This window comes from Saccostrea cucullata, unplaced genomic scaffold (genome assembly GCF_032062105.1).
Source record: "Saccostrea cucullata isolate Sc308-1 unplaced genomic scaffold, CSIRO_AGI_Scuc_v1 ctg1860, whole genome shotgun sequence".
Lineage (NCBI taxonomy): Eukaryota > Metazoa > Mollusca > Bivalvia > Ostreida > Ostreidae > Saccostrea > Saccostrea cuccullata.
This window is the reverse complement of record NW_026929161.1, coordinates 47,798-119,886: the sequence shown is the minus strand read 5'-3', so window position 1 is coordinate 119,886 and position 72,089 is coordinate 47,798. Positions and strand designations below refer to the sequence as shown.

Below are 72,089 nucleotides of genomic sequence, written 5' to 3'. Positions count from 1 at the left end.
AAGGTGAATGACCTTTTGACCTTGACTGTGGCCTTTATGCTAAAAATAGTTTTTTTGAACTTTGTTGCCACCGGGCGCACAATGTCTTACAAATACGTCTTGTTTTTAATTTCTTTTATCTCGTCAACAAATATGTTGAACATTTATGGATAAAAGATTTTCCCACCTACCCAATAGTTTTACCCTGAGTCGGGAGAGGGCAAGCAAACATTATTTTAAAGATGGTCTTGTCACAAGAATGACATATTTGAAGTATGAAAGTCCTAGCTTTACTGTAGTAGCTCTTATAAAGTTATGGCAAAGGTTAAAGCGTTTTAAAAGTAGGTCGAACTTCTAGGTCAAGATAAAATTTGTTGGTTTCTTAAGAAAGGTCGGGCCATCTTTAAAAACTTGTTTGGTTGCCCTCTCTTGACTCGACTGACTTAAAATGGCCCGACTCAAAAAATTTTATGTTACATTCCAGGACGAGATTTTTTTCTCTTTTTTTCTCGTCAACAAAATAATATGTTGAAACTTTATGAATAAAAAATTTTCCCACCTACCTACCGACCCAATAATTTTACCTTGAGTCGGGAGAGGGCAAGCAAACATTATTTTGAAGATGACCTTGTTACAAGGATGACATATTTGAAGTATGAAAGCCCTAACTTTAACCATTAAAAAATTATGACCAAGGTTAATTTTTTTAAAAGTAGGTCAAAGTCCTAGGTCAAGCTCATAGGGTAAAAGTTGTTGGTCTCTAAAGAAAGGTCTTGTCACAAGGATTACATATTTGAAGTATGAAAGACCCGTTAAAAAGTTATGGCCAAGGTTAATTTTTTTAAAAAGTAGGTCAATCTACCAAGGTCAAAGGGTAAAGGTTGTTGGAATCCAATGAAAGGTCTTGTCACACAGAATAAATATGAGAAGTATGAAAGTCCTAGCACCAAATAGATAGAAAATAGATCTCATATCCCACAATAATAAGAAACATATTGTCCTCAATCTTCCCCATTATTGTAAGTACTTTATTCTCTTGATCATTCCAGTTAAACACTCCCCAACCATTATTTCCCCCTCCCTAATGACACATACTGCCCGGGGTCTCTGTATCCCCTGATCAGGAATGATGTACCCCAGGAATCGACCGTCCCTGTCCAACATGTGAATTTTGTCGTTGATGATGTCCGTGATGGTGATGTAATGCATGCTGTCTGTGGTAAGGGAGCTAGGCAGGAATTCCTCTTTGGACGCTTTGTTCCCTGTGTAAGAGAATCTGAATATTCCGAACTTATTAACGACTGTGACAGCTTTTTTACCCCAGTCAGCTACACAAACGTCGCCATTACCATTTTCCACCACATAAACTGCATCCTTAAACAGAGGCTGGTACTGGGAGTCGTACTGGATTTCCTCCAGCACGTCACCGGAAGTGCTGTATCTTACGATCTTGGACTCTGTTGTCTGGAGACAGACAAGGAAGTCACCTGCCGCGGTACAGGTAATTCCGGAAGGATTGTATTCCCCGGTACGGAACAACGTATCTACTTTACCGTTTATAACTTTCTTCACAGTATTATCATTTCTATCAGTGTACACCACGTGTCCATCATGAAGGGTCAGGTAACCACCATAATCCGAAATGTCGACAGTGTCGTGGAGACAGCCCTGAAGATCAAACAACTTGAGCTCATGACTGGCTCCCCCTGCCCACACTTTGTCATCTCCGAGGGGAATCATATCAAACAGGCGGTTGTTGTTTTCTTTCTTATCAGTGTACACCACGTGTCCATCATGAAGGGTCAGGTAACCACCATAATCCGAAATGGCGACAGTGTCGTGGAGACAGCCCTGAAGATCAAACAACTTGAGCTCATGATTGGCTCCTCCTGCCCACACTTTGTCATCTCCGAGGGGAATCATATCAAACAGGCGGTTGTTGTTTTCTTTCTTAGCCGGAAACTCTGTATTAAAGGTGGACAGGACTTCCGATATACTTAGAACTTGTCCTGATGAAGAGATCTGATCTTCTTTTGTTAGATCGTCGAAAGGCAGTTTTTGTGATTCTAGTTCCTGTATGTAACCGAAGGAAGATGTATAACTTTCATTAAACTTGATAGGTTGGAAGAATGCCGGTCTTGTTTCTTCTATAAAGGTTGGAATCTGTTGATTCTCAAGTTCAAACTTAAGTTCCATTAAACCACGGACATCTTTGGAGTTTTCCAAGCTGTCGACTGTTTGTTCAAGAGTTTTCAATTTCTTACATATTTCTTCAAATTCTTTTTTCTGCTTGATTAAAATTCCTGCATGCTTTTCTTGCAGTTTATATAGGTCCTTGTGCAGTGCCTTCTCTGCCTTATCAATTTCCTGATGCAGGGTTTTTGGCATGTGATGAAATTTTTTCTTTTGTCTGCTTGTAAACACGTCGAAGGGATGCCAACCTTTTACTTACATGTTCCAAAATTCTCTCCAATTCTGTTCGCTTTGTCCGTAGCCGTTCATTTTCTATCGTGATGAAATCGGATAATTTATCGACTTTCTCGGATAGTTCGACAATACCATGTTCCCTGTGCTTGTTTAAAACACATAAGACACAGAGAGGAATATTACATGTCTTGCAGAAGGCGCTACATTGTTGCTGGGGGTGGGTCAGACATTCTCCACCTTCGATTTTTTGTTTGTTGTATTTTGTAACTTCATGACCATTTTTGGATTCGATAAGAATGTGAGGTTCTACACATGCATTGCATAAATTAAGCGCGCATCGTTTGCATGTGAAAATTACAGGACTTTGACAAATATCACATTCAATATAATGCTGTCCTTGTCTTAATACTGAAGAAGCCATCCTTTTATCTGAAATAAAATAAAGGAACATGTTATATACCAATGTTAGTCCACTTCAGGCCAGATAAAATTAATCTTTAGATTCTCATCCTAATTTGCTATAAAAATTGGGACGAGTGAGCGGATTTTATTTTTTATAATTGTAAAATTGTAAGTGTCAACAAAACATGGACTCTTCGGTCACAGTTTTTTGTTACGCTAATGCCAATATGAATAGATTTTATTCTTGTCATATTCTTTTAAATATTTAAAGAAGATTCTTGCTTTCAAAAATTAAATATTTATAGTTAATTAACAAATTATCAAGCACACGCCAAACAAAATGTGGGGATACCAATAAATTGTGTATTCATGACTTCTTATCGGCCTTTCACCAAATACCTTTTAGTTTTACCAACAAATCCCTCTGTTTTGAGTAAAATATAAAATAGATTTCCACTTTCTTAAAAAAAATTGATCATTCTTGACACTTGACATGTTCGATATTAAAATAGGCCATATTTGCAAAATCTATAACTGAAAACCCTAGTTATATACTGAAAAGGTTTATACATGTATTAAGTCTGTTCTCTATTAATGTATTGAGGTCAGGGGTTCGTTGTCTTATTTAGGGTAACACGAATGACCTAGGTGCAGTGCTTAGAGTCAGACCTGTCTAAGTACTTAGTTTTATTACTGTATACAGAGAAAAGTTCGCCCCCGTTTTATTTTCGCCCCTTTCGCCTTAATGACTTATTGGCGAATTTAAAACGGGGCGAATTCAAAGAAATCGGTATGATTTAATTCTTAAACAGAAATATGACTAGGCAAATTTAAAACGAGGCAAAATTATTCGCAAGTACAAAAGCGTGAACATAACACAGGGCGAAAAAAAAACTGTAAACAGGATTGAGTTTGTCTTGAGCCGTTACAATTAATCTATACGGGGTTCACTCGCTCTGACAAAGTCTACGACATGTCATGGAAATAAAAAAGACAACATATTTTTTAAATTAAAACTCTGGGAATTTTGAGCTCTTTTTCCCCGTATCAGTCAAAGCCAGCAAGATTATAAATAGTTTGTTTTCGCAGTTTTGTCAAAATTCTAATTTAGTGACCTAGATAAAATTTAGATAAGTCAAATGAATTTTATGTTCAAATAGGTTTTTACTGTGCAGAAATTGAGAAAAATAATTTGAATACATTGTACAGAAAACTGAAATTTAACGACACTACAGCTAATAATTGAATATTAAATTCATAATTTTTTTTTTTTGAGTTTAAGTAATTTATAACATACCTCTTCACAGCCAACCTTTCATCTCGAACAGAAAACAGTTTCCCCGGCCAAAAGTGAAGTGAGTCGTATTTCAAATGAAATCCTGGCCAATCAAAAGGGCTCATGCATATAATCTGCTTGCAGCATATAGGATCTAATGTCTACATGGACAAATTAAATAATTTCAATAATACCAACATTTATAAAGCATATATGATTAAAACTTCTGTATATTTTCCCCACGTTTACAAGTCATTGAATAACCTACCCTGTCGTGGGCCTCGACAGAATTGTTGTGCAAAAGTCATGATATTACAAAGGATGTGCATGTAAAATATATGTAAAGCTTTCCTTGTTTGGCTCTTGAAACACTTATCTGAAAAAAAAATCGTCTAAGTCGGGATATTACAAAGGATGTGCATGTTTCTAAAAGTAATATTTTGTGAAAGCTTCTTTGTTTGGCTCTTGAAACACTTATCTGGGAAGAAATCCTCTAATTTCCTTGAAAAATAGGCAAGTTGTATGAATAAAACACTCAAGATTCAATGTGAATTTTTATATTTTCTAAGGCTTCCTATGAAGAAGTGAAAATATAACTAGAAAGTCTGCTATTGCATGCAATAGCGTATGTCGCTCCGAACTGGACAAGACTTTCATTCTTTCATCACTAAATATTTACATCCACTGAATATTTTCTCCTTTATTTCCTAAGAAAACCCATTGCGTTAATCGCTGCATGAACTACATTAGGCATGTCTGTACATGTCGCCTGTACTGATTTCTTGATCAGTGGCTGTTCCATCAATGAAACGTATAAAGACGTTCGCATTATTAATACAATAATTAATCATTTTAATCCTACTTTGAATGATTATTCAAATAGATATAAATATAAACAATACGATGTCTTTGTTTGTTATTACTGGAATTAACGGTCGCAGCTATTGCAGAAAAAATTTACATAACCCGCGTAAGCGGGTTATGTATTTTTTCTGCAACAGCTGCTTCCGTTAATTCCAGTAATAACAGACAAAGAAAGCATTTTATTGTTTAAAACAATACCCGTTAGCTAAGCTTAGACAACCATCAACTCGTATCAGTCCTTTCAGTACTTTGGTTTAAAAATCAAAGTTAAAGACTTTTCACTTTTCTCCTGTTTCCATGGAAACTATTGACAATTTGCAATTTTTAAATCCAATGAGCACAATTACAGATACTAATTATTACACAAATAAAATTTCATGAAGAATGTTCAAGGGACCAGAGAGAAAACTCGCGGACAAAATTCGTCCATTTTTGCAGGTTTCCATGTCAACGGTAGCCATTTTGAAACTGAATGACCACACAACACAACTACAACCAGTGATTCTCTTTAGAGGGAAGTTTCAGGAAGATTGTCTCAGCCATCTCCGAGAAACAGCCTGGAGAACAAAAACATGCATACAATCGCAATATGTCTCCCGACTTCGTTCGGGGCGACATATAATTATAAAACAAGATGTATTTGTGAAACACTATGCGCCCGACGGGAAATAAATTTGAAAAAAACTATTTTTAACATATAGGTAACAGTCAAGGTCACAAGGTCATTGACCTTGGCGTCATTTGAAAGAACTTAATTAGTGGAGTATGCATACCAAATATGAAGTCTCGGATCTCTCATGGTATAAAAGTTATGATGAAGGTTCAAAAAAGCTATATTTAGCATATATGTCACAGTCAAGGTCACAAGATCATTGACCTTTGTGTCATTTGAAGGAGCTTTATTAGTGGAGTTAGCATACCAAATATAGAGTCTCTATCCTTCATGGTCCAACAGTTATGGCGAAGGGAGTTTCAATAGTAGAGTGTGCATACCAAATACGAAGTACTAGTATCTGTCTTTCATGGTTCAAAAGTTATGGCGAAGGTTAAATTTTTCCAACAAAAAGCCTTTTTTAGCATATAGGTCACAGTCAAGGTCACAAGATCATTGACCTTGGTGTCATTTGAAAGAGCTTATTTTGTGAAGTATGCATACCAAATATGAAGTCTCCATCTTTCATGGTTCAAAAGTTATGGCGAAGGTTAAAGTTTGTAGACAAACAAAGAAACAGACAGACAGGAGAAAAACAATATACGCCTCGGATCTATCGATCCGGGCACATAATAAAATAAAAAAAATTAGTTTGGTAATCTCTACAAGAGACCCATGGGCCACAACTCAACATAGTCACTACTTGGATTTAATACAGTTCTACTGACATAGTCATTACTTGGTTTTACAGTTCTGCTGACACATAGTCACTACTTGATTTTACAGTTCTGTTAAATTGGTCACTACTTGGTTTTACAGTTCTGCTGACACATAATCACTACTTGGTTTTACAGTTCTGCTGACACATAGTCACTACTTGATTTTACAGTAATTCTGACATAGTCACTACTTGGTTTTACAGTTCTGCTGACATAGTTACTACTTGGTTTTACAGTTCTACTGACATAGTTCCTACTTGGTTTTACAGTTCTGCTGACATAGTCACTACTTGGTTTAAAACTGAAAATTGTCCTAAAATTTGCACTCAAAGAAAAAAGCTGAATTCTCTTTTGCAATACTCTCAGAATGCTTGTTCACAATTGCAATTCTTGTGATACGACCTTACTTTGGGTATCAACATACTGTATAGGGGATTAATTTCACGGGTTGTAATTTTCACGTTTTTCTCTCATCTGACACTATCGCGGTTTCTTGAATTCGCGGAATTGGTAAATGTATGTAATAAAAGTTACCTCCCTTTTCTAGTCTACCCCATATAGCTACATGTAAACGACATTAATCAGCGTTATGTCTTTATTTTACGATCAACAGAGTAGATTATACGATTGATTAGAAGAGAGGTATTCAAGTCTTCGTCGTCATATGACTTTCCTTGCGATGGGTGCATGTGCATCCCAAAATCTTCTATACAACGCGGCAAAAAACCACTAACGAGTAAGGAATGTGTTAATTTAGGTCGACGAAATAATTCCTTCCAAATCTTTAGTAAGTTCGATAGTTATTTGAATGATTTTTTTAAAACCGAAATGTCGGTAAAACTAATATGCATGATAATGCAGGTAACAAACACACGTGGTAACATTAGTTACGCACGGGTAATCAAAACTCATGGCCCATGTGTTTTGAATGAATTATCATCTAGCGTGGGCTATTAAAACAGCTTTTTAACAAATCTGCTGATTTGAATTAAAGCAAAGCGAGATAATTAAAAGAACGGAATGACAAGTACAAAAACTTTGCTAATTACCGAAATGACCAGGTACTGCACGTACATGTATATACCGGTATAAACCTATCGTAGTCTATTCTCAAATTTCTTAATAAAACATGGAGTTTACTGAAAATTTATTCACTGTTTTTTGAATTCACGGATTTATTGACACCGTGAATATAGCGAATATTAACACCGCGAGTTATTTTCCCCCTATACAGTATTTGATTTGCATTTGAGAAAGTTTAATCTTCGGTATGTTGCCATACGGGGGCATCAGTGTTTCACAAACACATACTGTTTTTCATGTGTACAATTACTGAGACAAGTCCTTTCTATGGATATCAACATTTTTCATCTGTTGACCCTGGAGTCTGACTTGCAATTCAGAAACAGTCCGTCCGCTTGTCATTCAGTCTGTCTACAAAAACTTTAACCTTAACCAATACTTTTGAGGGGGCCATGGATTTCATATATCACAGGTGTATTCCGTGTGACAAGACCTTTCATTTGGTACCACCAAATTTGACCTCATGACCTTGACCCACTTTTATTAAATTCTCTGAACATTAATCATAGCCATAACTTTTGAATAGTTGGTAATAGACCTTTCATACTTCACATTTGTATTTACTGTGATAGACAATACCTTTCATTGGGTATAATAATATATGACCTTTTGGCCTTGGCCTTTTAATTTGAGTTTGTTCCACTTTGAAAAAAAAAACTTTAATCTTGGCCATTTCTTTTGAACAAATAGTATCAAAGCTTTCAAAATTCACAGGTTCTTTCCCTGTGAGTAGACCTTTCTACGGATACCAACAATTTAGACCTTGACCTTGGAGTTTAACTTGATGTTGGGAAACTTCAACCCTAACCATAAGTTGCAATACGGGGGCATCAGCTTTTTCACAAACACATCTTTTTTTAAAGAAAACAAAATTGTGTTTGTGAAACATTGATGTCCTGTTTGGCCCGCATTTGAAGTTTCTAAAATGCAAATCAAAATCAAAGGTCAAGGACAAAATTGTTGGTATCCAGAGGATGTTCTTGTCATAAGGAATACACCTGTGGAATATAGAGTTATAGAGTTCAAAAGTTATGCCCAAGAGTGATTTATTTTTAAAGTGGGTTAAACTGTAAGGTCAAGCTCAAAAACATTTATACCCTTGGAGAGTTTGATTCTTGTAACAATGAATACACATGAGAAGAAAAAAACTGTTCAAACGTTATGACCAATTGAAGTTTAAGCATTTCTTGTAAAAGTGAGCCAAATCAAGGTCATGATGTCAAATTAAGTAGTACTCAAAGAAAGGTTTTGTCACTAGGAATACACCTGTGAAATATGAAACCTACAGCCCCCAACAACTCAAAAGTTATGGGCAAGGTTAAAGTTTTTGCAAACAAGCAGACCGACAGACTTCTTCGATTACGGGGGCAAAAAATATATATCTACCGCATTAAGCGATCACAAATAATCATTATGTTCAAAAATAGTAAATTCATGTTTAGAAAATGTTTATTTGCCCTTCTCCCAACCGATTGTAGGAAAATGGCCCGTGGTTCGAAACTTTTTTTTAAGTTTTAGGCGATAACTTTCTATAATTCAAATTCAAGCCACCACCCCTTCCCATCTTCGCTAAGCAAAGGTTTCTGATACGCTAATCGTATAGAGTATCAGAAACTCTTGGTTAGTAATTTTTAATACTTGGAACTGATTTCTGCTTTTTCTAAGCCAATGAACTCAGGTGGGGTTGCGGCCAATGAACCTCCTATCTATTTACAAACTAAGCTGGGGAATGCCTTTGTTTGTACGTTGTTTAACGTCCCTCTTGAGAATTTTTCACTCATAGGGAGTCTCTACCACTTGCCGGTGGAGACCTGCAAATTTTGTCCTTTACTCAGCACTCACGACCATTGAGCAGGGAGGGATCTTTTCTTGTGTCAGCACCTACTGCGACACGGGACCTCGGTTTTTACAGTCTCATCCGAAGGACCGGTCTTCACGTCCCATGGTGGGCATTGAACCCGCAATGTAAGGATCAACTCTTACTTTGCGACTCTTAAAGAAGACGCTCTATTTGTACGCCCCCCCCACCCCCAACCCCGCATTTAATCATAACATTCAATGCCTCAAACGACTTTAACAAGTACGTCAGGTCTGACATGCGTTAAATTCAGTAGAAAGTATAATGAAATTTACAATTATATAGCGAGAAAATCAGAGGATGTAAATGTAAGTATTGGATTCTTGTTTTTGGATTTTTGGCACTGTTATAGGACCGACGATATCAAAAAATAAGAATTTGAGTTGCTTAGAAGTCTTTGCACACTAAAAACTAAATCTTTTGCCTTCGATATGGCCATTCACTTTTTCTTCGTGATGGATGAACCAGGAATCCAGATCCAAAGATTAAAACATAGAAAAAGCCTTTGAGTTGAAACCCCCTATGTTATCGAACCCTGAAACCCCGTTAGGCACAGTAGAATTTGGCCACAAAAGTTTATATTTCTTACCGAAATAGAGACTGTTAAAAGTGAAAAAAAGTTTTCATGGATTGTTTTTATATCAATCTTTATCAACCATCCTTAAAATGAGCTTTAAAGCACCGCTTTTGAAAATTATAGAGCAAAGAATGACACCGACACCACAACTTTTCCCAGTCGACCGAACTGTCCAGAAGTGTTTGCAGAATGCGTAAGGCTTTCAACTAGCCTATTGCACTAAATTGGAAGGTAGTACATTCTTACAACCCGTGCGCATGTCATTTGGCCCCGAAGAATTCATTAGCAGAGGATTTTTACAAATATATTTTCCAAATGCAAAAAATCACCGCTTCGGAGTTGAAATCCCATATGATACTCAATCGAAACCTCACATTTGCCCCTATACACGGTGCAATAGCAATTCCTGGCCTAGTCATAGGCACGTAGCATCGTCTTTGAAAGTGGAGGGGGGGGCAACCAGAGAAAAAAAAACTTTTTATTGTAAAAGTTGACAAGCAAAAAAAAAAAAAATCCTATTTCGGGGGGGGGGGGGGGGGGTGGTTGTGGCGAGCTTTTTTCGAGGACAACTTCCTTTCACTTCCATTTTTTTTCTTGCATTTAATACTACATTTCCTTCATATTACTATACTGTGGTAAGAAGTGGGGGGGGGGGGGGGCAGCCAACCTTTCAATGGACATTTTCAATAGTAAAGGTAACGTTGGGGAAAAAAAGTGGGGGGGAAGCAGCCCGCCCCCTGTTGCTATGTGCCTGCAGTCATACAAAATTCTATCTCTTGCATTTTAATATGCAAAGGTAGATACATGCCCATTTACAAAACAAGAGATATTCGTAAAACAATTATGCTCCCCTCCCCCCAAATTGGAAATTTTCCAAGTCCAAAAGGGCAAAAATGGCGCAATTGTACCCAAAACAGAACTTGATCTAGATATTCATCTGATAAATCTGTTCACTAAATTTCATTTCAGTATGTGCAACGGTTGCCAAAAAATGAACGGAAATTGCAAATAATTGGAATTTTTGTAAGTCCAAGGGGCATAACTCTGTCAAAAATGGTGCGATTGTACCCAAAACAGAGCTTGACCTAGATATTCATCTGATGTATCTGTATACCATTTCATTTCAGTATGTGCAACGGTTGTGAAGAAAATGAATGGAAACTAAGTGGACCGACAGACAGCAGCAAAGCAATATGCCCTCCCTTCCTCGAAGGGGGGCATAAATATTATAGAGGTAGACACCTTTTCCTGCCAAAGAGATACTTCTATATCTGTATATCATCTACTACTGGCTTTGCCCAATTTATCACCATTTATCAAGATGTACTTTTGAGGTATACATTTCTAAAATCATGGGGTGGAAAAAAAGTATACCTCGTTTTTAATTGTTGATGTACTCTTTTGTTGAATATAAATTCTTTACAAAAGAATTCTAGGTGAGGGATCATGTGACAGCTATTTAGAAAAGGCAAGTGGACTATAATATAAAACGTTATGTAAAAGCTTCTCTGTATAACCAATATTCTACCATCAATCTGCAGACATTAATTCTGCCTCAGCAGCAAAACAAAAATGAATAAGTTTTTATACAAACAAACCCCTCATTTCATGAAACCTTTCCCTGTACCATCAACGGCAAACACAAGAAAACATAGCTTTGTTTTTTCTGTCTTTTTTTTTTACTTTAACATTCACATATACAGAGTTTACTTCTTCTTGGCCACACCCACAGTTCTTCCTCTTCTTCCTGTGGTCTTCGTGTGCTGACCTCTTACTCTCAAACTGAAATGAAAACCAATCAGCAACAATGATTCCAAGAAATAATTATAAATGGGAATTTTGACCTTTAACAATGTAACAACTCTAAAAGCTTAACTAAGACAGCAAAATTTCAGTTAAATCCAACCTAGTATGGTATATATCCCAACTCCCCCCCCCCCCCCCCCCCCTGTTAGAAATTTCAAAAGGCAGAAATACTATGGATCTTTCTAATCCCTCCCAACATTATTTGATCATATCCAATTTTATTTTGGTTTACATTGAAGTGTACAAATGTAATGCATTGTGGGATATTAACCACTGGTTAAATCATTTAACTTAGGTTAGCTAACCAGAGGCTTAATTTTATTTTGAGCAACAGATATTTGACCATTGGTTAGTTGGCAAGTAGATATAGAATTTAACCAGCAGGTAATTTATCAAGTGATCAAATTTAACCAGTGTTTTGAGTGATCCACTCCATAGCTTACCCCCAGTAGTGTCGTAGACCTCTGTGTGCGCGGATCTTCTTCAGTCGCTCCAGATCCTCACGGAGTTTGTTGTCCAGGGAGTTGGACATGACCTGGCTGTATTTACCGTCCTTGATGTCCTTCTGTCTGTTAAGGAACCAGTCAGGGATTTTATACTGTCGGGGGTTCTGCATAATGGTGATAATTTTGTCAATCTGAAAAAGATATATTTCACTGTATCAACACTTGCAAAAAGATACTGATGTCTCTGAAAACATATTCTAAGGCTGCCCATTTTCTTTTTGTAGGTGCCTCTTACTCAGATACCTGATTTTTTGAACCTACATGAAAATCAATAGCTACCAAAGATATTTGGTATGACATGTTATACTGTATAACATGGGTACTATTAAATTCATTTTTGTAATTTAATTTTTTACCAATAAGTGTAGGAAAAAAGATGATTTTATCTCAAATATGACATTAATTTGTACAAAATTAAAATGCAAGTTTAATGGATTGATACCTTTTTGACCCATGTCACTGTGATGTAGGCAATCATAGTTATAAAGTATAAAATTTTCAGCCAATCAAAAAATTTGTTACACTGAACCAAAATTAAATTATTCAAACATACCTAGGCAAAAACATTTAATATCATAGTTCTTTGGCAAAGATTTTAAAATCAAATTAAAATATATTTTCTCTTCCTACCTAATTAATTTTCTGACCTATCATGAGAGTGCAGGCAAACTTTAAAAAGATAGCCTGACATGACTGTTCTGGGAGCCAATAGTCTCATCATATGGTTTTTAGCTCACCTGAGCCGAAGGCTCAAGTGAGCTTTTCTGATCACATTTTGTCCGTCGTCCGTCCGTCTGTCTGTCTGTCCGTCCGTCTGTAAACTTTTCACATTTTCGACTTCTTCTCAAGAACCAATGGGCCAATTTTAACCAAACTTGGTACAAAGCATCCTTGGGTGAAGGGGAGTTTAAATTGTTAAAATGAAGGGCCAAGTCCCCTTACAAGGGGAGATAATCAAGAAAAGACAAAAATAGGGTGGGGTCACTAAAAAATCTTCTTCTCAAGAACCACGGGGCCAGGAAAGCTGAAACTTATGTGGAAGCATCCTTGGGTAGTGTAGATATTAAATTGTTAAAATCGTGACCCCCGGGGATAGGGCGGGGCCACAATAGGGAATCCAAGTTTTACATAGAAATATATAGAACAAATCTTTAAAAATCTTCTTCTCAAGAACCACTGGGCCAGGAAAGCTGAAACTTATGTGGAAGCATCCTTGGGTAGTGTAGATTCTAAAGTTTTAAAATAAAAAGGGAAGGGGGTTGTTGGGCATGATAGGTATAACAAGAGGGGGAATCTGGTAAAGATCTGCATCACCCAAGTTACTCAGGTGAGCGATGTGGCCCATGGGCCTCTTGTTTAATACAGACTATGTATATGGTAAACATAATAAAACATTTCAGTTCTGAAATATACCTCCTCATCGGAGAGTTCTCCAGCCCTCTTTGTGATGTCTACATCAGCTTTCTTGCAGACAACATGAGCATATCGTCTACCAATACCCTGCAAAATATCATACAATCATAAATTTCTTTCCAAATAAAACAAATCTATATATTTTACAGAAGCTATGAAAGAGACATAAGTATAATACATGCTATATTCTTCTGTCCATCAGCATTTTACAGATAATTCATTAGAAAGTGGAGGATTATGTGGAAAATAAAATAAACCTCGTCCTCTGTATCAATACTCTCCAGAATGGAGATTGGTACCAATCTTACATCTCCAAGTTTGAAAGGTATGGGAATATGGAAAACACTTTCATGAAACCCTTACACCTGTTGTATTATTTGCAATGGAGTTATAGTACAGGGAGTCAGATTCTCCATTTGTGGCCATTACACATTTTTGTACCAACACATGACAAGGAAAACATTTTCAGGATAAATCTTTTTCCTTATGTGTATTTTTTCACAATCATAAATAAAATGATTCCTTCCTTAATTAGCAGAAATGCAAAAGTTTATTTGAGATAGGACTTTGCCAGAAACCATTGGTATTTGGTAACAATTTACAACTTTGTGAACTTGATGTTCAACTCTTTCACATCAAGATTTATTGGAGCAACTTTCTTACACAAAGTTTTGAAATGAATCTGGAAACTTGTCAATACCATAAAATGTGTCCTTTGACCTTAAAATCAAGTCAAAGGGACTTTTTAATTTTATTGCAAGAGCTTAAGAAGCATACAGGATATTGTAATTAAATAAAAGACTCTGAAAATGAACCTTTGAATCTGGATGCATTGGCAAAATCTCAGCAAATATATGATGATTATTTAAAACAAAATTCTCATACCTTGATGGCAGTCATGGCGAACATAACTTTTCTTCTTCCATCAATATTTGTATTGAGGATACGAAGAATGTGCTGAAACTTTTCTGGCACTATCAAAGCCTGCAAAAACGAAAAAAGTTTATTCTCAACCTATAACAACTCATCAACTTGTATGAAAGAAAATATACAATATTTATTAAACATCACCAATTTATGTTTGGACTTGGTAATGGTTATACATTCCAGATGATTTAGTACAAAGAAAAATTACACTTTTGACAGTTGCATATAAAAAGTGAAGCGTGTGTGGTTTATTTATATATATATATCTTAATCCCGCTTCAGACAAATTTGTATATTAATGATTGGATGAAAGCTTATCACATGACGCCCAGATTTTTTCTGGATTACGTCGTCGACAAGGAGTAATATTAAAATCGAGCACACAATTCAGTTCGAAGCATTGTTATTGTAATTAAAAATGGTGGCTAAGAACAGTTTGCGTAGGTAGATTTCTTGTTACTTGATAATTCATGTTGATTGTTATTGGATTAAAACTTGATATTTTGCATAATATGCTCATAGATTTTTTAATATTTAAAAAGGTCTACAGCGGGACCAGTTAGGGACCTAATATGGAGTCGTACAGCTTCACCTCGCCCAATATGGATTTCCATTCACACCCTGTATTAGGTCCCTAACTGACCAGGTCCAGTCCAAAGACTATTTCTACCTACTCAAAGTAGCTATTTTTACCTACTTTTTGTATTATCTACATTTTGTGGCCAAAAGACTGAACGGCGCTATATGATGAATTCCATATTTTTTTTATACAGTCAAACTAATGATGAATATGACAAAATATTCGCCAAAAAATGATTTCTTCCTGAATCGCAATTATACATTAGTTTCTATGCAAAATTAATGATATACGAAGTAATCATTTTTTGGCCAAATTTTTCTCATATCCATCATCAGTGAGACTATATCACGAAATTCAGTGCTCACCATGTTGCGCCGTTCCTGCGTTTGGCCACAAAATGCAAGTAAAGCAGAAAGTAGGTAAAAATAGCTACTTTGGGTAGGTTTAAATACCTATGTAGCTATAAATAGCTACATAGGTAGAAAAAGTCTTTGGACTGGACCTGCTGACAGCGTAACTAATAATAACAGGGCTTTTGTCCGAGTTATCTCAAAAGTTTATTTATATATAAATGTCAATGAATCAAAATGTTAGTTATGTGCAATGTGGTTTGTCAACTGGGCAAAATTTTCACATTTCATTTAATTAGTTATATTCAACAGGTCCAGTACAATCTCTTGATTTAGCTATATAGCTTTAAATAGCTATATAGCTTTATTTAGCTATTCAAAATAGCTTTATTTAGCTATTTATATACAGTTTTTCACAAAAATATTTTTTGTTGAAAATAAACAAAAAGTTGCATGTATTTGAATCTTCATACATGTACTATAGACTATTAAAACAACAACCAAAATCAAAGATAGTTCTAACTTTGCAGAATACTTTTAAGCAAAATGAGAATTTCTATTGTTAGACTAACTGTCCACTAACTTGGTGCCTTGAGGCAAAGAAAAGTATGATTGCTTCTCATTGTGCTGAACTATTACCAATCAATTATCTTGTTGAACATAATTGGTCTCCATTATAATATCATTGCAAAGTAACTGTATCAGTTGCTTTATATAGCCCCAAAACTTGTAGAACTTTGAGTACAAAGTCTCTCAAGGAGACGTAATTTGATGAGTGATTTTTACATGCATTATTTTAAGAAGAGTTCAAAGATGTATATCATCACTGCACCATGGTGCGCTTTTTTGTACATACTGAGAAAATTACACCTTTAAGAAAAAAGTGTAGTAAATAGCTAAATTAAGCTATACAGAATAGCTTAATAAAGCTATATAGCTATTTAAAGCTATATAGCTAAATCAAGAGATTGTACTGGACCTGTTCAAGTGATGTTTTCGGAATACTTTTTTGGCAAATTTAGTAAATGTTAAAGCATTTTAGAAGCTCTATCAGAGTTTACTAAAAAATCATTTCCCAAGATGGAGAAATTATTAATGCTCTAAACCTCCCTTAGTCTTACATGTACCATTAGTCAAACAGAAATTGAAAATATGAAATGGAGGGATGACATTACACGATATGTGTGCAGTAATGAGATTACTTGTTTTTTTTTTCAGGCATTCCCTGTTGGACATTCTTAGAATTATTGGATAAGCTTTTGCACCAAGTTTTAAATTGAATGAAATAAAAATACGACATTTAAGATTGAACAATTTTTTTGCATTAATGTTTTCTTTGACAGTTCACATTTTCATAGCACAATTCAACTGATCAAAACAATCTATATCTACGATGAAAGTACATATTCTAACAAGGAACATTTAAACTTGAAAACTGAAAGTTCGATTTTCATTTTGTGTGTCAACAATGACTGATGATGAACGATTTATTTGAGCAAGCATAGCTTTCAACCAACCATGTTGATAATTCAGCGGAAGAGGCAAAACTGTTGATAACTTACAAAACCGTAAAATATTTCCGGAATATCCTTACAATCACAAAATCCGAGTATCAGTAATTTTTTTCTAACAGATGAACTTAGGATTAATTAAATAAATTTATGACGAAGAACATTTCCCAATTCATATAAAATCTGAATTCTTATATGTATTAGAATGTTTCGGATTCATGCTAACTAAGGTTTTCATTTAATCATTACTTTTCCTTGTAGCACTTCCTGTTCTCAGTAAAAACCCTTCCAATATCTGAACACGTGCGAGGAACTTTGAAATTTTACAATGTTATCCTTACTTTTGCTGCGATAACAAGTATATCCTTGTTTTGAAAGGTAAAGATTAACTTAGGGTTGCCACAGTTTAACAAAATTGAAAATTGAGCTGTACATTGGACATATGACTTCATTTTCTCAATCTGCCAGTGTATAACTATAACATTTGTAAAAGTTGTAATATTGCCCATTTAACACAACAGTCTTATACTGGAAAAATAATTAATGCCAATTGATTAATCAAATGCATTTAATAATCGATACTAGATAATGTTTAATGTATAATAACAAAACAATACTATGTTATAGGTAAAAAAATGAAGTCAAAGAAGAAAGAAAATGCAGTCGAATCTGATAATAAAACTACATGTGTGAACCCAGGACCAGAAGCTGACTTTGAATTTTTTAGGAGAGTTCTTGATACTATTCCACCGGCATCCTTTTTTTCTGAAGACACAAAAGAAAAACTTTTGCAGGAATCCGATGAAAGTGAATCAGAATCGGATGAAGTTGACGGTATTCAGTATATCACATGTATATTTCAATGATCAGATGATGAAAGTGGGAAATTACATATTCAATTATCAGACTTTTTAAAATAAAATACAAAAAAAGAGGTTAATTATAGCAATCAATAAGAATCAAATAATTTATTTTGTTGAGTACATGTATGTCATTTTTCTTAGTCATTTATATATTTGACAATGTGACCCCTAATCATGCTAATAGTTTAGCCTTACATTACTCACAAGAAACATTTATAATCACTTCTACCTTAAAAACCCTTTGTAAATTAAAATGCTCATCGATCTTACAAGAAAGTAATATGTAAGGTTCACACTGTATAGTCTTACTTCAAACAGCATCATTCTTCATACTTTATTTGTCAGTTGCATTTCCAGAAGAGATTACATGCAAAGAGTGCAAGTATTTAACATATGAGCTTCATACACTCACACATTTTCTTTTAGTAAATTTAAGGCACAGTTATTTTCTTCGAATGAATTCTCCATAAAAAAAAAAAAAAATCCAACGACACTTTAAAGATTCCAATCCAAATTTTGGTTGTTCTTACATGTAGATCTTACAATGAATTCTTATTTTCTATAATCAATTTTGCATTGATGCTTTGGATTCTATTTGTGAAAACAATCTGAATAGTTATCTTGTGAAGAGTTTTGAATTTGATGCATTTGAAAGCTCATCACTGATTATACTTAATGAAAACATTTCATTATTTATCATCTGTATGTCTCTGACACTGCATGTGTCCTACATTTAGTCAAGAAAAACAGTTATTTTCATATGTTTAAATTGATCTTTATAGCACAATCTCAGTCTGTTAATGGCCAATAATATCAAAATACATAATGATACATGTATTAGAACAGAGTTAAACAGTGAAAACCATCATGTCTTGTCAGTCAATGTATTTTTTTCACTTCATTTACCTAAATGCAGAATTTGCTTTGTTATAAAATATAGGAAAAAGGAAAATTATTCAGATTCATTAATTTAAAGTTGCAATTCACAGGGTGGATCTTCCAGACCATTATTCAGTAATTTTCTTCTTTTGAATAATTAAAAATTGGAAAAGGAACCTACATCATGTATGTTCTTTGCAACTTCCAGGATTCATTGTTTCTTAATACATATTTCAGGTATAGATGTGAAAAAGAGGAAAAAAGAACAGAAGTCTAAAGGCGGAAAGAAACAGAAGTTAAATCCCCTGCAAATTAAAACGGTTTCTCAAATACAGTTTGAATCCCAATCACCTGAAGAGGAGGAACCTTGTATGTAGTATTTTTTTGAAAAGCTTTCCTAAGTTATAGAATTTTTACTTTTTATCTGTCATATTTGCTAAAGCAGATTTTTATATAGGTCTGCATATCCACCTTTCTATCTATCTATCTGTCAATTTGTGTGTACCGCTTAGTTTCTGGATGATATCTTGGTATGTAGACATTATCATTTAGATCAATTTTAATTCCATTCAAACCAAGCCTCTTTGGGATAGGATTGGACCAGGAAGAGATCTCATTAAATCAATTTTTAAACAAACATTTTAAGACCAGCAGGATTTAGCTCATTTAGGGAATTATAGTTTAACATTTAAGAATATTGTATAATGTGAAAACAAATTGAAAAATATATTCTCTAGAACAAAAAAATCTGAACATTTTCTCCAATTTATGCATTTATACTACACAGTTTAGACTAAGAAAGAATGGGCAACATGATTTAAAAGATAAGATAAGATTTATATAAATAGTGTAGTAGCTCAAAGGACTCTTGACACTGGACAAATTTCAGTTCAAACATGAACTAAAGATATTAGAAAAAAATCATGTGACAAAATGAGAGAATTAGATATTCTCTCTCATTTGTCACCCAAAATCTTGATAACTGAGTTGAAGGAGGATTTTTTCATGTAAATTTTTATGATGATGTTTAAATGTTTATTTTATTATAGATAGCAAAATTAAAGAGAAACAGAAGCACAAACACAAAGGAAAAAGCAACAAGAAATCTGATGGAGGGGAGGGAACTCCAGATATTAGTAAGGCAGCAAGGTTAGATGCTCTCAGGCAGAAAATGGTGGAAATGCAAAAGCTGGGCAGTGAGTTCGCATCATTTGATTTTATATTAAGAAATCAAAGATTTTAGATTTCATGATTAAAATTTTTTTTGGTATGAAATGAAAGTTAGAGCTAGAATACCTGGAATTTTGCAGTGCGAAATGTTTTAATTTTAGAAGTTAATTATTCTTTGCTGGTAGACATATAGAAAACTTATTTGAATGGTACCCAGGGGATGCCAGGATTTGTTGATACAATAATAGAATTTGACACTCTGTCTCAATCGTGTTGATAATTCTTTTTCCAGAGGAAAGGACATTAACTCCTACAGAATTACAAGAAAAGAAAAGACTCCAAAGAAAAGAGAGCAAATTAAAAAGTAGAGTCAAGCGAAAGAAGAATAAAAACCCTGTGTTAAAAGCTAGCGGACCAGTGAATGGTGATGCTGTGGCTGGGTATAAATCCCCAGAGCGTCCGTCAGTGATGGACAAGGGGGGCAAACTCGTGTTTAGCAAATTTGACTTCACAAAGAACGATGAGAAGGAAAAACATAAAAACTCTCTACATGGAAAAGACTTTAAGAGACTCCTAGAAAATATTGAAAAGAGGAAATCAAAGGTAGAGAATATGAAGGAAAAAGATGCAGAAAAGGCAAAGAAAATGGAGCAAAAGAATTCATGGCAAAGTGTCATGCTGAGGGCGGAAGGAGAGAAGGTCAAAGATGATCCTGCTTTGTTAAAGAAGGCACTGAAAAAGAAAGAGAAAATGAAAGAGAGAAAGAAGGCCAAATGGACAGAGAGGCAAGACGTTGTGAATAAAAAGATGGAAAAGAGACAAGAAAAGAGACAAAAAAATATACAAAGCCGAAAGCAGAGCAAGAAAGACAACAAAATAAAACTGGCCAAAAAGAAAGGCAGGATGGTACCAGGGTTTTAACACTGTATATTGATAATTTCCTTGGCCTTTTTTAAAATGTTTTAAAAACTGGTTTAGATTTAAATGAAGTTAGCTGAAACATGAATACTTGTTACTTGTACATGTACCGGTATGTATCATTTGTCCATTTCCAATAGCATAAGGATTTTAGGGGGTGGGGGGTAGGGGTTAGGGGTGAGTGTGTTGGTAAATGTGTTATATGCTGACTTGTGTCATAAAATATTTGCATTTTTTTTTTATGTTAGTGACTCTACACAAAGTTGTTATTTTTGTATTTTCCTTCATTTGTAAGTATATGGTTTTTTTTGCATTATTTGTACATTGAATATCAAATTTAAGATTTTCTTGTATGTTTGAAGCTGACAAGAATAGCTTCAAAAATAATTTTAAATAAGTACAATGTGTACTTGAATATTCATAATTGCTTTTTAACAAAGAGGTTTAACATATACATACACATGCCTTGTATAAAATATATAAATCTTGTGGGTGATTGTGATGAATTTATTAGCAAAATTTCTAAAGTGCTAATATTGAATGAGATGTGTACAATTTAATAAAATGAAGAGATGCAACATTTTCAATGTGTAATCTAGAAAATGATTTTTATCATTGAAGTAAATACATGGAAATTTATGAAATGTGTTCAAATAATATTTGAAACCCATCAAAAGGGAATGAATGCAATGACAAGGATCAGTGTGACTTTATTTTGCGAATTGAGATGCTAGTTCTTAGAGTCTAATTGTATCATTATACAATGTATGTATAATTATATTATGCATATTGAGTTATATGAGACACATTCTTCAGACTATTAGTTAGTAAAACCAGAGAGAAAACAAGATGTGTTTGTGTAACTCTGATACCTAATGTGGCAGCTTATGTCAAAGATTTAAATTTATCAAATGCAAGTCACACTCCAAGATCAAGGGAAAGGGTCAAAATTGTTGCTACCAAGAGGAAGGTGTTTTCACAAGGAATACACCTGTGAAATATGAAAACTCTAGAACTAATGAAAGTTTGATTATACCAATTGAAATATTTTTCAAAATAAGGGGGGTGTTATTGCCCCCTCCTCCTGGAAATGACAACACACTATTTAAAAATAAATATCTCAAAGTGATAAATTGTAACAACTTAGTTGTAAGAATTGTTGATGCATGTTTTGATGACATGTAAAGTTCCACGTGGAATTCTAAAATTAGTAATGTGTTTATTCCGGAAGTTGACTTCAACCCGGATTATGTGGATTGTTGAGGAAGATTGACATGGCGTTTATTTTCTGTAATTAAAGAAAAAATAGTTAAATGCACGACTGGTAGGCTCTCTCGCATAAATACACAGAATCTTGGAAAAAAGGATTGAGTAACAGCGATTTTTCACTATTCCTGAAATACACACAAGTTTGGTTTTAATTTTAGTCACGACCACAAGATAAAATCCGAGAGGGAGTGAACGGTTATCGGATAGTTGGATTCATTTCATTACAAGCTAAAGGTACAGTATATTAGATCTATAGCTGTTATTTCCATTATTGATATTTATCATTGTAATGATATTGTTCATTTTTTTGGAGTGAATTGAGGACTCAGGTTATATAATATGCTCCAACTCGAAGCAGCCGCTATTTAGCCCGAATTTCCTGTGAAATTCACACTATCAAAAATGGCTTTACGGGAAAGAGGAGTTGGGGGGGGGGGGGCTGTGAACTTCATTTTATTTCATGTTTTACCACCAGTGTCCAGTGGAGTCACACCTGACCTCTTGAGGCTCCGTGTTTGTTATCTTATTTTTAATTATAAATACCGAGAACCACACACTGACACAGGGAAATAAAATCCATATTTAAAAAAAAAGAAAAGAAAAAAAAATAGAATAGCAGTCTTTAAACAGGTTGGGTACAATCGCCCAAATGGGATATAATAGTCCGTTTGGGATATAATATCCCAAATGGGCTATACATTTACAGTGCAAAAATTGAAAATTTTTATTTTTTAAATAAATATCTAAAATCCGCATCAAAACACTTAAAAAGGAATAACTTTTGGTTGACAAGTTTTCCTGTATGTCATTTGTTTAGGAGATCGATCCCTCGGAAGTTCCTTAACTTCTTGGGGATCAATTGAACAAACGGTAGGGTTGCAGAAAAACTTGCTTACCAAAAGTTATTCCTTTTTAAGTGTTTTGATGCGGATTTATGATATTTATTGCTGAGATAAAAATTTTCATTTTTTGCACTGTAAATTTATAGCCCATTTGGGATATTATATCCCAAACGGACTATTATATCCGATTTGGGCAATTGGACTCAACCTGTTAAAATATGATGCTAAACATTTTGTGTTTGCACTCGGAAAACCAGAGTACCAATTTGTCAAGTTGGTTAAGTGTTAAGTAAATCCAGGCTTTCAAATTTTTGTTCAGTCTATATCTTTTATGTCTAGTTTGACAAAAGACCTTAATAGTTCTTGTGATCTCAATCCAAAGGGGGGGGGGAGGGGCACTGTACCAAGATTAAAATCAAGCATCAACATTCACTCAAGAGAGAGCAGAAAATTGCTTGAAATCAAACACTTACAAAATATTGGAGGGAAACAAATATACAATTCAATTTTTTAAAAACTCACTTTAAATTAATATTAAAGTTAACTGTTTTAGGCTCAAGTGAGCATTTCCAATAAAAATTTTTGTTGTCAGTCATTGTCATCATTGTGACAAGGAGTATTTTGTTGCAAACTTTTCACATTTTCATCTTTTCCAGAATAACTAGGCCTATTTCAATCAAACTTGATAAAAAGCATTCTTTTGTGAATAAGAAAATGAAGGGCCACATCCTCTTCAAGGAGAGAAAATATAATATATGAACATGATGAAAATTTTCTTCTCAACATATATTACAAGAATCGTGGGGACAGAAAAGATAAAATTTATTTAATTTACTTAATTTAAGGGGGCCGACTATAGTTTTCATTGTGCAATATTTTGCGCATCATTATAGTAAAACGAAGCGTATTTACTGTTTTAATGGAACTTTTCTCGCTTAATTATTAAAATTAAACAAAATTAAGAAATAATAGGTATATAAATGTAATTAAAATTTGATATAACTGATTTTTGAAACCGATTTTGCAATTGATAGGTAGGTTGACGACGTTGCAGTGTGTTTTTGACGTTAGGATAATCTGTACCTCTTAAAGAAAGGGGTAATAAAAATATTATTTAAGAAAAAGTAACAAACATACACTGTTGAAATTTAAAACATAGAAATTTGAGAATATCTCCAATATTTTTATAATGTTTTCATGTGAATCCATTGTGTACGTCATTTTTTGTAGTACTCTATAAAAATAGTAAAATTTGCAATTTTTTTGCATTTTGAGATGCCCCCTCTGGTAACAAGACGGTACTTACATATATTGTATAATATAGTATTACTCATCAAATATCATAGTTTGAACAAAATGTCTATTCAATGTAGTATTTGTATAATTTGCTTTAAAGTGCTAAAATTTGGCATTTTCCTATATAATCCTATAGTAAATGTACCTGTATTTTGAGACGGTCCCTTCAAAAATACCTGGACGGTAGATTTCCCCCAAACTTTTCATGTACACTGAAAATAGTGTAAGTTATATATGGTATAAAAATGAGGAGTTTCGCTATTATAGTTTTCACACAATAAAACTATAGTCGGCCCCCTTAAATTCAAGTTTGTTCAAATTAAACTCAAGTCATAAAATTGCTCTTTGATATTGAGAAACTTTGAATTGTGACATGTCAATTACCTACACCTCAGTCTGGTGTATGGAAATATACACCCGCAGTGTTTTCCCTTTAATTCAAAGTAAAGGGTTAGAAATAAATTGTAACAGGTTAGGGGCTGAGATTTTTAAACAAAATCTCTGTGGACCTTACACATGTTACAACAAATTTTTATTTCAAAGCGGCATTTTTGTCAGTTGAAGTGGTCAATTTGGCCGGTAGCTGGTTCTTAGGGAAAACACTGCACCCGACTTGCTTACCAGTCAAAACTCGTGTTACAAGCAAGACAGGAAATAAGAACCTCAATACTGCATCTATTATTTATCTACTCAAATGGATCACATAACAGATAGCCTCTGTCAGAAGTTAAAATTATCATTTCTTTCCTAAGGAAGATATGAAATAGCACTCAGCCTCTGGAATGACTTCACTGATTGTAAAGATTGATACAGGGCAGTTGTAGAGAGCTTTTGGTATTGATTATACAGTAGCATCAGCCCTAGAATATTCTGTTCTTCAACTGATTGGGTTGATTTTGGGTTTATTTATACACTTGTAACATCAATCAATCCATGTGACACAATAACCTCTGTGAATTGTTTTTGAGAATGAAGCACAATTAAGGCCACCCTTAAAAATTGTTTGTTTGGAATTGCCGCCAGGAGGGTTTCAGACACAGGAGGGAGGGAGGGAATTTTTTTTTTTCAGAATTGAAGATACCAGGTAAATTTTTTTTATAAAAATCTCAGTAAACACATTTTCTGACTTTTTAAAAAAGTATTTACCATCAACAAAGAAATTTAATTTTGCATAGATCTGACACTACATTTCAGTGTTTTGTATTGTGCATGTGATAACGGGCAATAAAAAAAAATCTTCCTACTTTTGGTCAATAAAATTTTTTCAGGAGGGGGCATTTCAATGAGGTGGGAGGCAATTCCAAACAAAGAATAATTTTATTTTGGCCTAAGAGAGATAATAATGGGTAACAAACCACAGAGGAATACACTGTTATATCACATATATGGTAAACATCTGAAAATAGAAACTCTTGGTTATATTGGATTTAATCTGAAGGTTAGTGGGGAAAAATGTTTGATGACTTGATGTTATAATTTCCTGGATCGTGTAACCAAATTACCAAAAATAGATCAATTCCCTTGTTGTGTTAGAATTATGTGTATTAAATAAAATGTCAGAAATAAGTAATGTTATAGGATTTATATTGTATCTCTATCAGTCTCAGTGCTTTAAAAAATATTCTTGTTGTTGACATTTAGTCTTTATACGCTGTTCAAATAGTAAAATGTTTGTTTCTTGGTCAAGTAATCAATGTTACATTCTGTAAGTGTGTACACTGTACAGGACAAATGCCTATAAGGCAGGTGAAATGAAAATCGATCAATAGATTAGTTTTTTTTCTCTCTAGTATCTAGAGAGAGGGATACAGCTTGTAAATGTAATTGAAATTTTACACAGCTGATATTGGTATACATATGATGCATGGTTCAGTAATATGAATTAAATTTATTGCATTCTGAGAGTGTTTTTTAAAATGTGATTTTATCTATTGGTATTGAAGTTTCATTGTGGATATTGTCTGAAAATTTCAAATCTGTTGACATATAACAGAAAAACTCGCAGGAGTGTCTTTTGTTTTAATTGTTTACTTTGACATTATTACATATTAAGCAGATACCGGTATATTTGTCCTCATTACATCACATTCTGTATTAGTATTGATTGTTGACTTGTTTTTTTAAGTATACTTTAGGGAATTTACTGACAGTTCTAGTACATTGATATTTATGGGTATGGGATATCAGTTGGAGACCATTTTATACTTTGGGATGTCATCAATCCTATGCTGTGGGATGTCATCTTTCACTGGGGAATGCCCGATCCCTCATTAACAAAAGGAAAAATCAATAAAATGACCAGATTTTATGAAATATAAGACACCTCTAGTTGATTGACTTTGAAACTTGTTGTTTTCTTTCCCCCAATTGCGTAGACTGAAATGCCTAGAAAAATACATCTTGCTGTCCAACTGTGACAAAAAGTAATAAGTTTTGCACAATTCCAGGGAATTCTGATGCAGTATGCTTGATACATTGTGGCATGAAATCAATACATAGCGACAGCTTTTTGATTCAGTCTTTGAGTCAATTCTTCACTGTAATCAATGGAAACTTCAATCAGCTTTGCAAATTCAAATTGGAAGCTTGACTATGTAATTGTTTTGAACATTTAAGCTCTAATTTATTTTGTAACTGCAGATGACAATGAAAGCGGGGAAATGTCCAACGGACGAATTGTCCACTACAAATTATGCTATCACCTCTCCTCTTGACATAGATGACGAACAATGCAGGTATGTATATATATTTTATATTTTATGTATTATTAGCATTGATGATTTTTTAACTATGTTTTGCTTATATAAAGGAGTGATTATTTTTAAATCTTTGAGGAAATAAAATAAAAAAGCAGAGTTACATTGAATATTTGTTCAGTTTATGAACAGATGAATATATTCTTTGATCATGTTAACAATTAGGTATAGGATATGCATTTGTTTCTAATCCCCTTGACCACATATTTAAGCCTAGCCATTTTGAAATTGAGGCAACATAATTAAGGAGGGTTGTTATAGTAGGTCAAAGTCATTTTATGAGAACATCATATGTTAAGGCTCTCAGTTTTGATATTGCACATTTTTTAAAGGACAAACTCACTATTCTTGAATTGTATATTTTTGTGGATGTAAAATTTTGATAACTTTTATTATTTTCAATTCAGGCATGTAGAAATTTACACCTCTCCACATATGAAGTTTGTATTCTCCGTGAAGAACAGTCCACGCATGCAACAAGGTTATGTGGGGTTTAACTTGATGCAAGTAAGTTTCTGAAATATTCTATATGTTGTTAATATTTTTTCTTCATTTTCTCCATTCAAGAATTATATACATGTATAATCAAATCATTATATAATGACAAAAATTTTGAAGAAGCTATATTTTATAAATCACAAAGTTATTCGAAATCAAAATTTTGACTTAAGTCTGTTCTCAGTTTATGGTCTTGAGGCCAGGCATGGGATGGCATGCATTTTTATTCACAGTAAGTTTTTTCCTTTTTTCAGAGAAGATGGGCAAATATTTCATTGAATCAAGAATTAACAGTAAAAACTTACAAATTCAATCCCAAAACAGACACAATAGGGACCATCGTAGTAGAGGTGGACTTCCTACAGAAGAAAAAGTAAGAGAATTTGAACAGTATATGTACATGTAGCAATATTGGACAATTTAAATAATTTCTTCATTTCATGTCTTTGATTTGATTTTTCTTTTAAAAGATATCATAGGTTAATAATGAGTATATTTACTACATATGGGGGTAAAATTGATTTTTTGCTTGTTGTTTTTGCAGTGCTAATTCAGATCCACATGACACAGACAAGATGGCAGCTGAGTTTTTAATGCAGTTCAACAACATGGCGTTTACAGAGGGGCAGAGTTTGGCTTTTCAGTTTGCTGACAAAAAATTACTTGTCCTCACTGTCAAAGAGATAGAAGGTACAACATGCTGAGTTCTTCATCTATATTAATTATTATTTTTTGAATAATGTAAATAGGTAGAATTTTGGAGATGGAAAAAAGGTGATTTCTGACAATACATTTTGATATGAAAGATGACACTTTATTTTCATTGCTTTTTATGAAAAGATGCCCAACAACATTGTATTTGAGTGATGAAAGAAAATTGAATTTGTAAAATACAAACTGTGAGATGTCAAAAATTATTTTGCAGTAATTGACTTCACCAAAATGAAAGATGGAAGCACTGGAACCTCAAAGAGAGTAAGATTTATTTTAAAAAAAAAATTTAATTGGATAATCTGTGTAAAACAATTCTGTTCCTATTTGCAGGGCACTTTATTCATAGTCTGCTGTCATGTTTAAGGCTGAGTAAAATGTGAAAAAAAATTTCAGGTACAATTAGGTTTGTTGACTCCTAACACAACAGTGGTGTTTGAAAAAGCAGATACATCCACAATTAATTTGACAGGAAAATCCAAAAGGTGAATACAAGATATGATGCTCTATTTTTCTCCCCCAATTTTTGGGATATTTCTAGCTAATATCTGATTTATTAAAAATTTTCATCTGTACATGTCCCATGCTTGTACATGTAAAAAGTGAGCAAATATTCTCTTTCACATTAATTTGAAAATAATGCCTGTTTCCACTTGCATATTTTTCAAACAAGTCAGGTAAGAAACCTTACATTAAATCTGATGAATATTTACTGTTTTTCTTCAGTAAGCAGGCCTTTACCTCCATTATCAACCCTGACTGGGATTTCAATAAGATGGGTATTGGTGGTCTGGACAAAGAATTCTCAGCAATATTTAGGAGAGCGTTTGCCTCTCGAGTGTTCCCACCAGAAGTCATAGAACAGTTAGGTGAGGTGTCTTCCTGGTATTACCACTGTCTTTTCCATTGTTGTTTCCAAAACTTGAACCTTATGGAGCACTTTATCAGAAGGGCCATAACTTTGATTCCACAAATTTTGAAGAATGGGATTGTTGACCTCCCATAATATTCAAAATTCTTCTTTAATTGTCATGAAGTACAAATGAGAGCATTATTTAAATTTATGGATTTTTTTAGGGATGAAGCATGTGAAAGGTATTCTACTGTTTGGTCCCCCAGGTACTGGAAAAACTTTGATGGCCAGGTACCAATTAAAAACTTCTTTTCACAATGAAAATATATTTTGAGGAGATTTTACATTTTAGAAAATCAAAAAATTGAAGTATTTAATCCTGAATGACTATGTCCTATTTGCTAATTTTTGACTTATTTTACATATATATGTATACAATATACATTTTATGATATACATGTAAATGTTTATAAAACATGGCTTGCTCATTATTATGATTATTGAATTTTTGTCTTACTCTGTAGTAATCTAATTTTTTTCCATTCCTATGAATCTACAGACAGATAGGAAAGATGTTAAATGCCAGGGAACCTAAGATTATAAACGGACCACAGATTCTAGATAAATATGTTGGAGAGTCAGAGAAAAACATCAGGATGCTTTTTGCAGAAGCCGAAGAAGAGGAACAAAGGGTATGGGATTTGAAAACATAATTTCTGAGTTAACCAAATTTTTACCTATGTTGATATGACTTTTAGAAGAAATTAAATCTGACTTTTCCTTTTGTAGTGTGGTCCTCACAGTGGTCTACACATCATTATATTTGATGAGATTGATGCCATTTGTAAGTCCAGAGGCTCTGTGGTAAGTTGAATTGTACTTTGGATATCCTTCTTAGTTCCTTGCCTTCATAAGAAATATGGTATTTAGCTTTGATATATCTTAATGTTTGATTACTTCATTACTGAATGAATTTTGTTCTATGGTTAGTTTGTGATTACCTCACAGATACCTATAATTATTTAACAATCTGGCTTTCTTGTTAATCTGAAATATGCATCAAAATAACAATTGCTAAAGTTATAATCTTATTTAATAATAGGCTGGAAACACAGGGGTTCATGACACAGTGGTAAATCAGTTGTTGTCAAAGATTGATGGTGTGAATCAGCTAAACAACATCCTTGTTATAGGTAAATCAGCATTAACAACAGAAAATTAGCATTCATTTAGGCAAAGAATCATATCAGATGCAGTATTACAATGACTCAATTATATATTCATATGTTTTTAATATTTCAGGAATGACCAACAGGAAAGATATGATCGATGAAGCTTTAATAAGACCAGGGAGATTAGAAGTTCAGATGGAAATTGGTATGTGATTCCTGTTTATTATAAATGAAAATATTTGAAAACTGCATCATTGTGTTCTTATTACAAAAAAAAAAACAGTGAAGTTCAAACAATTTGTATTTTGATTTAATGGCCAAAAAAAAAATCTTTTTGCCACACAGGTTTACCAGATGAACAAGGCAGGCTACAGATTTTAAACATCCACACCTCTACAATGAGAGAAAATGGCAAGCTGTCCCCAGATGTAAATATTGAGGAGCTGGCAGCCTTGACTAAGAACTTTAGCGGGGCAGAGATTGAAGGCCTGGTAAAGGCAGCACAGTCCACCGCCATGAACCGCCTGATCAAGGCCACCAGTAAGGTGGAGGTAGATCCAGATGCCGTGGAGAAACTACTGATCACCAGGAAGGACTTCATGCATGCTCTGGAACACGACTGCAGTCCAGTAAGTGAAAGATTTATACTGTAAAAGCACAAATATTCATGGGGGGTTAAATTTGGTTTATTTCACTGTCAACAATCATCAACGAAATTAGATCCCACACAGACTTTTATTTGACTATGTATTGAATAGGTTTACTTTCAAAACGATGAAATTAAATGCCCAGGAAACTACTTTTGCTGACAAAACAACAGAATTTTATCCCTATGCAAAGTGCTTCTATAGTAATTGGAAGAAAAATTAAATCTGAGAATTACCGATCATCATTGGAAGAAAAATTAAATCTGAGAAATACTGATAAATTTTCGAAGATACATGTATTTATATACTGGAAAATAATTTTTGTATTGGATATTAGCAAAATGGAGAAGTGATAACTGATTATGTGACATAAAGAAATTTTGGAATAGGTCAAACTGAATATGAGATTTCATCCAAAATGTGTATTTAATATTTCTTGTATTATAGGCATTTGGAAGCAGTAAGAAAGAGTTTGAGAAATATATATCCAATGGAATCATAACCTGGGGAGATCCTGTCCACAGAGTATTAGAGGATGGAGATCTACTGATATCACAGGCCAAAACTAGTGTTACCACACCTCTAGTCACAGTACTGGTGGAAGGTAGGTACTAAGTACTTAATGGGACATTAACTACTGTAGAATATTTTGAAATTAACAATTGTAGTCTTATAAAGCCAGTTTGCTAAAATTAGTGTTTTCTTATTTAAAATACATGTACTCATATGATATCAAATTATCATTATTATTGAAGTAATGGTTAGAATTATTCTCCACTTGTTGTACTGTTGGTTTTATTCTGACACCCCCCCCCCCCCCCCCTTGAAAAAGAAAATAGACTTACTTCTGGCGTATTGAAATTTGGACTCAGTTTCTTTATGTATGGATAAGATTAAATCTTTTATGACAAGTGTTCTGATAGTTTTATCATTGTGTTTTTCATATAGGTCCACCAAACAGTGGGAAAACCTCCCTGGCTGCACAGATAGCCAAAAATTCAGATTTCCCATTCATCAAAGTGATCAGTGCAGAGAACATGATTGGTTTTACAGAACCTGCTAAGTGTCAGGCAATAAAGAAGGTAAATTTTTTGATATCAGTATTGGGTCTTAATTTTGATAATAGAGTAGTCTTATAAACTTTGCACCCTATGCATAGATATGCTATGCAAATAAAAAGAATATGAATGCTTATTGTCATCGAAGTATATGCAGTACTATTCAGTAAAAAAATCAAAGATTGCAAACATGTATTTAGTATATGTTATTAATGATGTGAAAAATTGAATGTGATCCAGGAAAACATGCAGTGCATGTAAATTTATCTCTTTTATTCACTTATTTATAGATGTTTGATGATGCATACAAATCTCCACTAAGCTGTATCATTGTTGATGACATTGAAAGACTTTTAGGTATGTATTTTTTTTTCATTTCAAAATTTTTTTGACAAATGAATGAGAAATTTTCCTCTATTCACTGTTAACTGGTAAGATTATTATACCCCCCGCAAATGAAGTTTGGGGGGGTATATAGGAATCACCTTGTCCGTCTGTCCGTCTGTCTGTGCAAACGTGTTTGGTCCATATCTTTCTTACGGAGGGACATTAGAATCTACTACTCCACCCAAAGATTGCCCATGACCTAAGGGTGTGTCATGACTTTGAACCAAGGTCATTTGGGGAAGTTAAAGGTCACTGGAAGAAAAATTCAGAATTCGCGTCCAGTCCATATCTTTCTTATGGATAAATTTGGTAGGTTCTCATTTCAGATGAAGATTGCCCATGATCTTAGGGTGTGTCTTGACCTTGACCCAAGGTCATTTGGGGAACTTCAAGGTCAATGGAAGAAAAATTTCATAATTCGTGTCCAGACCATATCTTTCTTATGGATAAACTTGATAGGTTCTCATTTCACACGAAGGTTGCCCATAACCTAAGGGTGTGTCATGACCTTGACCAAAAGTCATTTGGGGAACTTCAAGGTCACTGGAAGAAAAATTACATAATTTGTATTCGGTCCATATCTTTCTTATGAATAAATTTGGTAGGTTCTCATTTCAGATGAAGATTACCCATGACCTTAGGGTGTGTCATGACCTTGACCAAGGTCATTTGAGGAAGTTCAAGGTCAATGGAAGAAATATTTCATAATTCGTGTCCGGTCCATATCTTTCTTATGGATAAACTTGGTAGGTTCTCATTTCACACAAAGATTGCCCATGACCTAAGGGTGTGTTGTAACCTTGACCCAAGGTCATTTTGGGAAGTTCAAGGTCACTGGAAGAAAAATTTCATAATTTTTGTCCAGTCCATATCTTTCTTATTGATAAACTTGGTAGGTTCTCATTTCACACAAAGATTGCCCATGACCCAAGGGTTTGTCATGACCTTGACCCAAGGTCAATTGAGGAAGTTCATGGTCACTGAAAGAAAAATTTTATAATTCCTGTGTGATACATATCCTTCTTATTGAAAAACTTACTTCTGAAAAACCCAGCGGGGGGTATTTTGTTCCGTTTGGACAGTTCTAGTTATTTATGTACATGTATGTTTTACACTGCTTATTATATGTTTATACAATATTTTTCTAACCCCAATTTGATGTGGGTTTTTTGAAGCTAATTCAAGTACTTCGGCGAGAGAAAAGTTTGGTAGGTTTATATATCGGAAAATGAGACTTAAACACAAAATCTCCATGGTCTTCCTTTGGTGCTTTATTTTTGACTTGTTATTGTTTCTTTTTATTAATGTTGTCAACCAATATTCGAGAACTCGACTATCGTTTGATCATACCGACTATCGACTAAAATTTCTTAAGTCAGTCATCCGTTAAATTTTTTTTTCAAAATCTACAGTTTTGGTATAGTTTAAAAAAAAAAGAAACAATGTTATCAAGATTATGTGAAATAGAACTTTTATTTTGCAATGTACCATCAAACATTATGTATCATATGCCGAATCAGTCAAACATATACACAATCTTCAACTGAAATTTTTCTATAGTTAGTTCTCCACAAAAATGTCAAAAAAGCAAAGTGGTAAAGAAAATCAAACATGATTATGAAAAATTGTTTACCTCTTACTGTTTTAAATAGAGAGGGCAATTGTTTACTGGTACTTTTGTGAATTCAAACTAAGGTCCGACGTGATACACCTATTTAGAAAGAATATTAATTAAACAGCTACATGTAATACAAAATTATAAATACATGTTTGCACTAAATTTCATAATTAAAATTCATCCCAAGCTCTAGCTCTCACTTTGTTTTTATGATAGACACGCCTTAATTGTTAAACAGTCAAAGATCATTGATAGACACGTAGAAATGGCTTCAGGTATGGGGTAAATGTACTACTGCGATGTAAAAAAAAGACAAATGCGAGTGTTTGATATCCTGCATTTAGATAAAATGTGCAGCGTAATATATTAATTTTGAAATTAAATACATTGGCTACATATTGATATACAGATTTATTGTACTACGTAAATGTTTACAGTTCAGAAATCTGTTGTATAATAGTGACAGAGTAGGTTAAATACTGTAAACTTGTCTGTAAAAAGACAAACAGTGAAATAGACATGAGAAATTAATTATACCCCACGCAACTTAAGTTGCATGAGGTATAATGTTTTTGACCTGTCGGTCAGAGTGTCAGTCAGTCAGTCCTTTTTTTTGTCAGCGCAACTCCTCATAAACCGATGAACAGAATTTCGTCAAACTTTGCAGGTATTTAGGACACAATGTGTAGATATGCATATTACCAGGAAATTCTGATTCCTTTATTTTTTCCGGGAATTTCCTCACTTTTTAACTTAGGCATTTGGCCATACCTTGAATATAGAGATGAACAGTTTGTAAGCGCAACTCCTCATAAACCGCTGCACAGAATTTCATCAAACTTTGGAGATATTTAGGACACAATGTGTAGATGTGCATATTACCAGGAAACTCCGATTCCTTTATTAAGTCGAGATGAGCTTATGCTATACCCCTGGCATTGGTGTCTGCGTTAGCGTCGGAGTCCCAGGTTAAAGTTTTAGGAGCAAGTCCATTCCTAAGTAACTATGAGCCTTACCTGAACCAAACTTGCATGGATGATGCATCTAGGGATGGACACTAACATACTTGCTTCAGATGCTGGATCTGACTTACATTTTCCAGATGAGTGACCAGGTTAAGGTTTTTGGAGCAGGTCCATTCCCAAGATGAGTGACCAGGTTAGAGTTTTTGGAGCAGGTCCATTCCCAAGTAACTATATGCCCTACCAGGATCAAACTTGCATGGATGATGCTTCTAGGGATGGACACTACCAGACTTGCTTCTGATGCTGGATCTGACCTTCATTTTCCAGATGAGTGACCAAGTTAAAGTTTTTGGAGCAGGTCCATTCCCAAGGAACTATAAGCCATACCCAGACCAAACTTGCATGGATGATGCATCTAGTGATGGACACTACAAGACTTGCTTCTGATGCTGGATCTGACCTACATTTTCATTCCCTAATAACTATAAGACCTACCTGAACTAAACTTGCATGGATGATGCATCTAGGGATGGACACTACCAGACTTGCTTTGGATGCTAGATCTGACCTACATTTTCATTCCCAAGTAACTACAAGTTTGGCTTTCCAGAAAGCCTGAAATGTCATCTCTTTGGGCAGTTTGGCTTCGTAAATGTCATAGAATAGACAGTGGAATGTAATTTTTTTCTCAACTATATTACAGATTTTTTTTTCTAAATTATTCCTCTAGGGAAGGGGAGTGGCATTTTATCTGAACAATATTAGATAAAGAAAAAAAGAGTAAAAATCCTATGTTGTGGATAGGAAGGAAATATTTCAACAAATTTATTTTTGGCTGTATATTATTGCGCACAAAAAAATGCGCTGTTTCTCTGTTTATTTCTCCATGCTCTTCAAAATGTCATCTCAAAATATTACTAACGTACCGTGTCATCCTTACATATTCTTTCGCTGTTTCAACAACAAAACATTCCTTATTATTATTGTTAATAGCCCTCCTGGCGCTGAAAGTGAGATGATCGGAAAAAAAATTGTTTGCAAGATAAAAAAAATCGTTTTTTTTTTAAATTTTGTTTGCAAGATAATTCGGTCTAACGAGGTTTGTGCAGATGTCAACTAAGAGAGCACTCGATAGAAAGCCAAGATATTTCTTTAAGATCACCGTTTTTGCAATTGAGGCAAGAGTTTGAAGGAATTTATCCAGAACCAAGCGCAAATTTTTGTGCACAATAAATATAGTTTTTTTAATGGGTGGCACTGTAGCTCTCTAGTCTGTCAATATATTTTTTTGGAGAGCTACAGCTCTGCAGCTGAGAAAATGATTGCAAGTTCTTTAATTATAAACATGAAATTAAACTCCTCTAAAATAGATTAGACATGCAAAAAAAAAAAAATACTATTGCTTCTTTGTGTTCTTTAATCTTCCAATGTCTGTAGTTTCTTATGGACATTAATGTATCCGCTTATATATACAGTGTAACGTGCTTTAATTTCTGAAGGTTCAGGCTTTACTCTTAATATATTCGATCGCTTAATCAGACTTAAATGTATTATTTTTAAGAAATTTCAGTAAGTTTATAGAATGACTAAAGAACCAAAAACTTGAAGTTTTCGCCATCAATCCATATCAGTAGATGCGATTACTTACATGATTGTTTTAAATTTGATGTTGTTTTTCTGTGAATTCTTGGATCCACGTGTCGGCCGCAGAGGATCAAATTCCATCGAGTTCATACCATCATTTACGTTTACTTTACTCATGTTAATAACATGAGAACATATGTGTTGTGCATGCAACATGTATATTTGAAGAACCCCCACCACCCAGGCGCTTTTGTGTGTCTGACTCTTTATGATGCACAGATTGTTTTTTTTTTCTCAATAATGAGGCAGATCACTCATTGTTTACATCTCGATCTATATTTAGAAAATCGCATCATCATCAAACTGACCAGTCGGTAATCCTCGGGCTCGCACTTTTTTATGGAGCGTAGTGGAGTCAGCCGAGGATTGCCGATGGATAAATGGCAGCTTACACTGTGCCTTCACATCCGGAAATCAAACTTAATGTGTCATCTCTCATGAGAGATGACAATAATACCTACCTGAACTAAACTTGCATGGATGATGCATCTAGGGATGGACACTACAAGACTTGCTTCAGATGCTGGATCTGACCTACATTTTCATTCCCAAGTAACTATTAGACCTACCCGAACCAAATTTGCATGGATGATGCATCTAGGGATGAACACTACGTGACTTGCTTCGGATGCTGAATCTGACCTACATTTTCATTCCCAAGTAACTATAAGACCTACCTGAACTAAACTTGCATGGATGATGCATCTAGGGATGGACACTAACATACTTGCTTTAGATGCTGGATCTGATTTACAGCTGCAAGGTATAAACAAATAACTTTATGAAAATATCAAATGTATATTTTTAAATCCAAAAAAATGTTTTGATACACTCCATCAAATTTTTTTCCCTAATAAGTTATTTTTACATGATAGCCTATATATAACTTTGAATATTTTGCATATTACTAAGAATAAAAACTGTTTCATGATTTTTGTTAAACATTTGGTATCAAATTAAATTATATTTTAATTCTTTTAAAATCTTCTTCTCTGCTCCTGAGTATTAAATAAACTAAGTATATAGTTATAATAAGCAAAAGTGCCTCTTCAAAAATTGTGAATTTTATGGCCCCAGGGTCATGGGTTCTGGTGTTAGGATGGAGCTCTATTGATTATATAGTGAAAATACAGTCAAACCTGTATTAAGAGACCTTCCAGGGGAGAAAAAAAAAAGGTCACATATGACAGGTGGTCTCTTAATACAGGTTGCTTATTTTCTGCAGTGTTCAAATATACAATATGAAAATATCATGTGTATGTTTAATGTATTTTATAACACCTTATGTTTATTTCCACTTTTTAATAGGTACTGCTCAACTATAAAATGCTTTTACAATTGTTAAGAAATAAAAATTTCTTGATCTGCACGAGTCATTTGAATATTGGGAAATATTGTGAACATCTGAAAATATTAATATTTTTTTCATACAATACAAAACAGCTGCAAAGGGTTTTTTTCCCTAATAAGTTATTTTTACATGATAGCCTATATATAACTTTGAATATTTTGCATATTACTAAGAATAAAAACTGTTTCATGATTTTTGTTAAGCATTTGGTATCAAATTAAATTATATTTATGACTGAAGTGTTTATTTAGCCTAATTATTTTTTGTTCATTACTGAACTACTGAGTCTAATTGCCTGAGTGTTTGTGACCAGGAGCTCGTAACATAAAGTTTGCTAAGTTTTTGACTTAAGTAGGGTCATAAGTATGATTTAGGCATAAACTTAGGACCTGACTAAGTACTACTTAAGTATGTCTTAAACCGTAACATAAAACGAACTTAGCTAGGTCTAAGCTAAGTCAAAGTTATGTTAAAAATATTTCATATGAGTCAACCTATGTTTTTGATTTTATATAGATATATTGCTAAAAGTGATTCAGTCAGGGTTTTAATTAATTATAAACTAAAGTTGACGTCATTATCTATCGGTTAAAGATATTTTAGATTAGATTTCATATTAAAATTATAATTATGTCATAAATTATTCGGAATGTTTGAAAACAAATACCACACGGTCACAAAGTGGCGATTTGTGGTTCATTGTAAATGTTAACGACAATTGTTTTAACACTTGAGGCGTTTTCAGTTTACCTTTTGTAACTCTTTTGTTTTGACAAATGTTCACTTACCCTGTTATTATCACAGACAAGAAAAGATAATTGACCGTTTGTCCACTTGAAATTGAAACCCTAAAAAATTCAATACATTCTGAATCCCCGCTATGTATCAGGCCATGCGTGTCAGAAGCAAAAACTGCAGAAGGTTTATGATATACTTATGTGCTAGTTAATCAAGGATACAAAAAATCGGGATATTTTTTTCGTATTTCTCCACTTATCAGCATCTCTCTCTCTCTCGAACTGTAGTGATGATCTAGCCCTGTCTAAATCTGCACTTGTCGCGTTCTACATTTATTCTTCTTTACAGATACTTTTTATAATAGATAATTGTACTCTTACTGTCATCATCCTCTTTCTTTTCTGTTTTTAACAAATTACTTCAACTCATATTTTCGAAGTGAACATATATACATGGTTTATTACTGTTCAATTTCTTTCGATAACCAAGGTCCCACTAATTAATATCCCAAAAGTTAAATTTTTGTATTTACATGTATTTGTGTTGGGAGTGATATTGGAATCAGTGATCCGCCCCCCCCCCCCCCCCCCCCCCAAAAAATAAAGTTCTTACAAAGAAAGTCAACATTAAATAATTCTAAATATACGTACAAGAAAGTTTAGATATACTTAAGTCACCTCTACCGGCCGCCTAAGTTTTTTCTTAAGATTGCCTTATCTTAGCACGCTTCTAGTTACGGTCTTAAGTTTTAGACTATACTTAAGTCCTACTTAAGCACGGACTTAGACTTAAGTAGCCTTTATGTTACGACCCCCAGGTATTTAAATCACTTCAATTATCACATGGTGTGGGTGATAGCTAGCGTGTGTTTACATACCCATTGGTGACACAATGCACTTAAATAAACATCTATGATTGAGTTGGCTCGTGTAGCGAGCTACTCCCTGTTGACATAGCCATTTCAGAGCTGTAAAATTTATCACGCATTCATCAAGGTGATCCATACGCCAAATATTATAGTTCTTGCAAAAAATGCTTTGGTTTGAGACTTTGAGTGATTGTATAAACTTATGAGGTAAAAACTGTATAAAATGTCATACTGTAACATTATTTATGCCTTCATGCTTTTAAAGAAATTTTTTATCAAATATCTGTACGATGTACAATTACTGCGTATGAATATATGTTCAAGCATGTTAGGCAGATCTAATCTTCCCATCTGAAGTTTATTTATAATAAACCTAGAATACTCCCTAACACAAAAACCTGCTGCTCTCATTAGCTGCAGCTAGTTGTTGTTGAAAATCTATTTTTAGAATCCAGATTTGCTGTGGGAAACTTTAACCTAATTATTCCATAACACTGACCACTTCAGCTAATGTGCTTTAATTCATTATAGAATCCAGGCAAAAAAATACAGAAGCCCATTAGTTCCAACCTGTATATTTAAAGAAAAAGCAATATACACTTTATTAGGTCACCTGAGTAACTCAGGTGATCTATTGCAATCCGTTTTCGTCCGTCGTCGTCCGTCGTGTGTTAACATTTGAACATTTTCAGCTTCTTCTCTGAAACCACTGAACCAATTTCAACCAAATCTGGTATACAGCATCTATGGGTGGAGGGGAACAAAAATTGTGAATTTCATGGTCCCCGCCCCCCTGGGGCCTGAGGGGTGGGGCCAAAACCACTAAAATTAATGAAATCTTTAAAAATCTTCTTCTTTACTCCTGGACATCAAGCAGGTAAACTATTGGCATGAATGTAATGAGCATTGAGTTTTCTACCAAAATTGTGAAATTCATGGCCCCAGGGTCAGGGGTTCAGTGCTAGGGCGGGGCTCTATATAGATTATATAGTGAAAATGCATTATTTCTAAAATCTTCTTCTCTGCTCCTGGGTATTAAATACACTAACTAAGCACATAGTTATGATGAGCAAGAGTACCTCTTCCAGATTTGTGAATTTTATGGCCCCAGGGTCAGGGGTTCTGGTGTTAGGGCAGGGCTCTATAGATAATATAGTGAAAATGCATTATTTCTTTGAAAATCTTCTTCTCTGCTCCTGGGTATTAAATACACTAACTAAGCACATAGTTATGATGAGCAAGAGTGCCTCTTCCAGATTTGTGAATTTTATGGCCCCCAGGGTCAGGGGTTCTGGTGTTAGGGCGGGGCTCTATAGATTATATAGTGAAAATGCATTATTTCTTTGAAAATCTTCTTCTCTGCTCCTGGGTATTAGATTAACTAACTAAGCACATTGTTATGATGAGCAAGAGTGCCTCTTCCAAAATTGTGTATTTTATGGCCCCCAGGGTCAGGGGTTCTGGTGTTAGGGCCGGGCTCTATTAATTGATTATATAGTAAAAATACATTAATTCTTTGAAAATATTTTCCTTTGCCTCTGGGTTTTATGCCAATGATCCAAGTATATATATATTTATGATGAAGAAAGGTGCATCTAGCAAAGTGGTTTTTAATGCCCCCAGGGTCAAAGGGGGGGGGGGGGGTTACATAGCCTGAAAATAAATTAATGCTTTGAAATCTGCTCTTTGGTATTAATCAACCATTTTATGATAAAATTTGCAAAATTTTGAAATATATGGCCCTGGGTCAGTGGTTCCTTTGGGGTGAGGTTCACAACTGGTTATAAAGTGGAAGTGCATTTTCTCTTTGTTACTCTGATCTACCTCTGGGTATTAAGTAAATAGAGTAAGCATGCTAAGTTAATAATTATGATAAGCAATGGTGCCTCTTTCAAAATTGTAAATTGTGAATTTCATGGCCTGCGGTTTAAACACGAACCAAATTTAATTGTTTGAAAGTTGTTACACAATACTCAGGTGACCTATAAGGCCCGTGGGACTCTTGTTTATGAACCGAACGTGGATCAGACATATAATATTCAATCTCTTAAGATGCAAAATAAACTGAGTATATCAAGGTATGGTGCCCAGATGTATGAAAAAGCTTAATTGACTCGAGGGAGTCAACTCGCAGGCCCTTCAGGCCTTTGATTTAGTTATTGTTAAGTTAAGGTAAACAGGCAGGTTTTAGAGCTGAATATCCATTTGGCCCTTATGGCATGAAATGATATCGGGATCGACCTCAAACGTCTAATGTCAAAATGGTGCAGGATCACTAGACAGAAAAACGTGATGTTCATGTTTTAGATTTTAATGTTTATTAAATAAATATCAAAGCGTAAGTAAAAATATTCATTTTTAAATGTTGTTTTATTCGTAAAACTCGCATTATATAATTACGAGGGTTGATCCAAAAGTAATGTCACAACTTCGATAAAATTGCTATTAGTTGACGTAAATTAAGGAAACTATACATGATCGAAGCTACATATTACAAAACAGTTCTGAAAAATTCAAGTTAAAATGATATATACTTTTCAAAATATCGAACTATTTACAAAGTGCAATTATGGTAGTCGCTGCACCTAAATAACGTCATATGATAGATACGCGGCGTCATACACTTAAACGCTTCCCCTTCGTTTCATTAAAAATATTTAAGATTCACGAAAACATTCACATATATTTCTCTTTTTAAAAGAATTATTGGCACCCATTGTAAACTCAAGTCTTTACATAATTTAGTTATCTGTCAAAATTCTTTGAACAAACCATAAGACAAAGTTTCGCATATCACTCTAACCGTCTCTCTTTTCGGACAACATCAGACACCATTTCAAGAACGTTTCCGCCCGACTTCCCTTTTTCTGTCCTCTGCTGATCATTCAGTGACCCATGATCCGTTAAAAATCGCTGAAATTATCTATGAACAAGTCTCTTTATTACATTCCATCCTCTGTGTGTCTGATTATCATCGTGACTGTTTCTACGGGCAGTTTCCCCAGTTTGAAGAAAAAACGCATTATAGATCGTTTCAGAGTTTTTTCTCCACTTAGACATTTCTTTTGTTCAATCCAGCAGATTAAAACACTAATGTTTTTTATCAGAAAGCAATGACGTCATTTTATTTTCAACTTAATACTAGAAAATGTCGTAAAGTTTTGCCTTTTAAAATATTGGGCGATTGGATGCTTTTTAGCTCACCTGAGCCGAAGGCTCAAGTGAGCTTTTCTGATCACATTGTGTCCATCGTCCGTCCGTCCATCTGTCTGTCTGTGCAATCGTGTCCGGTCCATATCTTTCTTACAGAGGGACATTAGAATCTACTACTCCACACAAAGATTGCCCATGACCTAAGGGTGTGTCATGACCTTGACCTAAGGTCAGTTGGGGAACTTCAAGGTCACTGGAAGAAAAATTTCATAATTCGTGTCTGGTCCATATCTTTCATATAAATAAACTTGGTAGGTTTTCATTTCACATAAAGATTGCCTATGACCCAAGGGTGTGTCATGGCCTTGACTCAAGGTCATTTGGGGAAGTTCAAGGTCACTGGAAGAAAAATTTCATAATACGTGTCCAGTCCATATCTTTCTTATGAATAAACTTGGTAGGTTCTCATTTCACACAAAGATTGCCCATGACCCAAGGGTGTGTCATGACCTTGACCCAAGGTCATTGGGGAAGTTCAAGGTCACTGGAAGAAAAAATTCATGATTCGTGTTTGGTCCATATGTTTCTTATGGATAAACTTGGTAGGTTGTAATTTCACACAAACATTGCCCGTGACTTAAGGGTGTGTCATGACCTTGACCCAAGGTCATTTGGGGAAGTTCAAGGTCACTGGAAGAAAAAATTCATAATTCTTGTCCTGTCAATATCTTTCTTATGGATAAACTTGGTAGGTTGTCAATTCACACAAAGATTGCCCATGACCCAAGGGTGTGTCGTGACCCTGACCCAAGGTCATTTGGGGAAGTACAAGGTCACTGGAAGAAAAATTTCATAATTCATGTTTGATACATATCTTTATTATGGAAAAACTTACTTCTGAAAAATCCAGCGGGGGGTATTTTGTCCCGTTTGGACAGTTCTAGTTTTTTATGCCCCCGTCCCCGGGTCAGGGGTTGGGGGGGTACAAAGTCTGAAAATAAATTAATGCTTTGAAATCTGCTCTTTGGTATTAATCAACCATTTTATGATAAAATTCGCAAGATTTTGAAATATGTGGCCCCAGGATCAGTGGTTCCTTTGGGATGAGGTGCACAACTGGTTATAAAGTGGAAGTGCATTTTCTCTTAATGTTACTCTGATCTACCTCTGGGTATTAAGTAAATAGAGTAAGCATGCTAAGTCTATAATTATGATAAGCATTGGTGCCTCTTTCAAAATTGTGAATTGCAAATTTCACGGCCTCTGGTTTAATTAAAACACAAACCAAATTTAATTGTTTGAAAGTTGCTGCACAATACTCAGGTGACCAATAAGGCCCGTGGGCCTCTTGTTATTATTTCAGACTACGTGCCCATTGGTCCACGATTCTCTAATCTAGTCCTGCAGGCTCTGTTGGTGCTGTTAAAGAAAGCCCCACCAGCGGTAAGTAGACATTATTTCTATAACAGTGCTTTTGTAGCCAAGGGCATCCGAGCCACACATGATGTGGCTAGGATGGGATAGCCTCTGGGAGTAAATATAATGCAATGTATTAATAATGCAATGTATTAAGTGTTGCTTACCTTTTTTCTTTGTACATGAAAAGTTGAACTTCTGTATCTTAAATATCATCACACTTTTGTCAATTAAGAAATAAGATATCATATTTAGAGTTTCATTTGAGATATAACATGAAGTCAGTCACGTGATCAATTTGTTTAATGTTCAAAGATTAAGAAATATGATATCATTTTTTGAGTTTTATTGGGATTTATTATATCTCTACTGATTTTTCACTATATAAGAGTAAATTGATATATTTTGCTGATTCCCTGAAAATCGCTATAAAAAGACTGATACCCTACAGAAAGGTGCATCAGTTTGATGAACTGATACACACCTATTCGGAACACCAAGCGATTTCTTTTAATCATATGAAAAGTACTGATGTGTTCCAAAAAAATAATGAATATTCATAATGCAGCTGTATAAGGAGGCAGGGCCTAATTTTTACGGGAAAATGTAACTTGTTATTGTGACGTCATCCGTGTAAAATAATGTGCACTGAGAGCTATCCACAGATCACATATCTGTGTCACAGTGTAAATTATTGTTTATAAAATAAAGTTTCTTGTAGATACAATTTTTTTGTATCTAATTGATTCAAATGCAAAGACATTTTATTGTACTTATTTATTTTATCTATATTCTATGTAATCAATATTTCCTTTCTTTTCATTTCCTTTGTAATTGCACTGTGTTTAAATTAGAATTGCAGTTACTTGCTTTGAAAATGTCTAATTTTTGTATCGGTATAATAAAACAGTTAAAGTGGCACAGTGACTCACAAAGGGGAAAATTGACAAATGTAGAATTTTTGCATGACCTCTGTAAATTTTGTTCAATTCCTTAAAGTATTAGGTTTCAGAAAATTACAGGTTTCAGAACTTAAAAATTAAATTTTTATGGGGAAAAATAAAAGTAAAAATAATTTTTGTCTGCCCCAGAAAGAAAGTATTGCAAAATACCCTGGTACTTCTTCCTCCCTATTATACGTGTACGCAGAAAAGTGTTGAATAAGTTTCCATAGTTACCATGGTCTCAGGTATCCACGAATGAATATAAGTAGACCAAAAAATTTGATGTAATCTTTTTAAAAAGTTGTTAGAACATATTTCTCACCTTTGCATGCTCCAGTTGAATTTTGTTTACAAGTTTGAGCTAAAAATAAGAGTAGCGTGACCTTGACATAAACGAAACAACGAAACGGTAGATACAACCTTTGTTTTTCTGGCACTTATATTGTGCAGTCAATTCTTGCAGTTTAATTGTCATATCTTCGCTATATACTCATAATTTTCGTAAGTCTTTCTCTGTATGCTGCAGATATCTTAAAATTAAGATATGATTTTGACTCACTGTGCCGCTTTAAAGTATATCATTGAGGGAGTCAGCAAGATTCCAGTTCCCCTCAAGCAAGCCTATTTCCCTCGGCTTCACCTCGGGAAATAAACTTGCTCTTGGGGAACTGGAATCTTGCTGACTCCCTCAATGATATACTCTAAGTGTATAATAACATGAAGTCATTCACATGATCAATTTGTATAACACCCAAAGATTGAATGTATATCTAACTTGGCTACCTGTATCAATGTACTCTTGCAATATTACACATGCATTTTGGCTTTTTAGGGCCATAAACTTTTGGTGATAGGAACTTCAAGTAGGAAAGATGTTCTCCAGGAAATGGACATGGCACAAACATTTGGGACAATTATTCATGCCTCCAACATATCCAGTAGTGAACATCTAATGGCAGTTCTGGAGAATGTGGATGCCTTCAACAGCAATGAACTGGAAATTCTCAAACGAAAAACCAGTGGAAAGAGGTATTCATTGCATGTAATAACTCACAAAAAAACTTATGCATGTGAATATTATTCATTGACATATGCTATTAACATTTTTAAAATGTAGTCAAATACAACGATTGAGAAAGAGATATTTTACATTAGTATTGTAACATGCTGTTGCATTCACCTTCCTATTTCTGATTTTTTTTTAAATTAGTAGATTTAAACATATAAAGCCATTTTATAAGAAGTAAATCCTAATTGTGTTGAATGTGAAATCTTTTCAAATGAAAGATATATTGTCACATTTTAAAATTCTGATTATGTTGAATGTTAGAAGTTAGATGAAATTAAAATGATTTTTTTTTGTTTCATTTGTATAGGTTGTGGATTGGTATCAAGAAATTATTAGTTCTCATAGAAATGGCTCGACAGGTAGGCAGTGTTTGCAAGAATGGAAATCATTTGAACAAAAAACATAATTTACATTATTGGAATTAAGAAATACTGATCTAATTATGATTTTCAAAATCAAATTATCTGTATCTACATTAAGGAAACAAAATTTGACTACTGAAATTTCAACCGACAAGTGTTTGATTTATTTGTTTTTTACATTTCAGATTGATGAGTCACATAGAATACCTAAGTTTCTGTGTGTTTTGGAAGAGGAAGGGGGATTAGAGATGACTGTTTAGGTTGGACTTTATTATTTGTAAATATTGTGATAGATTTATGAAAAAAAATGTTGTTGCTTATGAAGTGCATAATTGTTATCTATTTAAAACTTGAACATACAGTTTACACTGTAGTATTTTAGTAATTTAATATAATTATGTACACTGAAATGACTGTCATATGCACAAATAGAAATGAATGGTCAGAAAATAAATTATTTGTAAATTTTTATCTGTAACAGATACTAAAAAAAAAGTTTTTTTTGAAATGCAGCATAAAGTTTAAATGCATGCTGGTATATGTCCTTGATGGGTAATATATGTTTTTGTGAACATAGCAGATATATGTAACAGAAATCTTAAGTTTTGTTGTGTTCAGGCCAGTATAAATAAATAGTGTGTTTCTTATTCCATCCTGAGAATAAATAGGGTGGGTAGTTAAGGAAAACATTTTATTTTGATATTTAAACATTTTATTGATTAAAATTCAACAGGGAAATCCCTATCAAAATATTTCCAATAATGTGGATAGAATATCCATTTTCTCAAACATGGAAGTGATCCAGATTAGGATTTCTAATAATTAAACAAAATTTCTTAATTCCAAAAAGATATCTGAGAATACAGTTTGCAGTGTCAGCTACCTACCTACCTACCTAGTCCTTGTTGCACCCGGAGGCACATAGGGCAAGGACTAGGGATTTCCATTCCTCTCTATTCTTTGCAATCTTCTCCACAGTGTCAGCTGAATTGGCTCATATATTTTAAGTAAGGACAGTCGGGGGACCAGAAACACACAATTTATTTATCTTGGCCCCATATAGAATATAGCAGATGTTTCTGATTAAAGCAAAGATTTCATTTTTATACTCACCATCGGGAATTGTTCCCGGTTTCTCACAAATCGGACCTTTCATTATTGAAATGTGCAATTGCAAATTTTTTATATGTTCTCTCAGTGTGAAATAGGTCATTTTATCACAAGTCTTCACTTTGCTAAAATAGCGTTAGAGGTTTGCAGACATATAGTTGAAGGCTTTTGTGGCAAAACTTTAATAGAAAAGAAGCTGAATGTGCTTTCTGATATTTTTGTATTGTTTAGGGGGTTTTCCTAAAATAATTAATTGTATCAAACATTCCTCCTAAATATACACCTAGAATATGTTGTTATTAAAATTTTTAAAACTTTTTTATTTGAGATTATGTTAAATAGGAAAATTCAAAGGAAATAAAGATGAAAAGAAAATGTTCGTTGCTTTTTATTTGAAAATGATAAAAAGATTAAGGTTACCTTAGTCACTGTATGACCTATATACTTGTATTGCTCTTCTGTTTGTAAACTTTTCAATATTTTCAGCTTCTCATAAACAGCATAGCCATGCAGTTTCAATTAGTTTTACTGTAAAATATCTATGGATAAAATGGACCATAAACTCTCTGGGTCCATAGAGGTGGGACCAAAACAGGACATGCAATTTTCAAAAATATTCTTTAACCAAAATTAGCCAAAAGTGTTGTCCTAAGCATCAATCCTTCTACCAAAATTGTGAAAATCATTGTCCCAAGTTTAGGGGTTCTGGCTGTAGGGACTTGGATACATTTGTAGTGAAAAATGCATAAATTCAAGTATCTTTTCTGCTTGTAGACGACTCAGTGTTAACTTTGTTAGAACTCATCTCTAAAGTTTTCAAATTATTCATTTCATTAAATAAAACTAATCGGTCATATTATATGTGTTGTCAGAAGTATACAAGTTAAATACTGTGTATATAATACACACAAAAATATGTAGGTTTTTACTAGATGATAAATATGTGTTAAATGCAATATGAAATAAATTAAAAAAGGGAAATAATTGTTAATTTTTCCTCTAGATGTATCTTGAGCAAACTATTCAATGATGCAAAATATTTACTTCAGAAAAGTGGTCACACACAAGAACAATGCCGTTACATTTCGGAATCTATTTTTAGTAACAACGCTTGACCAGAAAATCTCACGATGACATTTTTCTTAAATGATATTCAATGATCTTTAATTTGATATAAAACACAAGTGGTAACTACTAAATTTAACATTTTACTTGTGGATGGTAATACAAGTATATCTGATTTTATCTGAAACCTGATATTATCAAGAAACTTGTTATTCGCCTGTAGATACCCTTCTTGGTATTTTGTCTAGAAAGGAAATTAAAAGAAACGTATGATTTTACATAACCTTTGAAGTTTACTTTTTTTTTTAACTGTCTAAGAATTTTTCAGTTTGACCAATCATGTCACGAATCACACAATGGTTGTAACCAGTTGGCAGGGGATGCTTAATTACTCCTCCACCTGATACCATCTTTGATGATTTCATTTAGAGGCCCGAGTATTCTCTGATCCTAATTTGTTTGTATTGTTTCAATGGTCTTTTGAGCTTTATATCTGTTCGTCAACTTCATGTCTCATTTTCCACATAATTTTGTTTTAAAAGATTATTGTTAGGCTATGCTTACGTCTCTGTGCATGCTTTAAAAGTCCCATCACATTTACATTGTGATACAGTGTATTACTTGAAAGATTTTCAACACTATCGATATTGTCATTACTTCCATAGGGAAAGGCCGACCCTAGTTTTCTAATCCAATTTCTTCTCGTTGTCTACGGAAATGTGTACTTAAAGATGGAATGTTAAATTATCAGTTTGTGATGGTAAATCTTTTCTAGAACCATATAATTCTCATTGACAAATTTAAATGCTTGTGTAAAAGTTGCTGACCCCCACTGTATATTTGAAATATATTTCCTGATATTCTTTTATTAATGTATATTCGATCAGTGCTTATTATCTATTCAAGATGTATTATTAAAGTTAGGTACTATCTCTTCAGACAATGTTCTGATACATGTAGTTCCATTTGGTCAGTAGCTACTACATTAAATAATTCAGGCACGTAGCAACAGGGGTGCCGGGGGGGGGGGGGGCTGCCCCCCCCCCCCCCCCACTTTTTTTGCCAACATTACTTTTACTATTGGAAATGTTCATTGAAAGGCTGGTTGGCCCCCCACTTTATAGTACACTAAGTTAATATCAAGGAAAATGTAGTATAGAAAGCAGGAAAGTTGGTACCGGAAGAATTTGGCATTGAAAAAGTTGGCCTCTGTGTGTGTGTGTAAAAAAGATTTTACTTTTTATTTAAATCTATTCATTAAATAAACAATCTTCATTTCTACCAAAGCTCATTTCGAAATTCCAAACACTTCTCGAGATATTCTGAAATTAAAAATGACCTGCATTTTTTTTACTCATATTGTAAAGTATTTGATTGAAAAGAATTTCATTAGCGAAAGTAGGTACCCTATGAAAAGAGTTCCATACCTTTATTTTTTTAACACCTCAATTTTTTTAAGCGACTTAACAGCCTGTGCTTCTGCAATGAGTAATGGCCAATTCTACCACGATTATTGCCGAGATCAAAGAAATGCCGCGTACATTATTCTCCAAAAATCACGAACGTCATCAAAAAAATATCAAATCAGAAATTCGTATCAAACCTGAACAATTCAAATGCATGTTTGGCTGTAGATTGAAATACTTGTTTAGACCACATCGATGTGTCGTCTTTTGCATATGTAAATTTTTTCAATTCCAAGAATCTAAAGCAAGAAAAAAGTAACCTTGGACCCCCTCGGAAAACGCCGGCACCCCCCCCCCCCCCCCCGATAATCGCGAATTTGTGTTTAAATTGGCATGAAAAGTCAGAGGTTTGAAGCACTATAGAAGTCATCGACCCTCCCCTCCCCCAAATAATAGGTTTTTAAAGTTATGGCGTGTTTACGTTGTTTTTTTTTCTTTTTGTTTGTTTGTTTTATATATAGGGATAAATATTTTGTGGTACATGCATGATTATTCCGCTTACGTGTGATTGATTCCCAATTACTACTCATATCTAAGAACGAAACAAGATGTGTTTGTGAAACACTATGCACCCGGTGGGAACAGAGTTCGAAAAAGCTATTTTTAGCAATTAGGTCACAGTCAAGGTCACACGATCATTATCCTTGCTGTCATTTGAAATCACTTAAGTAGTGGAGTACGCATACAAAATATGAAGTCTCTATCTCCTATGGTTCAAAAGTTATGGCGAAAATTTGAAAAAAAAAACTATTTTTAGCATATAGGTTACATTTAAGGTCAAAAGGTCGTTGACCTTGTTGGTACTTGAAACAACTTAATTAGTGGAGTATACATACTAAATATTAAGTCTCTATCTCCTATGGTTAAAAAGGTATGGTGAAAGTTCGAAAAAGCTATTTTTAGCATATAGGTCACAGTCAAGGCCAGAAGGTCATTGACCGGTGTTAGTTGAAAGTGCTTAACTAGTGGAGTACGCACACCAAATATGAAGTCTCTATCTCTCACAGTTCAAAAGATATGACAAAGGTTAAAGTTGACAACAACTAGACAGACAAACAGACAAACAGACAGACAGAACAAAAACAATATACGCCCCGAATAAATTCGGGCGCATAAAAAGTAAAACTTTCTAAATACAAGTAACAGCTTTTCAAAAAGCTTGCCTGACGTAATCAATCAATATCTGTAAGAGAAGTGATAAACCTTTTGAGCAATACTTTTTTGTGTTTGAAATATGTCTTTTTATTTGAGAACCTTGTAAAAATATTTAATTATTTAACTTGTAAAAGAACGATGCCTTTGCTGCATTCTGAAGAGTTGTTAACAGAATGGTTAACGTATGTGGGTTTTCTGCCAATCGCAACTCCTCGGTCCCACTCCTCGGGCCTTATCTAGGGAAGGAGACCACAAATGTATTGTTAATTTATACGCCATGACACCCCCCCCCTTTCACAAACTTTGAAATAAAAGCATGGATATTGTATGTAGACCTATTTTCTGTGTAATATGGAGTTAACTTTATTAGGGCCCCGCAAGGATTTGCGGGTGCCCTATAGTAATCACTCTGTCCGTCCGTCTGTCTGTCTGTCTGTCTGTCCGTCTGTCACTCTTCCGTCCACAAATTTTCTGTTTTTTTCTAATAACTTTTTTTATGGTTGCCCAATCAAGTTCAAATTTGGTATGGTAGTTCAGTAGGCAGAAATACATATTTTGATGCTAAGTTTGGTTCTCTATGTCTTCTGGTTTGGAGCTGGGGTGGTTGGGTAGATTCCTTAACTATGCATAAGAATGAATGGGCAACTTTTTTTATGGTTGTCCTATCAAGTACAAATTTGGTATGATAGTTCAGTAGGCAGAAATACATATTTTGATGCTAAGTTTGGTTCTCTATGTCCCCTGGTTTGGAGCTGGGGTGGTGGGGTAGATTCCTTAACTTTATATACAAAAGCATTGGCAAAGAGAGATAACTGCTGAAGATATTCCTATTGTAAAACTGAATGCTGCTATGAGTCCCTTGGGATTAATTAGCTTTCCTCCTGAAGAAAATCCAGAGCATTATCTTTATCTGTCAAATTGAGATGAATTACCACCTCTGTCTGCAAATGAAGTTTGTTTTGAAGTTAAGTCAATTTGGAATGCTATGAACACTCTGAAATGTGGATTTAAATATTATAATTTTTTATAATTTATATTTGTTAAATAGTTATGATTTCATTGAATTCTAATAACAAGAAATAGATTAAAGAAGATTTTTTGAACCATTTTTTGATTTACTTTTTTCACTTTATGTTAATTCAAGCATATTAATTTTTAGAATAGCTGTATAAAAACCCCATTCTATCATTAATACTGAAAAAGTTCTTATTGTACTTTAGAAGAAAATGATGAGAGAGGTACAATTAATCCCTTGGGATTAATTATCTAGCCAGCTGCAGAAAATTTAGTAGGCTTTTCTTTATTCTGTCACTTTAAGATTAATGAAAACCTTTGTCTGCAACTGCTGTTTGTTTGAAGTTAAGGTCAAGCCTTCATGATATTTGCATTCATTCAACTGAAGGCTGGCATTTTATATAACACAAATTCTTCATAATTGTTTAAATATACATTAAGTTGTTCTTTACTGCCTAATGTAAGTACAAGGATATTATTTTCAGGTTTTTGAATATTCAGGAATTATTTTGAAATTTTAAGAATACAGTTGATGTTGCTTATTCTTCGTACATTTTTTAATCATTCCGTAAGCTGCACCCTATTAATTCTACCCCATGGCGGGGCCCTTGCTGACTGGTCAGTTTTCTAGTTCAATGTAATGATATTATCTAAAATATACTATAAAAGGGACTTCTAACTCCGTTTTTACTATGAACAGGAAATATATAAATATTTTAAATCCGATGATGTCGATATTTCGACCTCTGACGAAAAGACCCGAGATGATGCGATTGACTTTTCTGCAAGTAGATTGATCTACCCCTGGATCTAAATTTAAAGCTACACCTATTGTGAAATCTGTTGTCAAATCATTCATTGTGAACATTTTAGAGAATGGATATAGCTAAATACATATGTTGTAGGAAAGCATTTTCTCCAGTGAAGTAAACATTAGTAGTTTGTGTCCATTGATCTTTTTTTTCTGAAACGTGGGTACTATAATTTTTTGAGAACGAAATAGGTAAAACCAACATTCAGGCCTTTGTGGAAAAGAAATTCAAGATTTTGCACAGGTAAATTGTCTGGAACCTGGTTGAACTGCGTCGATCGTTTGTGGTGATTGGACTAGTCCATTAAAATATGGAATAAACCAACAGAGGGGAAACAAATTAGAGAAATCATTTCTTTTGTTTTGCATGTCCATATTCTGATACATACGATTCATATTTTGTTTTAAGGAATAAGATATGATTTGTAGATAGAATTTCTGAATCATAAGAAGATGGAGGTTACAATAACAAACTTTATTTAATTCCATGGAAGTTAGCACCCCTATTCATACAATAGAACAATCCAAGAAAAGGCGCGAAGATCGCTGAATCGTGACATTTGGCGCGAAAAGAGCGATTCACCCCTTTTGTAGAACATAAATGAACTGATCCAGTAGTATAGAAATGCAGAAACAAAGATACACGGACACGTTGAAACGGTAAATCACATGGAATAATCTGTTTCATGCAAACAGAGTAAACAAAGTAAATACTGCACTATTTTGCATCAGTAAAATCATTGATTCCCTGAAAAAAGTTTCTTTTAAAATGCAGGTAAAAGATTTCCAATGTAAATCAGCTTGCACAAAATCTAGCTCTCTGGGTATGATCTATTACTTTCGGATCAAGCAATTATCAATCCTTATACAGCCTGACGCCGTGACGTCAGGCAATAACAAGGGGGTTCCGAAGGATAGCTTCCGAAAGATCATCATCATAAAGAAGAAAGCACCGCATAATGCTGTGTCTACATCATAAGGATAACGAAATGCAAAATCTACTGCACGGAATGCTAACTGGACCGGACATAATATTTAACGATCAGCATCATAATAATAACAGAAATACTACACATAATAATTAATATACTGTATATTATGTAAGAAGTACTTAATATATTGTTGTGTTTACTGCATATAATGTTAGAACTACAGCATATAATGTTAAAAGCACTTCATATAATGATATATGTACATAATATAATGACATATCTAAATCATATAATGAGAGAAGTACTGCATATAATGGAAGTTGTACACGATATAATGTAAAAACTATTTCATATAATTAAAATAGTACCGCATATAATGAAGGAAATACTGCATATAATGTTTAATCCTCATATAAGACAGTCCCGGCGTTCCATATTTTCTCATTTGTTCGCCTGCTTTTCATGTTAAAAAGCTGGCATTTTTAGGCTTATTTTCTGAATTTAGCATCATAAAAGATACATGGATCCGACCGCAAAATTCTAAAGTTTCAGACCGTAAATGTAAAAGAATTTTATTTTCAATGGTAACAACTTTCAATTTTAAAACATGATCAATATCCTGTTTTTTGGATTGATTTCTTTATGCAGCATTGTCATTTTTCGGTGCTACATTTCGACAAAACCACGACGCGTAAGGAAAATGTGCAACATAACTCGAAAAAATACTTATCTTTTATATGAGAATTTAAAATTTTCAACTAAATAGTATCAAAGAAAGCTGGAAAATTTTAATTTGTAAATACCTATGGTGAAATTATACAGATGTAACATCATATCATTTATTAATGAAGTCCCATTTAAAGGATCGACTTTAAAACTTTAAGATTATGAATTTAAAGAATATGTACCTTTAACAAGAGATATTTTATTGGGGCTATGTCTCGTATAAAAGGTCAATAATGTTCATTTTATTACAAAAAGAATGTGACCTTAATTTGTGCAATAAGCCAAGAGAGCTTAGAAAGTGCGTTGAGCTGTATAGTTTAACGATCAGCAAATATGCTCTTCTGAATAGTTGCAACACGAGGCTTTCGGTGTCAAGAAAGGTAAATAAAATATATATTGTGAACTGGTACGGCAAAGGTTAAGTTTAAATATGTCATCTCCATTCCGTTTATCAGAGAAAAGCGTAAAACTACCAGTTTTTACATGTTCATATGATTTGCTCCAAAAACGATACATACGCGTACTTAAAGCTGCTTAATCCGAAACATGCACATATTATCTTACACAATAAAAGTGCGTCATTATAACAACATTGTCTTCGTTTGTAAGGCTCATTATATAAACTGCATTCTAGAAGACTTGGATTTAATTCTAAAGGTGGTAATCCTACTTATACTCATACTTCCCTTTCTATGGAAGAAATTCTTCAAAATCACCTGTCAGTTTTGAATACTTTGAATATTCCACAGAGCCAAAATGAATTTGAACTACCTTATAAATATTGGATTCCGAAACTTCATAAGAATCCTTACAAACAAAGATACATTGCAGGTTCCAGTAAATGTTCAACCAAGCCTATTTCGTTACTCCTCACTAAAATATTGACAGTAGTGAAGGAAAAACTTCAAGAGTACTGTGCAACTGTATATTCAAGAAGTGGTGTGAATCAGATGTGGATACTTAAGAATTCTAAAGAACTTTTGGACAATTTGAAATCACAAGACTTTACAAAAATCAACAGCTTAAAAACTTACGACTTTTCAACTTTATACACAACAATTCCCCACGACAAATTAAAATCCAGGCTTTTTGATATCATTGACAGCTGCTTCTTCAATAAAAATGGAACTCGTAAATTTACTTACCTCGTCATTGGTCATTTGCAAAATTATTTTGTTAAAACAGATTCTGATTGCACACATAAGTACTCTGAAGTTGACATCAAAAAGATGCTTGAGTTTCTGATTGATAATATCTATGTGGTTTTTGATGACCAGGTATTCAACAAACTATTGGAATTCCCATGGGTACCAATTGCGCTCCGTTATTAGCAGACCTATTTTTATATTCATATGAAGCAGAATTTATGCAAAACCTTGTGCGTGAAAAGAAGAAAACACTTGCTGTGGCCTTCAACTAGACATTTAGATACTAGTATATTGACGACGTATTGTCAATTAATGATGATAATTTCCATTCCTGCGTCGATACGATATATCCTGGTGAGCTTGAGATAAAAGATACCACAGAGTCCAACACTTCTGCTTCATACTTGGATAATTTACTTGAAAAAGACACTAATGGTAATCCAACAACCAAGCTATATGATAAACGTGATGACTTTCTTTTCTAAAACTTATGCAGGGATACGGAATATATATCTCAGTTGATTCGATACGCAAGAGCATGCTCTATGAACAATTTCTAAAACGAGGTAAATTATTGACAAGCAAGTTGATGAAACAAGAATATCAGCAGTCTAGTTTAAAGTCATCATTTCGAAAGTTCTATGGTCGATACAATGACCCTGTCAGGAAATACAATTTATCATTGAGTAAAATGCTGACTGACGTTTTTCATACCAATTGTTAGTCCATTATTTATACACTAAATTGACGACAGATTTTTTCCGTTATTTCCTGATCATGACAAGGACCACACAGCGGATGAGACCGGTCGGCAGGGGATGCTTACTCCTCCATGGCACCTGATCCCACCTCTGATGTTTCGGGGGTCCGTGTTTGCTCTGCTCTTATTTTGTATTGTTTAATGGACTTTGAGATTGAATACTGTTCGTTATCTCCATATCCTTCATAAAAAATGTATAAAAATAAATTATAAGATTGATTAATAGTTTATTACGACAATCCTTACAACTAAAACATACATCAAAAACCTTATTGACAAACTGAAGTTCCTGACGGGAAGTTAAGATAATTTCGTGAAGTCCCCTTCGAAAAAAATAAATTTATCGGTTATATCTAAATTATGAAGAACAAACCCGAGTATTTTTTTTTCATAAGTACTTAGAAGCCTAAGTCATAACATATCTTTTAAAAAATATGAAATTAATTGGATATAATTCACAGTAATTTTTATAATGATATGCACATTATTTAAACGAATAAAAGAAAATCAGATACATTGTATTTTTAAAGATTTTTTTTAAAGGAAGTATAGTAACGAAGGCTAAAAAATTGTTCGTGTACAGGTACAAGTATTTTGTTGTGAAAAAAGAAATGCTCGGGTCTGTTCTTCAGAATGAGATATAAGTGATAAGGTGATTTCACGCAATTGCAAATAGCGATATCGTCATAGGATTATTTTTTGTGTGACCCAACAAAAACTATTTTTTTAACTTTTGAATTTTGGTATCTTTTAAAAGAAAAAGACTTTGGGGATATAATTTGACAAAAGTTGAAACAATTTATGGACAATTATTTTTCAAGAAGAATATATTTTTTTCGCGATTAAAATCGGACTAAGCGGCTTTAATATTATCTTTAAACTGTCAAAACCTTTCATTATTTACAATGAAATGTATGGAGATAACGAACACTTGTAACAGTATTCAAGCTCTGAAATCCACTAAACAATTCAGAATTAGACAGCAAAGCAAACACTGACCTCATTTATAGAGCAAAAACGGACCTCATAAACATCAGAGGTGGAATCAGGTGCTATGAAAGGGTAAGCATCCCCTGCTGACCGGTCACACCCACCGTGTACTCGATCTTTCTCATGATCGGGAAATAACGGATAAATCCATCGACAATTCAGTGTGCAAATAATGGCATAACAATTAGTATAAAGGACGTCAGTCAGCATTTTACTCAATGATAAATTGTATTTCCTGACACGGTCATTGTATCGACCATAGAACTTACGAAATGTAACTTTAAACGAGATTGCTGATATTCTTGTTTAATCAACTTGTTTGTCAATAGTTAACCTCGTTTTAGAAATTGTTCGTTCGTAGCACAAGCTCTGGCGTTGCGAACATCTGAGAGATACAAACCCTGTATGTAGGCGATGAAGGTATATTGCTGCAAAAGTAAGAGAAGTTGACGATTGAACATTTTAAGTCAGCACATTTATCATAAAGCTTGGTTATTAGATTACTATTAACGTCTTTTTAAAGTAAACAATCCAAATATGAGACAGATGTGTCAGATTCTGTGGTATCTTTTATCTCAAGCTAATCGTATCGAAATAAGATTGGAAATTATCATTGTTAGTTGACAATACGTCGTCGATATATCTAAAGTTGAAGGCCACAGCAAGTGTTTTCCTCTTTTCACGTACAATATTTTGGATAAAAATTCTGCTTCGTATGAATACAAAAAAGTCTGCTAATAACAGGGCGCGTTTGGTACCCATGAGAATTCCAATACTAGTAGATTGTTTTAAGACCTGGGCTCCAAAAACAACATTGATATTGTCAACAGAAACTCAAGCATCTTTGTGATGTCAATTTCAGAATACTTGTGTGTACAATTGGAATGTTTTTAACAAAATAATTTTGCAAATGACCAATGAAAAGGTAAGTTTTACGAGTTCCATTTTGATTGAAAAAAGCAGCTGTCAAAGATATCAAAAATGAAACCTCCGTCTCCCGTATGATTATACTGGGATAATTATTATTATAAGAAATGTGTAAGATCAGAAAGTAAAATAGGAGGTACACAACAGCATTATGTTATTATAAAGAATCTATAAAATTTTATTCAGTGATGTAGGAGGAGTTGCGGATAAGAGGTGGATACCCTTCAATACTAAAAAAAAGAATGACACAGTCCATGTTTTGCCATGGGAAACCCAAAATATGTGTCCGATCAAAAAGTAACATAGAAGGTGCACAATAACAATACACTGTATGTAACGAAGACCCCGTGAGAGTTTCATAAATTTTCAATTAGTAGTATAAGAGAAGTTGCGGATAAGAGAAGGGTACCCCAGAGCGTAACAGAAAGACAGATGAACGTAGACGGACGGATATCCCGGTCACAATGTATACCCCCTGCTTTCAAGCGGGGCTATAAATCTAAAGAAATTATACGGGTTTCACTTTTTCAAAGCTGGGTGGATTCCAAAATTCTAGGGTGTTCTCGTATTAATTTTGAGACCTCTTCTATCACAACTATTTCCCCTGAACAGACATATGCCCAAAGTCTATCGGCAGCGTCAATGTACATACACTGAATTTCACTCTCAAAAGAAGTTTCTCCTAATCTCACTTCATTTTCAATGCTACCGCTTTGTGTTAACACTAGAATTTCATTGCTTTGTTCAATTCCAATCAAGATTCTCTCATGTTTGGTTAAACACATATCTATTCCTCTTCCACTTTTCCAATCTAGCACATTTTCACTAAATCGAAAAGAAGTTTGCCAATAAAACTTCAGGGATCTGCTAGATAGGATTAACAATGTACGATCTGAAAGTTCTTGTATCCTTAACGGAACCTCTTCTTCAGTGGATATAAACTTCAAGAATTTCCCTTTTTTAGATAGATATGCAATACCAATCTTTCCACCTTGAAGACACACCAACACACTATTATCACCTGCTATGTGGATTCCATACACATTTGCGTTATGTATTTTAAAATCAATAAAAGTAGACAATGAATTTTTTTTGTTTACACATAAAATGCTTTCTTTTAAAGAAAGCAATACTTTCCCGTTGGTCATGGCATCAATGCTCCTAGCATATTTGGACATATCGCTACAATCGATATCAAATGTAATTATTTTATGTCCCTGTATATTCATTTTACACAAATTCTGGTAGGTATATAACCATAAATAAGGTTCTTTTGAAGCGTGAGTAACGCATAAGGAATACACAGTGCCTTCCAAAGAACAAGGAAGCGTTTTTGTTTTTAAACCATTCGTCACTTCTTCCGGTATGGACACGACTTCTGGTAGATTGTGATGATGATTCTTCTCTTCCTTACAGTCAAAACATAGTTCACACTTGCATACTTCACAGGGACTAAGAATGCTGTCAACAGATCCACACTTATCACAACGAGCATTTGCAACTTGAGCAAGAGAATACACGGCCATACTGTAATTAAAAAAAATGTAATCATTCAAAATTAAATTTCATTTTTTTTCCAAACAATCCCCTTTTTAATAAAAAAATATCAATAAATATATTTCTAACGATGCATAGATATTTTCCCTGTAATGTATTTGCAAGTAACATTACTTTATCCCCTGTTTAAAATTGGAGAAAAGGACAAAGTATTAACCGCTGAATCTGGCTCCTTAAAAATCATAGTTAAAACTGTGATAGTTTGTAGATAAGAACTTAAATTGATGCATGGTTTAAAACCAGCACTAATTTTAATTCAAAGCATACATGGAGGCCACAGGAGGGTGCAGAAATAGGACGTTTTCCAGAATTTTCTCAATTCTGGTGGAATTTCATCATATTTGATATACTTTTTTCTTCGGAAAACATAGAGTACAAGCTTACCTATTTAAGATTTTTACACACAAGATGCATGTGATACTAGTGTATGAAATATATAATTTTGGTAGATACCAGGGGCCAAAAAGGGGTCTTTCCTTATCCTTTTTTGAGTTTGAAAGTACAGTTTTTAGTTTAAACTTTTAGTGCAGGTCTCATTTTGTTCCCTGCTATCACTGAAAATGGGAGATTTTAATTTGGGTCCGTCTTTCCGTCCATCTAGCTGTATTTCTGTCTGTCGTTTCCGCGCAATATCTCAAGAACCCTTTGAGCTTTTGCAATGAAATTTTGCATAGCAACTCTCCATGGCATAAAAAGAACCCTAGAGATTTTGATGTCAAAAGGTCAAGGTCTTAATTAATAAAATCTGTCTGTTTTCACACGTTCGTTTCCGCGCGAGTTCTACGAAATCTTTGGTTTCAGATTTGTTTCAATTACTTATTTTTCGTACCAACAATTCTTAAAATGCAGTTTTGTGGAAAAAACAAGTTGAATTTGTAGTTTAATTAAAGGTGTGTCTACAATATCGTTTTAAGTCAACACTTTGCAAATTCCATGGTTAATAGTATGACCTTGTTTGCAAATACATTCTGTCATGGGATATGATTTTGATTGATGTTGACTGACGTCTCTCATACAAATTGTTTTAAAAATAGTTTCGATAATGAATTGACTACGGATTTTCTCGTTTATACGATCACGAAAAAGAGCACAAGGCGGATATGGCGGTCGAGAGGGGATTCTTACTTCTCCATGTCTCCTAATTTCAGAGGTGCTCAAAATTTATATTCTTTCAGAATCTTTTTGAGCTTATCGTCACATTTCATTGAAAATACTTGTTAAAATTTTCAAATTATGAAGGTTTTGTCCTTTTGAGGTGAATTTCGTTTATTGTCGCAGAAAAAAAATGTATTTTTCGAATGCTATCGCTAAACTGGGTCCATAGGACAATATCATTACAACCATAGAATGTTCTATCTGATTCGCAAGTATTATTGAGTCCTAAGTAAACTAAATTTGCATGGATATTGATCTTGGCATGCATAACTCACTAAAAAAAATATGTGGTATTTGGTTTACAAAATTTATCATGGAATCTTCAAAATCTTTGATTACTTTTTCTGCAGGGACGGTGTGGTCTGTTCCATATTACAGCTGTTGTTATCCATATATATATATATATATATATATATATATATATATATATATATATATATATATATATATATATATATATATATATATATATATATATATATATATATATATATATATATATGCCTACTTCTTTTAGATTAAGGAGAGGCTTTAAATTGGCTTCTTATTTCTGCCGTTTATTTACTTGTTTCCCTGTGATGATACAAAGTAGAATCAAGTGTAGGGTACTTTCAAAATTTCACAAATCTTCAAAATCCTATGGACGGTGTGGTCGATAAGGAATTCAATGAGTTGGTACAAGTGATTGAAGTTATATTTTTTTTATTGGAGGACTGAGAAGGACAAAACTGTTTAACGACCCTCATAAATAAAGGCCCCTGACATTTAACATAGAAACATATCTATTATACGTATGAGTTAAATCTTACGAAAAACTTCAAGCCATGATTAGTCCGATAAGGAATCATCCTCTAGTTATGTTTATACTAGCTAGGACTTCGGCATGATCAATTCATGTTTCTTGGGGTAGGCTCAACACAAAATGAAGTCAAATTTAATATAAATAATTGCATATAATAAAGAAATTCTTCGTATGGACATCAGTGCATGATTAATCAAAATAATTAAAAGATCAATCATATTTTGTCATGGAAGCATTAAAAAGGTTTTAGAAACTGGTTTAGAAATCATGAATGTTACTAAAATTTTAAATATTTTTCATACATAACTGTAATAGTTTACAAAACAGATTTTGAGGAATTTTGTCATTCACTTAAAGCAAATATTGTACTGAATGACAAGGTGATATTTTTTTTAATAATATAGCATGAATATATCTTGGATCACGCTTGTAAACCTTTGTTTGACTTCGATCTAGACAAATATTTTACTTCATTGTTTTCCAAATTTTAAATAACACCCCCGTAATAGAAGAATCATTGAACATTTAAATCTTGGACACCGTCATTAAAATGATGCTTATAATCTAAATCTAAATGATTTGGAAAAATAAAATGTTAAAGGGCATGTTCCCACTTTTGATCGACTAACGTTGTTTCTTTATCGATTTTAAAGCAGAAATATTTATAAAGAAAAAACAAACCCACATGTCACTACGTTTCTTTATAAAGATCGTATCTTCAGTCATAATTGTCCTACATTATGAATTTCTACATGCTTGTACATGTAATTAAATGTATAATTCAATCTCAATTCTTTAAGACAGCATATTATTTTTCAGAGGGCAAAACTTTCCCCCTTAAAAATGCAAAATAATAAATAAAGATCAAATTCACTCACCTTTGGAATATAATACATACAGACTTAAATTCAAATGATATCTGTCAGTTCTAACCAGTTACATTGTCTGACCTGAAATTTATACATACCTGCCAGTGTGTTAAGATAAGTCGTGCACCGAAAAGAAGAAAGTACGGCTAGTGTGTGTCAAATCTGTCCAATCTGCAAAATCTCGAATAATTGGCCTAAATATATCTAATGAAAATCCATTTGCACCTGTAGTAATGCACAATAATGCACAACAAGGCATCAAAAATGGTGTCCTCTGTGCACTATTTTTTACTTTTCTTTAAAGTTTCTTCTGATATATGAACAGCTAGTATAATACACATTGTACTTTTATTGGTACAGATAATGATACATTGAAAAATTTTATTCTGTGATTTTTAAAATTTTTTTTTTAATATAAATAAAGTGATACAATTTCTGCTAAGTAAAAATTCCTAATTTTTTCATTATAAATGCCATAGTTTCCATGGTAACCAATTCACTAATTCGTTAAAATACCAGAACATACTTCAGAATGAGGTAGATTTGTTTTTTCGCGGAAAATTGAATTTATACATAGTATCATTTACAGCAGAATATTAAATATATTGTGGTTGTACATTGTAGATTTACAAATAAATTGATTTTGGGGGGTTGGGGGAGAGGAAAAATTCACAGGTACTAGGGTCTTGGTTTATAATTATATACATATATGCACCCTCATCGATAAGTAAAAAGTTTTTTTTTTAAAACTTATAAATAAGGTACATGTACATATTCAAACCAAAACCCAAGTACCCGATTAAAAATTAGCCCCCCCCAAATAGGCCGAGTAATTGATACAAAAGACTTTTTTTTATTTTAGAGAAAAAAAATGAAATGTCTTTATTGAAGCGCAAAAATTTACAGTTTTAATTAATTGTATTTGAACAATACCTTATGCTTGAGTTTTCTCTTTTATTGTTTAAGGGTGTTCCAAATGTGATGTTTCAAGGATTTCTCACAAACATAGAAAGGAGGATTCAGGTTTTCCCTTACATTAAATCTGGGGCATCTAATGTAAGATCTTTGGGAAGTCTGGAAGCGGAGATTTTTTTTCGGTGAATTTCAAGATTTGGATCCAAAACGGTCAGGTGTTGTTAAAGCCAAAGAAATCCTTTTTGTGCTGGAGACTGCGTTTTATTCATATGAATAAAACAAGACTCATGCCGGACAGACCGTTTCATATGTCACTCTCAAGAGCAAAAGTGTATTCAGTGAAAGAACTTCTATCTGAATGAGATATGAAATGTACCCAGTCATTGAATTACCTAATTTTTGTGACTGAGATTATTCCTAGGTAGTTCTTAATTTTCCAAAAAAATATATGAAGGAGTTTTTTGTTTTTTTTTTGGTTTAGAATTTACATATATTAAATTTACAAAGCTTCCTTATAATGTAATCTTCAAAATTATTTTTTTTTTTTTTTAAAATAATCCAGTTCATTTTGTTATTTTAAAATTATACAATAGAGACCATGTCTTTGATTCCAAGACGAAGGCGAAAAGAACAGCAAAGAGAAAATTAGCATTGATCCCCAATCCAGAAGCAGCACTACAAGGAGTTGCGCCAGTACGACAACGTCACAAATACGACCAAAGCAAGATATTGTCACACAAGAGACTTAGCATAGAACAAGATTAAAACTTGAGCAATATAAGCATTTCTTTACACAGAAAAATGAATACAGAATATACATTTGTAAATTATTTTATGAAAAATAAAACAAATTAAAAAATTCAACAACATCAAAAACGGATTTCCATATTATTGCAAAATTAAATTTTCATCGTAATGTGAGTATTATCTTAACGTTACCTGACAGTTAAGGTTATCACAGTTTAAAACAAAAATAAGAAAAAAAAATGATTATGGAAAGTTGAAATTCTTATACAATGACTTAAAAAACCAGAAGTCTCTGTCGAGACTGAAGCTCTACTGGTTTGAACTTATAGCAAAGGAAGAGAAAGTGCTTAAGCAGCTGGGATTTGAAACTTTATAAACAGCATTAAATAGTATAATGATCGTTGATAAAGTCTCTTTATGTTCTTAGTGTAGTCTACTTGTGTGCCAAGTTATACTGAAATCAGACCGAAACTGTAGGAGGAGTAGCATTTTGAAACAATTTTACAGACATTTCTATTTTTAGTAACCACTGAACACCGTTCATCAAAATTAAAATTCAATACACAGAATTATGTATCTTAGTGTATTCTACTTGTGTGCCAAGTAATACTGAAATCAGACAAAACTGTAGGAGGAGTAGCATTTTGAAACAATTTTACAGATATTTCTATTTTTAGTAACCACGACAAAACCATTCATCGAAATCAAAAACCGATAAACAGAATTATGTATCTTAGTGTATTCTACTTGTTTGCCAAGTTATACTGAAATCAGACCAAAACTGTAGGAGGAGTAGCATTTTGAAAGAATTTCACAGAAATTTCTATTTTTAGTAACCACGGCAACACCCTTCAACCAAATCAAAAACCAATGCACAGAATTATGTATCTTAGTGTAGTCTACTTGTGTGCCAAGTTATACTGAAATCAGACCAAAACTGTAGGAGGAGTAGCATTTTGAAACAATTTTACAGAAATTTCTATTTTTAGTAACCACGGCAACACCGTTCATCCAAATCGAAAACCGATAAACAGAATTATGTAACTTAGTGTATTCTACTTTTGTGCCAAATTATACTGAAATCAGACCAAAACTGTAGGAGGAGTAGCATTTTGAAAGAATTTCACAGAAATTTCTATTTTTAGTAACCACGGCAACACTGTTCATCGAAATCAAAAACCGATAAACAGAATTATGTATCTTAGTGTATTCTACTTGTTTGCCAACTTATACTGAAATCAGATCAAAACTGTAGGAGGAGTAGCATTTTGAAAGAATTTCACAGAAATTTCTATTTTTAGTAACCACGGCAACACCGTTCATCCAAATCAAAAACCGATACACAGAATTATGTATCTTAGTGTAGTCTACTTGTGTGCCAAGTAATATTGAAATCAGACCAAAATTGTAGGAGGAGTAGCATTTTGAAAGAATTTCACAGAAATTTCTATTTTTAGTAACCACGGCAACACCGTTCATCGAAATCAAAAACCGATACACAGAATTATGTATCTTAGTGTAGTCTACTTGTGTGCCAAGTTATATTGAAATTAGACCAAAACTGTAGGAGGAGTAGCATTTTGAAAATTGTTTACAGACAGACGGACAGACAGACAGACGGACAGACGGACGGACGCCGGACGCATTACTATCGCATAAGCTCTTCTGGTCTCTGACCAGTAGAGCTAAAAACAAAGAGGAAAAAACAGGTTAGGGATCCTTGACATCTTATTCTATGCCTTTAAGTTAGTTAAGCCTTAAGAGGGCACGACGTCTGGTGGGCTTTTAAATGAGGAGCGCCAATTAGATCGCTTTCCACAAGAGCAGAAGTATCTAAGGGTCCTTTCGTGCTTGCCTCTAGTGTGTTCCTGCAATTTGTATTTCCTCGTGAAGGAGGCTCCACAAACTTCACAACTGAAGATGCTATTGCTTAGAGTTTTGCCGCTACAGGTTTCTAAGTGTCGCGCTAGAGATCATGGTGCTTTCAGCTCTGCTTCGCACATTTCTAGTGCAACATCGACATGGTTAGATACATGGAATCTGAACTGAATAGATTGGTTATAACCTCTGCTACAAATGTTACATACATGTTTGAATTCTAATGTGTGTTTCTTTTTCCTGTGCAAAGAAAGTCCAAATTTGATACTAAAACGTCTACCACGATATTCACAAATCTGCATTTTATCTATATGCGTGTTTTTCCTTTGCTCAGGTGTACTTGTTTTGGTCGCTGATTGCGTTTCACATGCTTATTAAAATAACTCTTATCGTAAGTGGTACATATATATATGTATATATCCACGTAAAAGTGAATTTCTTTGTGCTTTCTACACCAATATCTCTTCACTTCGGGACAAAACACTTGCTTTCGATGCCGATGGAATTCTCGCGGCGCTGTCCTACACTACACGGTCATTGAGAGTAGAAGTAAGATACAGTTATTTGGACATTAGTTTTAACAGAGGATTGTTACCAATACACGTTGTAATGAAATTAATTATTATTTATAAAGCACATTTTACAACAACTCTGAAACTAATATAACTGAAAAGTATCTTCTTCAATTGCAGATATATCTAGGGATTCATCCATTGCTGAAATGATTTATAAATACATAGAATCATTATTTTGTTGATGGATGACCACTTTGAATATTTACAAAAATAGAAGTGGTGAAATTTCATATGCTGATCATTCAAAATGTTTTCCAATCAGGTTCGTAGAATCAGGGAAAATGCCCATACTCCTTTCTTTTAAGTTTTTATGATAAAAATGTTCATTAAAAATTCCGATTGCACCCAAACACTTTGTGTTGCAAATAAGGGTAATTTTGTGTTTGATTATAAAAACTGGTACGGAAAGAAGTTGTAATCTATCCCCCACCCCCATCAAATTAGGATTTTTTAGTCTGGAAATTTTTCTGCGTTCTTTTTTTTTTTTAAATATTTTTTTCTTTTTCATTGTATATATTTTTATTTACATTACTTAATTATTTGAAAGAAATGGATAAAGCAGCCTGCAAACTCTCTCATTTAGAATTTTCTCCAGGTAACATGTTTTGATTAGTCTAAATAAAATGACGTTGCCTAACCCTCTGATATGAACAACATCTAAAAGTGAAGTGTCTTATTAATGTTAGAAATATTTGTAGAACATCTAAAGGAACGAGGTCTTTGTGAAATAAAATAAATTCATACCTCTCTCCCTTTCACTTATAAAGCACCCTTCACTTCGATGGTAGCAATATCCGGTGTCGGTAATACACAATGAGATAGACCCATCTGCTGCCACACCTAATGTATGGATCTTCTATTCTAAACCGTTGAAATTGTGTGAAGAAGGGGGGCTTTGAAAGAAAAAGCATTTTTTATAAAAATCCCAAATGTGTTCAATGGAATTTTGGCAATGCATCATCACACAGATGCCTTTTGGTCAATATCCTTGGGCGTTTCGCACGTAAGCGTACCGCTTTAACGATGATTCAGACTGTTTGAAATGATATGAGACCACCGCGAGCATTATGCAATTTGTTATCATTTTTCTTACCATTGAAGATGTTTGTTGTAATCTTTCTAAATTTGTCTCAGGACAATGTAACAATCTTTTAAACTGGTTGTGACGCAGAATATTGGCTTCAGACGAAAATCCAGATCACTTCCGGTTTGGTAAAAATTTTCCACAGCTTTCAAATTGTGATAAGTTGGCGATGAAAATGACGTACAACCCATAGAAAAATATGTTTAGATGGGTTTTTCTACTAGTTGTTAATTTTCAAAAGTAATATAAAGGACAGATAATCACTAAAATAAAAGTGAGTAAACGTGGTGCAAGGATGATTCAGATATCAACATTCATACAGTGTTCCCTCATTCCTCAATGGTCATTTTGCCAATGTTTTGTGTTTTCAGTTAAAACAGTATTTAATAATTGATAATAGTCACAAAGAGAAATGCTGATTACAAAGAACACGTGCAGCAAAGTATAGATTTATTGTTTTGAAGCTTCGCCATGGTACATTGGTTTTCATCCAAAATTATTGATTTTCTTTCGACAACTTGTTGAGAAGACTCATAGGTTATAATAATTTGATTATATCAAACCATTCTATCATGTAGGTTTTGAAAAAATGAAGTATATGGAGATAACGAACAGTATTCAAAGTCCATAAAACAATACAAAATAAGAGCAGAGGAAACATGGACCCCAGAAACATCAGAGGTGGGATCAGGTACCATGGAGGAGTGAGCATCCCCTGCTGAACGGTCACACCCGCCGTGTGCTCCTTGTCATGATCAGGAAATAACGGAAAAACCCGTCGTCAATTCAGTTTATAAATAATGGTCTAACAATTGGTATGAACGTCAGTCAGCATTTGACTCAATGATAAATTGTATTTACTGACAAGGTCATTGTATCGACCATAGAACTTACAAAATGATGACTTTAAATGAGACTGCTGATATTCTTGTTTCATCAACTTGCTTGTCAATAATACATGTATTCGAGTGAACACTTACAAGTTTTGTTAAGTGTATATTTTTTCATGGTTTACTTACTAATTTCTTACGTGTTTTTGCCGAAATTCAAAACCGGCTCTCTACAACAATAAATGCATGTTATGAAACTGTCGTATCGTAAATTTCAAATTGAATGGTTGATGCTAAATGTACACTTAAATTAATGTAACATTTCAATATTTAGGGCAAGACAGCTTGTAGAAAATTGTAATATCAGAACCCTAAAGACCCACATAGTTCAAGTCTTACCTGGGAAGTTCCTTTCAAGTTTGTCTCTGTTCTGAAAGTCTTTATTTGGTATTCATGAAGCCGGGTGGAAATAGACAACAACACAACCCATCGGTTTATAATACTCGTGGGTTTATTGTGATGGTGTAATTGCCCATTATAGTAGATGGTAAAGATAACCCTTTATATATGTATTAAAATCATAAATCAAGAACAATAACTTTACATGCAAATTTTCATAAGCAAAGCAGTCATGACATTAAATAAAACCAAAATTTCCACAACTATCTACAATTCTTTCATACAACAATATTTGTCATAAACTCACTAAAAATAGCTTAGAATACTTATAATCTCTGATGAACATAAACTAGATAAATTAAAAATAACTGATAACCTCATGCAAAACTCTAAAAATGAACAAATAAAGAAAAATGAGTTCAAATACTTTCAAAAATATGATCTAATTCACCAATATTAATTAAAAAATAACGCTGAATTAATTTTTATACCAACACATAATTAAATCTTACCTCCCAGGAGGTGCAAAGGTCAGGTAAATACAAAAATCAGCTGTCTAGCTGTCTGAATAATATGGTGTTCTAAATGTAAAAAAGAAATGATATGTTGTTCAGTGTAAGGAATTATTAGAAAAATGAATACTTTTAGGAATTTGTATACTTCAGAACTTTATACTTTCTTCATTCTTGTTAGCAAATTATGTAGAAATAAAGTAAACTCTATTTATTACTATTATATTTACATAACTTATTTACAGCTTTCATACAAATCTCACAAGACATACACTCCCTCATGCTGACTAACATACAAACATTCACACAAAGTAGATAAAGTAGGGAAGCTAAAGAAATTGTGAAAACCTAAATTAAAATCTAACCTGATAATGGAATATACTCAGTCCACACTTATTTTAATCTTGAGAATATCAAATTCAGCTCAATGAAAAACTTCTAAAATGCCCTAGAACACTCTCACACCCATTCAAATGCTTGGGCATGAAAAACCAGAATATATATAAATTCTCTCCAAAAATCAAAAGACCAATCCAGAATGACCACTTACTGAACACTTACCTGTAAGAACACATTCTTTAATTTATAGTTTGAATGAAATAAATCTTTATTTACATATTTCAATTTAAACTCTGAAAATAATAATTAAATCAAAGAAAATTCCTGAAAAATAGAATTTATTAAAAACATATAAAATTTCACTCTATTACATACTCCCCCGTGTTGGAAAATGACGTCTCGGCATTTCACCTCTGATCTGTTTCTGAAAACAAGATATTCATTTATTTAGAGATATTCATTTATTATTTTGAAAACAAGATATTCTTTTTTTTTTAGAGGATAAAATCTCGAGAATAGTTCTGCCAGCTTCTTCCTGCAAATTAGAAAACAAGGAAGAATAAGAAACTAAAGAAGTAATACATGAAACTTTCTTTTCCCAATCTTCTTTTGAGTAGGTTGTACATGCACTGCAGATTTATTCAGAGTGAAATCTCCTGTTTAGTATCGAACAGGTAGTTTCCTTTGCCTTGTTGACCTTCTCAGAGGAACTTCTATTTCCTGAGATGGTGTTGCATCTGGAATTTCCTCCTGATCAATCTCTCCTCCACTAGCGCTAGTTGATACAATGTCAAATGAATTAGTCTCATGAGCCACATCAGATTTCCATTCAGTCCCATCCTCAGAATCACTATCTTCGATTTGGTCCTGAATGGTATTAGTCTGTTCATCCTCAACTCTTTGTGCTGCAGGCTTAGTCTTAACCTTTCTTGGAGCTGGTTTAGGTGCTGCCGGTGCATCAATTAGAAAACCAACTGGTAGAAAGAGATTACGGTGCAGGGTTCAAGTTCAGCTTTCACCATTTCCCCTCTTTACTGTGAAAACAGGAATGTCTCCATTTGGCTGACCGATAACGGTGTAAGGTTCCTGCTCCCATCTGTCGGAAAGCTTGTGGTTGCCATCAAATGCTACTATTTTGACCAGAACTCGATGTCCTACCTTCATTGTTCCGCCTCTTACCTTTGTGTTGTAGGTATCCCTCTGCTTGGTCTGTGCTTTCTCAGATGCTGCTGCTGCTAACTCATATGCCTGTTGCATTCTGCGTCGCAAGTCAGCTGCATGCTGAGTCGTTGGTTCCTTCTCATTCTCTCTTAAGTCATGTCCACAGGCAATCTGGGATTTCTACCAATTAAACAGCAGATAAGGTGTCTGTCCCGTGCTCTCGTGACGAGTGCAACTGTAGGTATGTACTAAAGGATTGACGTATGCCTTCCAATTGGCCTTCTTCTCAGATAGTGGGAACCAAGCATATCTAGCAGAGTCCTGTTGAATCCTCACACATCCCCTTTCGCATGGTAGCTCGTTGTCCTTGATTTACACATACCTGTAATACTGCACAATTCTTAAATCACCTTACTCTCAGAGTTGGCACCCTGATCAGAATGAATTCTGGCTGGTATACCATAATGCAGAATAAAGTGATTAAAGAATGCCTCTGCTGTGGTTTTGGATAACTGGTTCTTGGTTGGTATTGCAATGGCATAGCGAGTAAAATGATCGGTGATCACCAGGATTTGCTGGTATCCTCCCTTGAATGTTTCAAGATTCAAGTAGTCCATACAGACTAACTCCAATGGTGCACTGGTGGTGATGTTCACAAGAGGATCTCGCTGACTGGTTGGTGTCTTCCTCCTGGTACATCTTCCACACTCGGTGATCCATGTCTCCATATCGCTGTGCATTCCAGGCCAGTAAAAATCTATCCTTGATGAGTCACAAGGTTCTGT

At 33.8% G+C, this 72,089-nt stretch overlaps 5 protein-coding genes across 6 annotated transcripts; 2 read left to right on the top strand and 3 right to left on the bottom strand.

Moving 5' to 3' along the window:
- Window positions 1-993: 993 nt before the first annotated feature.
- On the bottom strand, window positions 994-4,171 carry LOC134279943 (uncharacterized). Its single transcript, XM_062762351.1, has 2 exons — window positions 4,106-4,171; window positions 994-2,835 (listed from the first exon to the last, which is right to left on the bottom strand). Exon 2 carries the CDS (start codon window positions 2,365-2,367, stop codon window positions 994-996), a length of 1,374 nt encoding a protein of 457 aa, XP_062618335.1. The 5' UTR covers window positions 2,368-2,835; window positions 4,106-4,171.
- A 7,322-nt stretch (window positions 4,172-11,493) lies between these two features.
- On the bottom strand, window positions 11,494-16,969 carry LOC134279949 (small ribosomal subunit protein uS13). Its single transcript, XM_062762358.1, has 5 exons — window positions 16,937-16,969; window positions 14,448-14,546; window positions 13,563-13,649; window positions 12,087-12,280; window positions 11,494-11,619 (listed from the first exon to the last, which is right to left on the bottom strand). Exons 1-5 carry the CDS (start codon window positions 16,937-16,939, stop codon window positions 11,544-11,546), a joined length of 459 nt encoding a protein of 152 aa, XP_062618342.1. The 5' UTR covers window positions 16,940-16,969; the 3' UTR covers window positions 11,494-11,543.
- A 216-nt stretch (window positions 16,970-17,185) lies between these two features.
- LOC134279948 (uncharacterized) lies at window positions 17,186-20,915 on the top strand. The gene is made up of 5 exons (XM_062762357.1): window positions 17,186-17,308; window positions 17,558-17,764; window positions 18,910-19,041; window positions 19,722-19,868; window positions 20,135-20,915. Exons 2-5 carry the CDS (start codon window positions 17,566-17,568, stop codon window positions 20,761-20,763), a joined length of 1,107 nt encoding a protein of 368 aa, XP_062618341.1. The 5' UTR covers window positions 17,186-17,308; window positions 17,558-17,565; the 3' UTR covers window positions 20,764-20,915.
- Window positions 20,916-22,002: 1,087 nt separating this feature from the next.
- On the top strand, window positions 22,003-47,862 carry LOC134279947 (vesicle-fusing ATPase 1-like). 2 transcript variants are annotated; one of them, XM_062762355.1, is made up of 22 exons: window positions 22,066-22,084; window positions 22,188-22,263; window positions 26,808-26,902; window positions 27,331-27,430; window positions 27,676-27,794; window positions 27,966-28,111; window positions 28,347-28,396; window positions 28,529-28,617; window positions 28,859-29,001; window positions 29,210-29,276; window positions 29,545-29,677; window positions 29,775-29,849; window positions 30,088-30,178; window positions 30,288-30,362; window positions 30,503-30,786; window positions 31,252-31,408; window positions 31,753-31,886; window positions 32,153-32,219; window positions 43,950-44,029; window positions 45,779-45,975; window positions 46,323-46,374; window positions 46,563-47,862. In XM_062762355.1, the coding sequence occupies exons 3-22, from the start codon at window positions 26,808-26,810 to the stop codon at window positions 46,635-46,637; spliced, it is 2,229 nt and encodes a 742-aa protein (XP_062618339.1). In that variant the 5' UTR covers window positions 22,066-22,084; window positions 22,188-22,263; the 3' UTR covers window positions 46,638-47,862. The 2 variants fall into 2 exon arrangements, with proteins under 2 accessions (XP_062618338.1, XP_062618339.1); XM_062762354.1 differs by having other exon boundaries at window positions 22,003-22,263.
- A 10,735-nt stretch (window positions 47,863-58,597) lies between these two features.
- LOC134279939 (uncharacterized) lies at window positions 58,598-62,969 on the bottom strand. The gene is made up of 2 exons (XM_062762345.1): window positions 62,874-62,969; window positions 58,598-60,008 (listed from the first exon to the last, which is right to left on the bottom strand). Exon 2 carries the CDS (start codon window positions 60,005-60,007, stop codon window positions 59,009-59,011), a length of 999 nt encoding a protein of 332 aa, XP_062618329.1. The 5' UTR covers window position 60,008; window positions 62,874-62,969; the 3' UTR covers window positions 58,598-59,008.
- Window positions 62,970-72,089: the final 9,120 nt, after the last annotated feature.

Excerpts from the sequence above, each read along its gene's own strand:
- LOC134279949 (XM_062762358.1), bottom strand. Across the intron at positions 13,650-14,447 it reads TCGCCATGACTGCCATCAAG|GGTATTGGTAGACGATATGC; the intron begins GTATGAGAATTT and ends GATATTTTGCAG. Across the intron at positions 12,281-13,562 it reads GAGAACTCTCCGATGAGGAG|ATTGACAAAATTATCACCAT; the intron begins GTATATTTCAGA and ends TATCTTTTTCAG.
- LOC134279943 (XM_062762351.1), bottom strand. The coding sequence starts at position 2,367 with ATGCCAAAAACCCTGCATCAGGAAATTGATAAGGCAGAGAAGGCACTG.
- LOC134279939 (XM_062762345.1), bottom strand. The coding sequence starts at position 60,007 with ATGGCCGTGTATTCTCTTGCTCAAGTTGCAAATGCTCGTTGTGATAAG.
- LOC134279947 (XM_062762354.1), top strand. The coding sequence starts at position 26,808 with ATGACAATGAAAGCGGGGAAATGTCCAACGGACGAATTGTCCACTACA. Across the intron at positions 27,431-27,675 it reads TGGGGTTTAACTTGATGCAA|AGAAGATGGGCAAATATTTC; the intron begins GTAAGTTTCTGA and ends TCCTTTTTTCAG. Across the intron at positions 30,787-31,251 it reads TGGAACACGACTGCAGTCCA|GCATTTGGAAGCAGTAAGAA; the intron begins GTAAGTGAAAGA and ends CTTGTATTATAG.
- LOC134279948 (XM_062762357.1), top strand. The coding sequence starts at position 17,566 with ATGAAGTCAAAGAAGAAAGAAAATGCAGTCGAATCTGATAATAAAACT. Across the intron at positions 19,042-19,721 it reads ACCTGAAGAGGAGGAACCTT|ATAGCAAAATTAAAGAGAAA; the intron begins GTATGTAGTATT and ends ATTTTATTATAG. Across the intron at positions 19,869-20,134 it reads GGAAATGCAAAAGCTGGGCA|AGGAAAGGACATTAACTCCT; the intron begins GTGAGTTCGCAT and ends TTCTTTTTCCAG.